The sequence below is a fragment of the Lemur catta genome, chromosome 5, assembly GCF_020740605.2.
Source record: "Lemur catta isolate mLemCat1 chromosome 5, mLemCat1.pri, whole genome shotgun sequence".
In the NCBI taxonomy this organism is placed as follows: Eukaryota; Metazoa; Chordata; class Mammalia; order Primates; family Lemuridae; genus Lemur; species Lemur catta.
Window position 1 is genome coordinate 52,362,635 of NC_059132.1, and position 72,089 is coordinate 52,434,723.

The window sequence follows — 72,089 nt, forward strand, 5'->3', positions numbered from 1 at the left end:
GTAACACGAGTGTATACATTTATAAAAACCCAATGAATTACACACTTAAGATCTGACACTTCACTGCATGTACATTTTACCTCAATTTTTTAAAAAGTGAATTCTCTTTTAGTGAATATTCCTCAAGAAATGAAATAACTTTAGAGAGAGGAAAATAGTTCAAAGAAGGAAGACCTTTAATCCTACAAAAGGGTTTTGGTGAGAAACCACGACGTTACTTAAGATAAATATCCATCCTTGGGTGACTCCAAAGTATTTTAAAAAAACTTTTTAGGTTTATGGAAGGAATATTAATTCAGATCCGTGTCCCACCACATCTTGTTAATGCAAAGGGCAGAGAAATACTCAGAGATCCTGCATGTTTTGATGCTAAAATTTTCTCTGAAATTGACCCAACAAGAGAGTGATACCCACTGCTCAAATATTAATATAATGGTATTTTTTCTCCAGCATTTGTCATTTGGCTTCAAGCATAAGCTAAATCCATATCTACAAAGCAAACATGAAAATTCAGGCAATTGTCTATATAATTCAGATTGCTCCAAATTTGAAAATCTGGAATTGTGTTTGTTGAGGTGGGGAAATGGGGAGCTGTCGAATTTTCTGAACAGTCTCTTTGTTTCTAACAACAACAACAACAAATTTCTGGAACTGTCATTTTTCTTAAGTTATTGTTTATGGCCATTTTTGCTTTACTGTATAATCAGCTTTAGCTATTAATAACAGAAGCAGCTTAGGCTTGATTTATCTCAGCAGCAAATATTTACAATACAGTATGCAAATTCTATTTATGTCTCAGGTGACTCTAAGACAATTCACAAAAAAAACAGACAACATAAAGAATTCATTAGAATGAGTTTTTGACATGACGGAAGCCACAATGCAACAGGCAACGTTACCGAAAGCTTGGCACTTGTTCCCCAAGCCACATTGGAAGAATGAGGACAAGTGAGTGGTTTGAGGAGAAGAAAAGAGAGATTTATTGATTTGCTGGCAAATGGGAAAAATGACAGACTCCCATCCTAAAGTTCCAATTTTCCTAATCATAAGCAGAAATACAGCACTTTTAAAGGAAGGGTTCTCAGTTTCTGGCTATACTCTGATCCGGCCCATCTCTGGGGGAGACAATCTGGTGACCTCTGCCTACCTGGGAGGCCCACCTGGACCTCCACCCCCAGAACAGTTTCACTGAGCCCTGAACCATCTCCTGCAGCACAAACAAAAGACATTGCTCCTCCTGACCACTGGCCCAAGGCAGAGATGCAGGTTTTAATTCCCAAAAAAGAGTGAGAGAGGTTTTAAAGAGACAGAAAACATTTTTTTTTTTTTTGCCATTTTTTAAGGCCATTTTGTCTGTTACAGCAATAGAATGAGCGAGCCATTACATTTTGAAAGCTAATTTTATTTTTTCTAAAACTATTTGTGTGTGTGTATCTTTCTCTCTCTCTACCTATCTATCTCTCTATCTATGCCAAATGGTGTAATAAGTTTAGCAGTCCCCCTGGCAACCCTTCTCTATCTTATTCCCACTACCCTGAGATGAACACTTTCAAATCTCTCAAGCATTTCTTCTGGCATTTTCCTCCATACATCTAAACCACATGTTCATACTGCTGTTTCTTTCCTCCACCATTATGCTGGGATTTTTTTCCCCTCTCTCCTATCTTAGGTCTCTTTATCCAGGATCCTATATCTTCTTCCTCTTTTTCTCTCTCCTTTTGGTGGCTCGTGGGAGTGTTCGTGGGAGAAAGAGTGCACATCTCAAACTTGAGGGACAGCTTGAGAGTCCAGTTCAAGGTGGAAGGCGTTGCTCTGTGTTTTGTTTTCTTCAACATTTGCCAGGTTTCCAACATCAGCTATCACTGTGATTTCTGATCATATGTGTGTGACCTGTTTTCCTTTTGGAAAGCGTTTAGGATTTCTATTTATCACTAGGTTTTTGAAGTTTCACAGCAGTGTATCTCTGTGTGGGTTTCCCCTTCCCCATTCTTTCCCTGGGCATTTGCTGGGCTTTTCCAATCTGGAAACAAGTGTCCTTCAATTCTGTGTTACTTTAGTATTATTTCCTTGACATTTTATCTCCCTGTTTCCTCTTTTCTTTCCTCTTCTGCATATTCATTAGATGAAGGACTTGATCCTCTTATTTTCTTATCTTTTCTCTCCTGTTTATTTTTTTAACTATATGTTGTTCTCTTCCGATTTCCAGGCTTCCTTAAATTTATCTCCAACCGTTCTAATAATTTATTTTAAATTTCTATCTCAATTTTATTTTCTGAGAGTTCGTTACTGTTCCCTGGATATTACTTTCTTTTATGGAATCCTTTTCTTGTTTTATGGATGCAACATTTTTTCTCTAGTTATCTACAGGAGTTTCTCTTTTTCCAATCCCCTTTCCCAGAGAGGATTGTCCTAATTTATTACCCGCAGCATAAACCGGTTGCCATCCCTCTGGAAGCTGAGCAGAGACCGTGGCCTAGGGGCTCCCCGTTCCCCAAGCAGTACCTCTCTCAACCCACCTATGGTCAGCGGGCACCTCGTCTGGCTCCTGAGTGGGGAACCTGCAGCCTTGGGGCCACATGTGGCCTTCTGGATCCTTGAGTGGGGCCCTTTTGATGGAATCCAAACTTTAGAGAACAAATCCTTGGGGGCCACACTCCGGGATCTGGAAGGCCACATGGGGCCTTGAGGCCGCAGATTCCCCACCCCCACTGGGCGTGGCATCCTCTTTTCCTCAGCCCCACAGCAGCCCCTCTCTGGAGTCCCTAGAAACATCCCGCTGCCGACCTTCACCTGAGCTTGGCAGCGCGTCAGCTTCCCTCTCGCTTGCCAGTTAGTCTTCAGAGTTACGCTGTCACTTTGAAAGGGTGACCCTCTGTCTTCAGGGTAAAGTACTTTCCTTTTCCTAATTCACACAAGATTTCAGCCGTGCGTGACTGTCCACAAGCAAACCAAAAGTGAGCAGAAATTATTGTTAAACTACATAGTGGATTGTGCCAGGTCTAATTTTTAATTTATATAACTGAACAGAGCACACTTTCTTCTATTAAAAAAGAACCTTTGCATTTAAATATAGATGTATTAACAAATAACTCTAAAATATCAGTGGGAAGCTATTTAAAAACTACACTTACCAGTAAAAGGCTTGTGTAGTATTTTTAAAATGTGAGGCTGATATTTATCTTCCATGCCAAAAAAGAGCTGCATGGATTTCTAGAGTTTTTTTTTTCTTAACACAACCTCGCCCAGATGTTCCATTGTGACCAAAATAAAAAATCACGCATTTTTAGGAAATAAAAAAATGGGAATGAAAGTTGGAATTTCATGAAGCATTTGTTATTATGTCCCTCTAGTGTTTTTAAAATGTATTGCAGAGCTCTTCCACTTTATTTTGGGCAGGAACTTGATGATATATCATATCACTGTAAAATCTTCTTCTAAGTCAGTGAATAAAATATATAAACAAAGTTGCTGGGCCTGGAAACATATTGATAAAGATCAGTTTCACAAAGTCGTTTTGACAGAAGCGAACATACTTGAGGTGATATAATTTATTACTTCCTCCTAAGGAGGACAAGCTCCGGACTTGTTTGTGAAAGACGGAAGTGAGCGGAACAGTCTGTTTCAGCACAACACGGTGAAGTAGCTGCTCGCTGACAGACAGCCTGGGTCTCAGGTTCCCAGCCCCACCCTGTGGCTCTCAAGACTGTTGACAGTCATCCTTAGGGATGTTTTGTGCCTAAAGTTACAACCAGTGTTTTGGGCTCGCTATCTTTTGATCCTCTAGGTATGGGCCCTCCTAGCTTCTGCCTACGACCTGTGCGACCTCCATGAGGCAGGTGCAGAAGGTCCCAGCACTGCGATGCCACCGTCATGTTATCGAATGGCACCGCCATTCTTGCTCTTGTAAAAAGTCACAGGTTGTGAACACTGGTGAAAACCAACACATCCATGCATATTCTTTCTTTAGTAGAAAAGCTATTTACAGGGTAATGTGAATTGGTTTGTTTCGTGTGGGCTGTTTGGAAGAGCTCAGCATGTGTTTTTTTGAAACTTTGTACTCGTTTAATAACAACTCTCCATTTCTCCTCCACCTCAACTCCTGGTAACCATCATTCTACTCTCTGTTTCTCTGAGTTTGAATATTTTAATATCTCATCTAAGTGGGAATTTGTCCTTCTCTGACTGGCTTAATTCACTTAGCATAATGTCCTTCATGCTCATCTGTGTTGTTGCATATGGCAAGAATTCTTTCTTTTTATGGTCGATTAAGATTCCATTTATGTACACACCACATTTTCTTAATCCACCCATTGATGGGTGTTTAGGTTATTTCCACATCTTGGCTACTGTGAGTAATGCTGCATTGAATTTAAGAGTGCAGATATCTCTTCAATATCCTGATTTCAATTCTTTCAGGTATATACCCAGAAGTGGGCTTGCTGGATCATATGGTAGTTCTGTTTTTAAGTTTCTAAGGCACCTCCATACAGACAATTAAACGTGATGTAGTATTCTGGATGAGATCCTGGAACAGAAAATGGGCATAACGTAAATACTAAGGATATCTAACTAACATATGTACTTTGGTTAATGATAATGTATCAATACTGGTTCATTATTGAGACACATGTACCATATCAGTGTAAGATGTTTAACAATGGGGAAACTGTCTGCAACTTATAAAGCCATTCTCTATATTATCTTTGCAATTTTTCTGTAAATCTAAAACTACTCTAAAGTTAAAAGTTTATTTAAAATTTTAAAATGGCATACACTAAAATGTTAACAGTGGAGTGGTGAGATATATAATTTTTATCGTATCTCCTACTGTTACATTGTTATGTATTATTTATCAAGTCAATTAATAAAATGGATCAATTAAAGGGAAAAAATCACCAGTATGCATTAATATTTTTGCTAGTATTTACTTAGCTATTCGTTATTAAAATTGCTCACTAATGATTAGGCATCAATAAGAACTCAAGTGAAATCCAAATTCCTAATCAGGGAAAACATAAATTGTTTAAAAAAACCCTAATTTTCTTAGGCTGGGCGCGGTGGCTCACATCTGTAATCCTAGCCCTCTGGGAGGCTGAGGTGGGTGGATCGCTCGAAGTCAGGAGTTCGAGACCAGCCTGAGCGAGACCTCCGTCTCTACTAAAAATAGAAATAAATTATCTGGACAACTAAAAGTATATATAGAAAAAATTAGCTGGGCATAGTGGCGCATGCCTGTAATCCCAGCTACTCGGGAGGCTGAGGCAGTAGGATTGCTTAAGCCCAGGAGTTTGAGGTTGCTGTGAGCTAGGCTGACGCCAGGGCACTCACTCTAGCCTAGGGAACAAAGTGAGACTCTGTCTCAAAAAAAAAAAAAAAACCCTAATTTTCTTAATAAGACAGGCTATTACAAATTGTTTTCAGTATTGCAATATCGTAGAACACTGCTACCTTGTGATGACTTATGACATAGCAGGTAAGAAATGCTCAGATTTTTTTTTTAACTTTTCCTAAAAGACTTTTCTTATACCAATATCTTTAAACTAATAATCTGGACAACTAAAAGTATATATAGAAAAAATTAGCTGGGCATGGTGGCGCATGCCTGTAGTCCCAGCTACTCGGGAGGCTGAGGCAGTAGGATTGCTTAAGCCCAGGAGTCTGAGGTTGCTGTGAGCTAGGCTGATGCCACGGCACTCACTCTAGCCTACGGAACAAAGTGAGACTCTGTCTCAAAAAAAAAAAAACAAAAAAACCCTAATTTTCTTAATAAGACAGGCTATTGCAAATTGTTTTCAGTATTGCAATATCGTAGAACACTGCTACCTTGTGATGACTTATGACATAGCAGGTAAGAAATGCTCAGATTTTCTTTTTAACTTTTCCTAAAAGACTTTTCTTATACCAATATCTTTAAACTAATAATTCTGACAAATGTATTTAGCCTGAACAAAAGTCAAAAACAAAACAAAACAAAACAATAACTGGCTACTCTACAGAATTGCAAAGGAGACAAGTATTTGCACCTTGGTAAAATGAGTGTGTAGAGGGTTTAGTGCTAAAATTATGATGATGCAAAACTTGTTTTGAATTTAGGATTAAAATTTGATTATGAGTTTATATAGTGGGTCAATTTCTTTAGAAAATAATTTAGTTTAAATCCTAAGGAGGGGGGAATAACCCACAAAGTTAGTTAGTTGGATCAGAGTTGAGAGTTGAAGAACAAGAGTGCAGCATAGTAACAAATGTATTGAACTGGGAATGTTCTGCCCCTTCAGTCACTGACTGAACGTCAAGTTCACACACTTGGCATTGAGGCTAGGGGAGGAATTCAAGCATGGGATGGGAGGCTGGACCGCCTGAAGGGATGACCCTTCACACTGAAAATATGGGACTTTGTGGTGTCCAATCACAAATCAGTCCTTAGATGGAGAGATGAGACAGTTAACTTCAAAGACTGGAATGCTGTCATCTGGAGATGACGTCAGTCCATCTCATATCTGTGTTCCTCTATGTCCCTTCTCCGAAGGCCATCCCTTGTGCAGCAAGGTGGCCCCAGCCACTCTGGGCCCTCGCTTTACTGCTAAGTGTCTCTAGCTGGAAAAGGTTCCGCTTTCCCAGTAGCTCAGAATCATGGTTGCCTCTGTGTGAGCCACTCCCTGGGACTCCAAGTGGCTCACATGCCCATCCCTGAAGCTGAATCACATAGACAAATGGTCAAGGGTGTCTGCCCAAAGGAAAATTGGGGGAATACCTGGCAGGGGAGAGTAGATGCTGGAAAGGCAAAAACAAGGGATCCACTACAGATCACAAGGGGTAAAATTCAGAGTAGCCATCAGGAACTGCAAAGTGACACATCACCATTCAAAAAAAGGAGGACAGTTTGAACAATCAGAACCATCCCAAGTAGGGATGTTCTGTCATAGGAGGCTCTGAGCAAAGACTAACATTTTTAAAAGTTCAGTCCACCACTGGAATCCATCTAAGGATTGACTGGTGCCTGGACACCACGACCCTTCCCTCTGTCTCCACTGCTGTCCCCGTCCCTAGTCCACCATCGTATCTTCAATGTGCAACTGCAAATGCCTCCTGACTTATCCCCCTGCCTCCCACTTGCCCCTTTACCATTCATTCTGCAGAAAGGAGCCAGGAAAAATATTCATTTATTTGTTCAATAAATATTTACTGAGCACTTGGTATGTGCTAGACATTAAGATGAAGATACATCAGTGATCAAACAAACCAAAAACCCTGCCTTCCAGTGAGGGAAGCAGAAAATAAACAACATAAATTGGTAAAATGTATAATAGATTAAATGGCGATAAGTGCTCAAAAGAAAGCAAGCAAGCCAAGGGGTGTGCATGAAGTGTCAGCAGTGGGGTAGTCAGGGTGGCCAGGGGAGGCTGCACTCAGAAAGCCATGTTTTGAATAAAGACCAAAAGAGAGTGAGGAATTGGGCCATGCAGATATTTGGGGATCAGAATTCTGAGCAGAGGGAAGAGCAGGACCAAAAGCCTGGAGGCAGGAACATATCGAGCCTCAGAGAGAAGGCCGATGTGGCTGGAGCAGAGCCAAGAAGGGAGAGCAGCAGGAGATGAGGACACTAGATGACAGGTGGCCAGATGACCATGGGCCTTAGAGGTCACCATAAGGACCTGGGGGTCGACTTGGGGGAGGTGGGAAGCTATTGCAGGGATTTAAGCAAAGTGGCAAGTCTGTCTTATGTTTTAACAGGAGCTCCTGACTGACACGAGAATGTCCTGAAGGGGAGCCAGGCAGAAGCAGGTGCTAGTTGGGAGGTTATTGCCACAACGCAGGTGAGAGATGAAGTTGCTTGGATTATGACAGTGATGATTTTGGGGTGGGATATTTGGTATGTAAATCTGATTGTATCACACCCTGCTTAATTCCCTGCAAGGGGAATTTATCTCATGACACATGAAGGACAGTCTGAACTGCTCCCCTGGCCTGCAAGGCTCTATGTATGTAGGTCTTGCCTCCCTTTCTGACCTCACCCCACACCATTTCCCCTCTAGCGTATACCCTCCCTGCTCCCTCTCCTCTGTGATACCTGTTATAGGGCTGGCTCCTTCCGTCCCTCAGGTCTCAGCTAGTGTCCCTTCTCAGGACTTTGAGAGTGGGACTATGGGCATCTTGTTCAATATTGTACCCCTACTTCCATACCTAGATAGCACACAGCATGTGGTAGGCACTCAGGGAGGACTTGTTAAATAAACAGACTTGAGGCTGGGCATGGTGGTCACGCCTGGAATCCTAGCACTTCAGGAGACTGGGGTGGGAGGATCACTTGAGCTTCAGAGTTTACCACCACACTGGGCAACACAGCAAGACCCTGCCTCTACAAAAAATAGAAAAATTAGCCTGGTGTGGTAGTGCACCTGTAGTCCCAGCTACTCAGGAGGCTGAGGCAGGAGGATCACTGGAGCCCAGGAGTTTGAGGTTGCTGTGAGCTATGATCACACCACTGCACTGTAGCCTGGGTGAGACCTTATCTCAAAAAATAAATTAATTAATTAATTAATTAACAAACAAACTGAGGTGGGATAAATTTATTTTCCATTTCATCCCTCAAAAAACACCACCACCACTGCTACTGCTAAGGAGCAAATACCATTGACAATGCTTTAACAGGAAATAGAACACAACTGTACACTACACCACTCTGAATTGGTCAAATGCAAACTCACTGGGGCGGCAATGACTGCCAACTGACCTCTGGGCTGCACAGCAGTTATACCTCTTTGACTTACTTCAGAAGGAGCATTATCCCTCCCACCCCCAGACTCCCCCAGCCCAAGGGCCAATCCCTCCTCTAGGGCTCTAAGTGCATCTCTCCGGCCCCACCCCCTACTCCAGGATTTTCAATTTTCTTCAAACGGTTATTCTTCCTTCTCTATGTCTCTAATCTCTCTAACTACTCATCATGCCCCTCAACCTTATAAATAGCCTCAAATCTCTTCCTTTTTGAAAGAAAAAAAAAACTCTCTTTCTCCTCTAATGACCAATTTATCTTTTTTTCTTTCTTCACAAGACAATTTTTAAAACGAGTACTCTACACTCAGTATTTTTAATTCCTTGTATTCACTACCCACTCCACAATCCAGCCTCCATTTCACTCAAATGATGATGGTATTAATCCTCAGGGTCATGATGGATATTAAATTATAACTATGAACTGAGCATTATTCAAGTTGCTCTAAACTGCTTGCCAGTTTAAGTATTATTAGCCCATTTTACAGGCAAGGAAACGGAGGATCAGAGAAGTCAAGTTCTTTGCCTGGAGATAAATAATAACCACAGTCAGTAAGAGGTGGTACAAAGGTTGGAACAAAAGTCAAATACTTTCGACTATGCCAGCTGTCTCTGCTGAAATGCCCATCCTGGGGTCACCAGTGAACTCTAAATAAACGGATACTTTTTAGTTCTCATCTTGCTTGATCTCTTTATAATATTCTTTTTTTTTCTTTACCCTCTCCTTCTCAGGGTATATAATATTTGATATTCTTATCCACTCTTTCAACATTATTGTTATGCAATATTTGGTGCCAACAAAAGAATGCATGGAAATATGTATTTAATATGAAGCATGATCATAATAAAATAAATGCCCATGAAACTACCAATTTTTTAAATTATATATACAATGAAGTACACATGGTTTTAAGTGTTCAGTTCAATTAAATTTTTGAACTTTTTATTTTAAAATACAGTTGACCATTGAACAACATGGGTTTGAACTGTAAGAGTCTACTTCTATGCAGATTTTCTTCCACCTCCACCACCCCTGAGATAAGACCAAGCCTCCCCTTCTTCCTTCTCAGCCTGCCCAACATGAAGGCAATGAGGATGAAGACCTTTATGGTGATCCACTTCCACTTAATGAACAGTAAATATATTTTCTCTTTCTTATGATTTTAATAACGTTTTCTTTCTCTAACTTATTTTAAGAATACAGTACCTAATACATATAACCTACAAAATGTGTATTAATTGTTTATGTTGTCAATGAGGCTGCCGGTCAACAGTAGGCCATGTTGTAGTTAAGTTTGGGGAGAGTCAAAAGTTATACGTGGATTTTCGACTGCGTGGGGAATTGACAGCCCTAACTCCTGTGTTTTTCAAGAGCCAACTGTAATTATAGATTTATAGGAAGTTCCAAAGAAATGTGCAATGATGTTGCGTGAGTCCTTCACCCTGGCTGCCCCAGTGTTGACACGTTGTATAACTATTGTACAGTAACAATGCCAGGGAATCGATGTCAGTACCGTCCATGGCACCAATTCTTTGGCATCTACCTGTGTACTCCTTTCTGCATCCCATTCCCTTGCCTACCCCAGAGAGAGCCACTATCCTGAATTTTGGATTGAACATTCTTTTAATTTCCAAGGTTTTACCACATATGCACATATCGTTGTGCAGAAAAAGGATTAACACAGCAGGCCTGAAGCTTCTCTCCTCACACGGGCCTGCTTGCAAAGTTGGCCTCGGCTGGTGTCTGGGAACCTGGATTTCAGGCGTGTTCCCAGCATTCGCTAACTGAAATAGGTGGCTCACGGTACGTACACTGTGCACACAAGGTGGGTCGTGCTCAACGCCTGCTTTTCTTCTGGGAGTCTGGAACTTGGGTAGGTGCTAGGCAGATGGTGTCTAGGTGACAGACCTCCAGTGGACACAGGCCTCAACACACTCGCTTCTCAGCGGTCAGCAGGCCAGGTGCTTCCCCGCGGTCGCCGGCTGCCGGGCGCAGACAGGAGGAACCCGGGCAGCCGTGGCCCAGCAACCCCGGACCTGGCCAGGCAGCAGCCGCAGCAGCAGCGCAGACCTCGGGGCAGATGCCGCAGCCGCGGCCAAGCCGGGTGGCCAGCGGGGCCGAGGCGGCACAGAAGCGGAACCAGCCGCTCGACCCGGCCTGGAGGCGAGTGCCCAGCGCCGGTGCCCCCTGCGGCTGGAGGCAGACGGGGAGGAGCGGGCGCGGCGGGAGCGCTGAGGCCGGCTGCCAGCCCGCAGGCCCCGCGGGCATCTCGCTCGCCGACCCCGAAGCAGCCCCGGGGGAGCCGCGGCCCCCGCGCAGGTGCCCAAGCTGCCGCCAGAGGCGCGTCCCCCGGGCCGTGGGGGGTGGAGCCCGACCCCTCAGCAAGCCCCGCCGAGTGGAGCTGAGGGCCGCCACCCGTGGCCGTCCCCGAGTGTGCGCAGTGGCGCCTAACGGCTCGGCGCGGCTCTGCCTGGCGGTTAACTCGGTGTGGGAGGCCGGAGCCGCGGTTTCCTTCTTGGAGCCTGTGGCCAGACCGGGATTTCTGGCCTGGGTCGGGCTGGGGGCCTGCAAAGGCGGGGTGGGGAGAGGCAGGAGGTGGGGGGTCCGGAAGCCGAGGCCGCTCCGCGAAGAGCTTTGCCCCCGGGAGGAAGGAGGGCAGGGTGGCGCCCGCCCGCGGCAGCATGTGGCAGGCCCTGCTGGGCACCGGGCACGAGGTTCCTCGCAAGGCCTACTTGAAGACCTGGTACAAAATCCACATGGCGGACCTCAAGCCCATCCACACGGCTGCCTGCCTGGGCGACGTGGAGAAAGTGGAGAGTATCCTTTCGAGGGAACCCTACATCCTGAATGAGAAGGATTGGGTGCACAGGTAACAGGAACCGCGGGCAGGGCTGGGCCGGGGGGTTGCGGGGGACCCGCCCTTTCCCAGACTCGGCCTCCCCGGCGCTGCTGACCCGGGGGCTGGGCTCCCCTCCCCCGCAGGCCCCGGCACTGGGAGGGGACGCGCCCGGGCCACCTTTGTGAGCAGCAACACAGAAACAAAACGTTTGCTGGTTTCCAGCGCACTGCATTCCCCTTTTAGAGCTCTTTAACAACAATTTTAAAGTGATTTAAGGAACAAAATTCAGTATACATAGTGTTTTATTTTTAATGTATACATTTTAAAACATGTTATGTACATTATAGAAAGGTGCTTAAGGAGAGAAATAATTCCCATACTATATTGACTTCTGGGAAAAAAAATTCTACATAAACCAAATAAAAATATGAAAGTTTTAAAATTTTTGAGTGACACATGCTGTCTGCCTTTTACTATTGTGATGATATTAAGAAATTTGGGAATGGAGCGAGCAAAGCCTCGCCCTTCTGGATATGAAAAGATGCTATTTCCACAGCTTGATCATTTACTAACAGTTGAAGAGACAAATGAATGGAACAGACTAGAAAATCCAGAAACACCAAAAAAAAATGTAAGAATTTAGACCTTGATAATGGTGACATTTTGTATTAGAAGGCAAAGGTGAATTATTGGTAAATGAAATGCCTGTTACCTTTTTGGAGGAACCTAGCTAGATTTTTATGTCACAAAAATAAGTTCCTGATGGAATAGAAATCACAAATTTTAAAAATAGGAAATGAGAAAAGTGCCAGAAGAAAACACAAATGCCTATTCATACAGATATATTTTTATGTTGACAGAGACCTTCCTGAGAATGACCTTGCAGGCAAGCATTGATTGTGAAGGTTGATTTAGCGGAAAAAAAAAGTAAACCCTCCCTATGTCAGAAAGAAATTAACAAAATAAAAGACAACATATTAGCCACACACATGCAAACAAACATGCATATATCAGCTGAAAAACGTATGTTAATTTTACATAGAATTCTTTCAAATCAACAACAAATAACCTGAAGTGTAATTTAAAATTGGGCAAAATACTTTTTTGTAGATCTTCAAGTGACCTGTACATACAGGATAAAACATTTAGTGTTACTTGTAAGAGAAGGCATTTGATTTATCCAGAAAGTGTGTCATTCCATTTTACAAAAATATGCTTAGGAAATAATGAGAGATAGATGCAATTTGTTTTTGTCTCCACTGTTTAAAATAGCAGTGTATTAAAAAGATTCTATATAATGGATTTTATATATAAATTCCAGTGCATCCAAGGGTGAAATAATATATGACCATTGAATGTGGGCATAGATATAGGTATATGTTGACATGTGAGAAGTATTTGGTATATCGACTGAGGAAAAAATACCAGTTTGATTATTAAAATATCAGTACACACAATCACCCTATGGTCTTGCCTTTGCCAAAAATACTTAAAAATGTGATACAATTTGTTATTTCTGGGCATTTGTATTATAAGGGAAGTTTTTTTCCTTTTTCTCTTCTGTGATTTCTGCAATGAGCATGTATAAAAATTCTAGTGAAAGTTTATTACTAATGAAATGATCCCGGGAAGAGCAGAAATATGAATCTTGCACAGATAGAGATAATTTCTTACTTCCTATTAATTTATCATTTTTTGTGCATGTGGATTGGAATCTTCTGCCAACTTTTAGCCTCTTCAGAGGTAAAGGGAATCTTTTTGTGTGTGCTTGTAAATTTTATTATGTATACATTTTATCATAGACATATGTTTTTGTTATATATAGATTTATTATATATATGCCAACTATTATATAAGAATCATTTTATTTTGGTTGTACTCTTATGAAAATGAAAAATAGTAAATAGAGACGGTCATTCCAATATTCATTTTGAAAAAATGAGCCACACCCATTTACTTGAAACCTGAGTTTGCTTTGTGTTGAAATTTTTTGAAAATCAAAGTAAGACTATGAATACTTTGTTTTAAAAACATTTCGTTGTTCTTTCAGCCTTCTTTTTCCGTAATACTGTTAAGAAGTGAAATTTATTTAACTGCCAATCATGTGATCAGAACTGCCACAGATCTGTTGTATATACCATATTTCACTTAATGTGAGGCACCATGGATTGTGTGATGACCCATAATTTTATTTATTAATAAGAGAATGTTGAAAATGCTGCCCAATATGTTTGAAATAAATTATGAATGACAAGTGGCATTCCAGTGTCAGAGATGTTAAAATGTAAGAAAATGAGTTTCTTAGAATCCTTGAACTACAGTGTTGTCTCTGATCTTTAAAACCAACCACAAGGTAGGTGTAGTTGTATCATTTACTGAATTCATGTGTTGTCTTTGGTGAGTAGTAATAGAAATAATGATAATATTTAACAATCATTGAGCTGCTGTTTGCACTAGGAACTGCTCTAAATACTTTGCGTAAATTCTCATTTAAACATCACCATGGTGTCCTGTGTGACAGATGCTATTTTCATCCCCATTTTATTGATGAGGAAATTGAGATGTGGAAAGGCTAAGTGATAGCTAATAAGTGACAACCTTAAAGTAGGATTCAAACCCCACTTGCCCTGAATCCAAAGGCCAAGCTCGTTGTGTACAAATAGGCTGCTCTTTCATTAATTATTGAGGAGTAAGAGCTAATAAGCATTGTACTTTCTTCACAAGAACATCAAGTATTTGTTTTGAAGGCAGAAGTATCACATCTGATTTATTGTTTACAGTTACGTGAATCACTGTATGTTTTGAGATAGTGCTCTACAATTTCCTAACAGGTCCTCTCACTTTCATAGGACTGCTCTACATTTGGCCTCTGCCAAGGGCCATGCAGAAGTGGTGAGACTCCTGGTGAATAGAAAGTGCCAACTTAACAGGCATGACAACAAAAGGAGGACAGCTCTGATAAAGGTATGTAGCAGCCGGCTCTTTCAGCATGCGATGGATTGGATTGAAATACATAGAATAAAAATGAATGTAGCTCCTTTAAATATGACTCATTGGTGAAATCTGTGGAAAGTTTATTTTGAATTCCTAGAATTTGCTGTCTTGTTTCTTCGTCTAATACTGACAGGCCGTCCAATGCCAGGAGGAGGAATGTGTGACCGTTCTGCTGAGAGGTGGTGCCGATCCAAACTTTCAAGATGTGTATGGCAACGCTGCTCTTCACTATGCTGCCTATCACCAGAACGTACCAATAGCAGAAAAACTGCTTTCAGGCGGTGCATATATTGACCCAAAAAACAAGGTATAGATCAACTTTCTTTTCAAAATATTTGAGATGCATTTGTTTTAACATTGACGTATGTAATTGTCAATTTTCCATATGTGGGATCTGAAGCATTCCCTGAATGAACATATTTTAAAATAACTTAATTGTTTAAGATTTTACTTTAAATATTGATACTTTTAAAGAAGCATTAGGGGGTATAGCTTTCCTTTATGCACTTATGGTCAATGTTTGTGACAACACTGAATTTGTTAAAGGTAAAACTTGTTTATTCAAGAGTTGTCTTTTTTCCAACCCTAGTGTTTTTTTCTAATTAGTGTAAAACTACACAGGAAAGCCAAATTTGCCCTGGCAATAGACTTTATCTTAAAACTCAAACAAAACTAAAGAATTTTATGGTAAATGGAAGTCTGGCTGCTACTGATAAGTTCCTTAAAAAAGTGATTGGTATGAAAGTGACTTCTCTCTCAGTGGCAAGGGTTAAGGCAAACAAATGGAAAGGGAAAAGGAGACCAGTCATAAACATGAAGGCCTGTTTGGAAATTGAGGGAAAATACCAAGAAGACTTTTTCTGTGTGTGTGTTTTGTGCGTTTGCTTTCAGTGGATATGCTTAGACCAGGTAATGTTGGTTTTGAGAATAATAACTCTCTTCGGGGGAAAGAGAGTTAGTGAGTTGTACACTTGCCTAGAGTTCAGTTTCAAGAGGTCACTGGCGAAGCCAGATTGACAGTGAATAGGTGTTGATGCAGGGGGGAAGCCTTCGGAAGAGGGAAGGATGAATAATTAACTGAGTCATTATCCTATGCTTGCAGAAACAGCCACTCAGACAAGAGTCTACTGGAATGCCTTGATGGGGAGGTGGGAGATAAGGAGCGTATAACTAGCAAAATCCAGTTGCATTTTGAGTTTATTAGTCTCTACTCTACCTGTATGCAGGAAAATTAAGTGCTCTCTCTTACTCTTTCTTCTTTTTGGCCAAATCACCAAATAACAATTGGAATTGGCCATTTAAGTGAGAAATGACACTAAAGTGGTTGTCTGCTGCAATAGTTGTCAGCTAGAATCCTGCATCACAATGACTTGTAGAAATTAAAAAATAAATCTTCAGGTCTGGGATCTCCTGTGAAGATTTTGATTTAGTAAATCTAATAAGGCCTGGACATGTATATTTAAAAATATTTCCTCAGAGCTGGGCACAGTGGCACGTGTCTATATTCCCAGCCACATGGGAGGCTGAGGTGGGAGGATCATGTGAGCCCAGGAGTTCAAGTTCAGCATGGGCTACATTGTGAGACCCTCTCTCTAACCAGGAAGGAATTTTTTTTTCCTCAAGATTCTGATACAGTTTTGGTTTAAAATAACTGAATATATAAATGTAAAGTATAAATTCTCATATTTCAAAACCTAAGAAATCTCTAGAAGAGTTGGAGTTTGATAGGTGCTACTTCCTTCAAATCTCTCCTTTCCACTAATATTAGCCTGACATTTATCTTTCTTTACTGACATCTTCTGTGGCATGGCAGTTGAAAGGAATATTATTATCAATATCTGTCAGCTTACAGAATAACACCTTTTCCTTCTGACTATCAATCATTAACTGCCATCCAGAGAGTCCTTAGAATAATTTCCTTATGGGCAATCTTTCAGTAAGTAGAGGTGGACTCTTTCAGGATTTTGCATCTCCTTGCTGTCCTTCAGGTGATTAGGTCAACAAATGTTTACTACAAGCAGGATTTTCTCAATGAGCATAGTAGCAAATTCTGAACCTTTTTTTCAGTTGAGGCTGGATTATGGACTATGTGAGTATGTCTGTTACATTACTAGGGCTTGGGGATAATCAGGATGGCAGTTTTAAACACTGACAACCATAAAGGTTGTTAGAATACAGATAGGAATTCTTTTAATATTTTAGTTTCAGCAGTCCTATGAACTAATTAACCATTGGAGTAACAATCTGGGAAAATAAAATACCAATAGATTGTAAATGAATAGTTTAAAAAATTCTTGAAGTGAGTATTATGAGTCTTAGTAGCAATTTTTATTACATGTTGGGCCTGATATTTTGGCAAAACCTGTGATGGTAAAGAAAGGAAAGCCTTTACCTCCAAGTACTTGCTTTATGCACAACCATTTAGAAACATCCATAGCAAATGTTAAAAACACAAGGGCTGTAGTCTAAATGCGGCCTGTAGGTAGGTTGAGTTTGCCTCCATAAATTGAGTCAACATGTGAAAGTTAGGGGACTTGCAGAAACCTGGATTTCAGACTTCCCTTAACGAATCAAATGTGGTGTCCCTGGAGCCCATATTCCCATTTGGTAACTGTACAGAGGTTGCCCCTTTACAGGAGGTGTATGTTCTCCAGTTTGCTCCTGTGCCCCCCAGGGACTTCTGATTTCCAGGTCATCTACTTTGCCTCCATAAGTATTTGAGGGTAGAACTCCTGTTTTATATGCATTTTGATAAAGATTTGAAGGTTTTCATGAGAGTTTATACTTGTTCATACCATATAGTATATGGTATTAATATTATGTATTAATCCTTTAGTAATGAGGTTGAATATTATAATTTAGAAGTTTTCTTAAAAACTCTTTTCTTTATAAATATCATAAATATTCAGCCTCCCATTAGAATGTCTATAAGCCCTTTTAGATTAATCATGGTTATAGTTGGATAGGTTATGCATGTTGCAGACCACATCGTATCTTTCTCCTGGGCATTGCCACATCAAACTGCAGGTGATTTAGGGGCTCTCATTATGCTAGAAATAATCCATATAGGTCAGTATTAGAACTTCAGTTGATAAGCCATTGTATTTATATTCTGATTTATAATTTTCCTAAGATAAAAGACATTTTTACATAGCAATTGAAATGGAAACCATAATAAAAATGGATTAAAATAAAGTAGATAAATACATTAGGGTCCCAGGATTATCATTATAATTGAGAATAAAATTTCAGACTGAGCTAAGATAAATGTCTATCATCTTGTCATAGGAGGAGCTGCATGGACCATTTAATAGTAAGGAATCCAAGCTGCTTTGAAGCCTATCCCTTTTAATTCATAGCCTATTTCTTTAGTGATCCATTTGGAGCAGGAGTGCCTGCTGTTGGCACCTGGGTTCCTCACACCATTGAGGGAGGAGAATCAAGCGAGTTTGTGTCACCTGGAGGAAACCTCCACCTTTACTGAAAAGCTCTCAGAAGTATCTCTGAAGGTCTAATTTCTCACGTGTTAATGTTCCACAGAAAATTATTGCCAAATAGGGATTAGGTAAAGTTCAAGAGATTTCTTTGGTACTGGTCATATAATGCACAGTTTTGTAATATTTCTCTAAAGTAGGTGGCCATGGGATCTTTCTGTTGGGGTATAGTCCTTAACTTCTGGTAAAGTAGATATTCTTTGGAATGTTGTTTAAGAAACACTGTTGTGGAGATAACAATTTAGATCCTTAATTCAATAAAAAGCATTTACTACTGTGTCTTAGGGTTTGGGGATGTGGAGGAAAAGATACAGCCCCTGCCCTCAAGAAGCTCTTGGTGTAGATGGGAAACAATAAAATAATGCCAGTGTACTGTGATAAATGCTGTGATAGAAGCAAAGATCCTTGCAGCCATGAATGTTTGCAGTGACTGTGCAGATGGCGGGAGTTAATGTGGAGAGGCAGAGGAGGGGTGTTTCCAAGGGAGGGAGCAGCACATGGGAAGGCACAGAGGGATGAGTTGGAAAGGATACCTTGGGTTTCCTTTCTCTACTATATGTTTAGGTTCATAGGATCTTATATAACGTTTCAATTCAGTTGAGAAATATGTAATTTTGTGAATGATAAATTGTTTTGCTGCCTTGCAGAGTCACCTCACACCACTTTTACTTGCTGTAAGTGAAAAAAAAGAGGAAATGGTGGACTTTTTAGTAAAGAAGGGAGCAAACATAAATGCAGTTGATAAGCTGAAAAGGTACAGTGGTTAGTTCTGTTTTTTTTTAAATAAACCTGAGTGTTATTCTAGAGTGATAACAGTCACTCAAGTCAGAAATATTATTATAAATTATTGAATTATTATAAATTAATGAAAAGATTAACTTAAAATTATTGGGATATGATTTGTGAAAATCAAAAATCATCACTTAGGTAGAAAAGGAATTATTTGGACTGGGCAATATAAAGAACAGTATATAGTAGGATTCATCTTCTCTTATAATAGTGACTGATGTTTAATTATTTATAATCTGATGGTTTTGGTCATGCGACATTGTATTACCTGAAGGGGTTTCATGTTAGTTTTCATAGTCTTCTAAAGTGTGGGCTTTAACTTTTAGTTCACTTTCTGACTCAATAATAAACTTCTTAATGCTTTTGTAGTATTTCTTAAACTTCTGCTTCTCATATACTTCTCCATTAAAAATGCTCTATAGTAAACATAAATCAGAAAATCATTTTCTCGTTTGGGTGACTCTTTGCTTGCTTTAACTTGCTTTATTTGATGAATGTTGATGTTAGCTTTTCCCTAAAGGACTGTTAATTGCTATTACCAGACAATGTGGGTTAGTCAAGTGTTTTTATTTTTCATTTCTAGTGGTATTTTGATGTTTTTCTTTTTAATCAGTATGAGCAGAGGGAAGAAAGCTTAAATTTAACAAACTTCCTTTAATGAAGACAAACCATAGTTGGGTGACAGAGAAAAGAGAGAGGCTTTAGATTCACACAACACTGGGTGTAATTCCTGGCTTCCCCACTCGCTAGGCGTGTGACCTTGGAAACATGACTTACCATCAGATATGTCTTCTGATATGAAAAGGAGGATAATATTATATCCTTCCAGGGTGGTTGTGCATAAGTAAGATTATATATAGAAATATATATATTATTTTATATTTATATGTACTCACTGAATTGCTTTAATTCATTGCCTAGCATGTGCTTATCAGCATCACTGATGGAAAGTGCTGTGACTACTGTTATTGCCATTGTTGCTAATGTTATTATTTTAAGCCTACTCTTTCTCGTCTGACCCCTAGGTACTTTGAATTGCCATATATTATATCAGACTAGGGGAGACATAGAGAAGTCTTCATTTAATTCTTTGCCCACTTGAGATAAGTGATCTCAGCAAAGAATTAGCAACTTCCACTGTCATACCCCAGAGTGACAGATGAGAGGCTTCCTTTTTGTCCCTTCCTTTTAGTCTTGGTGGTAATTTACCAAGATGAACATTGAACACCCAAGACACTTATGTCTGTTAGGACATACAAATGGTTAATTCTAAACTGACAGGCAAGATATTAAATTGGTAAAGAATAACAGATTAGCTTTTATTAAATGTAACTTTATTTAAGCTCCAAAGGGTGAAGTTATCTCTCTGTTATTTTAGAAGTGCTCTCGAGCTTGCGAAAGACTCTGAGTCATCACGTATAGTCAGTCTTCTTCAGCAACGTCGTGATGTCTCTTCTGAAGTTCTCTTGGGACAGGCCGCAGGAGATTATGCCATTGCCAGTGGTTTTAATAAGTAAGTGTCTACATGAAAAGACTAGTTAGCACTAAATTGAGGTTTAACATAATTAGAACTATTGCGTCTTATACATCAGATGAGAGAGATTCCATGGTTTGATTCAGGTAATTTTGGAATGGCAGAGAATTAGTCCACTTCATTAGCCAGAAATCAAGCAAAAGACTAGACTAGTTAGAAATATCAATGGGTGCAGGATTCTTTATCTCATGACTTATAAGACATTTATCCTTAGTAAGGATCCCAACGTTGTCCTTTTCATTTCAAGTATAACCCCTGTTCATGGGGAGAAAAATCATGTCACATGTTTGATTTTGATAATTTGTAATTTGGGTCTTGAAATGTCCAGTTTAATAGAAAATCTGTACTGTTTCCTGGGGGTTATGTCCTCTACCCTCCTGCTTGAATTTTTGAAGAAACTAAGGGGTTCCTTAAGTGCAAGGAAGACAGTCCTTATTGCAAGTCTGAAGGAGGGAAATGCTAGGCTTGGTGGCTCTAATCCTAGCACTTTGGGAAAGTGGCTCTAATCCTAGCACTGTGGGAGGGTGAGGCAGGAGGATTACTTGAGGCCAGGTGTTTAAGACCAGCCTGGACAAGACAGCTAGATCCCATCTCTAAAAAAAAAAAATTAGCCATGATGGTGGACCACGCCTATATTCCTTGCTAGTCAGGTGGCTGAGGCAGGAGGATCACTGGATTCCAGGAGTTTGAAGCTGCAGTAAGCTATGATCGTGCCACTGCATCCCAGCTTGGGTGACAGAGTGAGACCATGTCTCTAAAAAAATTCATAACATCTGAATTAAGGAAGGGAATAAAAGGATATTTCAATCATTCCATTGTTTCTGTTGCTTCTGTTGCTGCATTTTTGCTATTGGAACTGGTCCTACAGGGCTGGGCGTGGTGGCTCATGCCTGTAATCCTAGCACTCTGGGAGGCCGAGGCAGGAGGATTGGTTGAACTCAAGAGTTCAAGACCAGCCTGAGCAAGAGTGAGACCCCATCTCTGCTAAATAATAGAAAAAAATAGCCAGATGTGGTGGGTCACACCTGTAGTCCCAGCTACTCAGGAGGCTCAGGCAGGAGGATCACTGAATCCCAGGAGTTTGAAGCACCAGTAAGCTATGATTGTGCCACTGCATCCCAGCTTGGGTGACAGAGTGAGACCATGTCTCTAAAAAATTTTGTAAAATCTAAAAAAGGGAAGGGAATTAAAGGACATTTCAATCATTCTGTCAGTTCTGGTGCTGCCTTGTTGCTTTTGAGACTGGTCCTGCAGTCTGGGAAGGATTGACCTTTGCTACCAGGGTGCCCTCACTGACCCAGATCCCGCAGTCTTCATGGTGATACGTACTTAGATTTCAAAGTTACTTTTTTTTAGATCACATTCAAATGCTTAATTGCTCAGCCATCATTCCCAAAACACCAGTACTCTGCTCTGGCATTCGGGCCTCATAGCTTTAGCCACACACGTAGTGAGCAAGTTGACCTTTCCCTCACACTCAGAACTGTCTGTGGAGTACTCATGTTAGCCTAGACTTAGCCTAGACCTTTGAGCAAGGTCTCAAAGATAATGGTCGGTTACCCTTTGAGGCCTTTGTCTTTTCTACAGCAAAGAAAAGTTGGGATTGTTCTAAAGTGTCAGAGAGGTTCAAATAATGTTACAGGAAGCGATGAGAATTTCCTTACTTCTTTGCTACCACATCTGTACCCTGAGGCCCCTTTCTATCCCGTGTAGCACCTTTTCTTAGGTAGTAGAAGTTCCCATATTGTCCTTCCCCAGAGTAGTGGGCACCAACTCACAGCTGGCCTGGCAAGTGACCTGTTTGCCATAATAATGAAAACCTCCCAAGCCACTTGCGTGTGTGTGTCACGTTTTAAAATTATTTTCAAATTCTTCCTAGCAAGAAAGCCATTCAACAGAATTCTCTGAATCTAAAGTAGAATAGTTGAATTTAACAGAGCCAAACCTCATCCATGACTCATCAGTATCCACATAGAAAAGTAGGGCTTTGTGTTTGCTCCGGCAGCATATATACTAAAATTGGAACCCTGCAGAGAAGATTAGCATGGTCCCTGCCCAAGGGAGACATGAACATCGGTGAAGCATTCCGTGTTTTATGCAGTCCCTGAAACATCATGTGCCCATTTTCTGACTAGCTCCAAGGTAACAGTGTGTGTCAAGGCAAAACAGGTGACACCCAATATTAAAATTGTGTTGGGACTTTCAGTACAGAAATAGTCTCATAATGTGATCTATGAAATGGCAGTGGAGCTCAGTAGTGTGGAATGTTGTGTGCAAATATGTTGTTAGTACTTAGAAATGAGAAAATGTCAACTTGCATTGCCTTTGTTCAACTTAAAGTAGGGTTTTGCCTTGCATGTCAGTTGGAGATGAGCATGGAGATTAAGCATCATTCTAGCAAAGATCTGCTGATTAAGAGTTTGAGCAGGTAGAGGAGGAACAGTAGTAGTCCAAGCTAGGTTTTGACATCCATTAATTTTCTGCCCTCTCTGAGATTGAGTAGCTCAGAAACAATGGACAATTATGTTATCCCATTTAATGAGGTAATATTTATAAGAAATTTTGTTAAAATTATGAAACAGGTGAGATTCCCTGAATTACAAGCCACAAACAGTATAATAAGTAATAAACAAGGGTAGGACTTAGTAATATTTTCTGAAAACTGGATCATTTGAGTATTACTACCTATGGAAAAATACAATTGTGTTTTGTTTGGGATTCCAAAGTCATTTCAGCCATAAAGTTCAAGGACAAATTATTCCATTGATTCCCTATCTTTCTGAGCCTTGTAAAAATGTTATCTCATTAAATGTTGTTTAAGAACCTAGTGAACTAAGGCAGTAAAATCCTTATTTTTAGAAGACAATGAGCCTGAGAGAAGCAACTTGTCCAAGAACAAATAGCTGTTGCTTACAGAGAGCTAGGACTTCTTCTGAGTTCAGGACACGTTGCATCATGTCAAGGGACCTCTGGTTAATTCACTGATCTGTACTGCCTCCCTTCATGAGTACTTCACTTTACTTTTCTTCTTCTTTAACTAGAAGCTTAATAAGAAGTTTGTTGAGCTTAGAAATTTGAGGTGTATGGGATAAAGTTCTGTTATCAGCTCTGATACTGTCTGAAATATTCTTAAGAATTTAATTTATTTGGTAAGTGTTTTTCATGTCAGTATTAAAATAGTAGTTTTATTTATTGCATATTTCATACATAGCATTCCCCAGCAAATTTCAGAACATAAAGCAGAAAAGATACCAAAAAATCCTTCTGAAAATAGCAATTCAGGTAAGCCTTCTGACAGTGAATGACTCTTGATGGTCCTATCGTAGATACAAAAGTAAGAGTAATGAAGTTTTGAGCACAAAAGAGCAATTAAGAAAGTCAGTGTATAAATCGTATGTATATTTTTTTCTTGATTTCTTCTTTAGTATTCTAGAATCCAGAATTATTTTTAGAATTTAATTGTAAGTAATTTCTTATCTCAAACAGTATTGTCTGAAAAAAATCACTTATTTAATTACGGTCCCTAAAATCCTGTTTGATGTTTTTGGCTAAATAAGAAAGAAGATTTTTAAGTTAGTATGCTCTATGTTTCCACTACTATCACATTATACCAAATTGCATTTGTTATAAAAATGGTCCTTCTATTTAATTTTTATGATAAATGGTTTGCATTTAGTGACTATTAATTACAGTTGACCTTCAACCACACGAGCGTTAGGGGCATCGATTCCCCTCTCAGTCGAAAATCTGTGTATAGTGTTTTCTTAATACTTTCCAAAACTTTACTTACAGCCTACTGTTGACTGGAAGCCTTGTGATAACATAAATAGTCAGTTAACACATAGGTTGTATGTCATATCTGTTATGTATCTTATTCTTACAATTAAGTAAGCTAGTGAAAAGCAACTGTCATGAAGAAAATCATAAGGAAGAAAAAATACATTTCCTATTCATGAACTGGAAGTGGATCATCATAAAGATCTTTATCCTCTTTATCTTCACATTGATAAAGGCTGATAAAGAGGAGGAGGAATAGGAGAGGTTGGTCCAGCTGTGTCTGGGTGACAGAGCAGAAGAAAATCTGCATCTAAGTGGACCCCTGCAGTTCAAACACCTGTTGTCAAAGGGAGACTATGTATTTGTATTACATAGTGATTTGTGTCATGGAAAAGTAACTATTTTCAAAACAGAGAACTTGAAACTGTCCTTACAAATTAATAAAAAGGGGTTCAAGGTGAGAACTGTGGTAAGGGCCTAGCTAAAAATAACACACTGGCCTAGCTAAAAAAGAAACGATAATAATTAGTCACTATTCCCCTGTTTGCTTCTCTATAATTGCCACTCGGGGGCCACACAACTGGTGATCATAAAGTTTCTTAACTTCTCCCCATAGCTGGTGTCAATAAAGATTCTTAACTTTCTCCACAGACAACTTGTCACCTCTTTGAAACCTAAAGGTTGTTCTTAAGAATAGCCTCCAGGCCCCGCATTCCAGTGGATTGGTTAACCCACCCAGACCAGCAGCCCAGACCAAGAAACGGACTCAACTGGAATTGTGACCCCAGCAGCTGCAGAAACACAAGATGATTTCTATACTCTAATATAATTTTGCCCTAGTTAAACCTGATTACCTAATCCCTTGCCTGCCAAACTATCCTTAAAAACCCTGCCTCCCAAATTCTCGGGGAGGCAGATTTGAGAAATTTCTCCTATCTCCCCTCTTAGTGCTATGGGGAATAAAGCTCTTTCTCTGCCATAAAATCTGCTGACTCAGTGTATTGGCTTCTTGGGCAGTGGGCAAATGAACCTGGTTCGGTGGCAACAAACTCAAAAATACCTTTCTGGTAACATAAACAAATGGTAATAGTAACTGCAAAATGTACCTAGTGTGCACCAATACCAATAGGAGAGTATTATTTTATGTATTTACTGTTGGAGACAAGGTCTCACTCTGTTGCCTGGGCTAGAGTGCAGTAGGATCGTCACAGCTCACTGTAACCTCAAACTCCTAGGCTCAAGTGATCCTCCTGCCTCAGCCTCCCGAGTGTTGAGACTACAGATGCATGCCACCATGCCTGGTTAATTTTTCAATGTTTTTGTAGGGACAGGGGTCTTGCTGTTTCTCAGGCTGATCTCGAACTCCTGGCCTCAAGTGATCCTCCTGGCTCAGCCCCCTACAGTGCTAGGATTATAAGCATCATGAGCCACCATACCCAGCCAGTAGATTATTTAATAAAGATACCTACTGAGTAGAGAAGTCAGAAAAACAATTCTTTGTTGAGAAGCACAGATTATGTTACAATCCCTTAAACTAACAAGGCCTCACTATTACTGACTTCATTCCCCTTAGGTTGAAACCAAATGAGATATATTTACCTCACTAGAACAAGATGTGTTCTCCTATCTGCTGGATAATTGTCAGGATAACAGTGACTTTGCGTCCATTAGCCAAAAGATTTTCATAAGAAATATTCCATTAGCATAAGTCTGGGCTTAACTAATTATAATAAAAGTAGAAAAGTATTTCACAATAACAAAAATGCTACTGTGCTACCTAGATGGGACACCTACATCCTTGTACAATCTGAAGTATATGAGGGCACCTTTAATGTAGCATATATTTATCAAAGAAATTCCATAATTTAGGTATTGTAAGTTGCAGGAGACAAAGATGGAGTAGGCATAGTTTTGGTCTTTAAGGTGCTTATAATAAAATAGACCTGTTCCTGTTTAATTTCTGTGTTTCTTCAATGGAATTATCAAACCATTTTTATTCGTTTTATTCACTTGCCCACCTCACAAATAACTATCAAATGTCTTTTGGGTGATAAGTATTGTTCTGATATAACTGAACACATACATTTTAAAAATATAATCAAGAGCTTGTTTTTATTGTTATTTTTATTATTTTTATTATTTTTATTATTTTTATTATTTACTACTTTATTCAGTAGTTACTGTGTGCCAGATGCCCTCTGGGAGCTTATTAATATAATCCTCATTTACCTTGTACTTACTGTGTTAAACATGTGCCAGACACTTTAAGTCTATCGTGCAGAATTAATGCTTTAAAACAGTGACTAGGCTTTAAGGTAAGCAAGGCAGAGTGAGTAGAAGTTTGCCAGGTAAAGAGGCAGAAAGATGATGCTTGGCAGAAGAAACATCTAAAAGGATTGCATGCTAGGCCCAAGAATAGCAAGTGCAAAAGCTGAGACGCATGAGTCAGCTTTGCAGAGTTTGTGAGCAGTTCCATTTTGCTGATGTAAAAGGTGTGGTGTGAGAGTTTGGGAGTGAGGGGAATACCTAGGTAAGGCAAGCTTATGGAAGACTTGTTAATACTATAGAAATGGGTAGATCTTACCCTGTAGGCCATGGGAAATTTCTCAGAATACTTTTGGCTGGAAAGAATAGACGAGGTAACTAACAGTGGCTAAAACACAACTAGAGTTGTTGGAGTGGTTCAGTGATAGCATCAGGATCCCACTGGTTGTCCCTCTTCCAGCTGTGCTGTTGGCGGTGTTTTGTCCATGTCTCCTTTCATGGTTGGCTAATTAGCAATAGTTCTGAACATCCCGTTCTCACAAGACAATATCTACAGGCCGGAAGGGCAGGTTTTCTTCACGAGATTGATACAAACAAGAAAAAACTCAGAAGCTTTCAGTGCACTTCCCATAACATTTTATCGGCTGGGTTACACCACATGCTCATTGCTAAACCAGTCACTGGAAACACAGATTCAATTACTGTGATTGGCTTAGAATAATCGTTTCTCTTTTGGGATCTGGGAGGGGTATTAAGATGATAAAAATTCAAATAGAATTAATTGTGTGTCTCCAGGAAGAAAGAATCAGGATGGGGGGCCAGCAAAGTTTACTGCAGGGATTCATTGCAGAATTTTGAGCAGGGGAGTCACAAGATTAGAACTGACTATGAGGGCATTTTCTGCCTCAGTCCAATCATCACCAGCATCAGGGGAATGTCTTTTGTCCTTTGTCCCACAGTAGATGGCTCAGCAGAATTGCAGGGCCTGCGTCCAGGCAAGGTGGAGTTCTGGGCGGATGTCACGAGATTATCTTTTCTGAAGATGGAAGGAATCCGAATCATCAACTGTAGTTGAACAGTAATTGTCTGAAGCTGAAAGACCTACCTTTAAAAACTCTGTATTTCTGTTTATGATTAGGATGATGGCATTTTAGACAGGAGTCTCTGCCAGCAAATTAATAAATTTCTCTTTCCTACTCCTCAAACCAATTGTCCTTGTTCTGATGTGGCCTCGGGGAGATGTGCCGAGCTTTGGGTAACAGATTTGGCATCCCTGGGCGGGCCCTTCGGTTCCCTGGTGGAATGGCACCTGTGACTGCCAGAAGAGTCAGAGAACAGCCCTGGGACAAGCCATGGGTCTTCTCTAGTAGAAGCTTCTTGTTGAGATAAGAGAGTACGGGATGGTCCCAGCAGTTGCTGGAACATGTTTTAACTCCAGAGAACTCCCAGCTATCCCCCCCAAAATAGGTATAACTCCCACAACCTGAACTGAGTTGAAGAGAAGAAAACGGATTTGAACAGTGTCCAGATGCCATGGCCACGTGTTTGGTTAGTTCCCCGCTGTACACACTGAGACCCTTGATGCCACCATTTCTGGAGGGTTCTTAACCCTCCAGGCCTGTGGCAGGGCGTTTGCTTGGAGCCCTATAGCAGGACATTGGTTTTGAGGTGCCATTTGGGGGTAGAAACCACGAGGTTGAGTAAAACTAGGAAAACTGGTTTAAATTTGGAACTCATTTGCAGTTCCCAGGAAACAGGAAGACTAGGCCACCAGTTGTGGAGGGTTTTAAACCTTCTGGCTCTGTGATGAGGCAGTCGTTTTGGGGTGGCATTCATCCACTTTGGATCCCCATTTGTTTGACAGGCCCGACATTTTGTGTTGGGGATCCCCTGTATTGTCTGTTTGTTCTTTGTAAGTTTTGTTACAACAAAAGAACATTCCATCTAAAAGTTCCTTGAAAAAAATTATGGCTGAGTGATCAACTTATATAATAGTTATGAACCTGTATGTAAAGAAAATGGTATTACTGTAATCCAATGTCCATGGTACAATGTGAAAAAAAGTTACTGTTGAATAAAACATTAAATTATTATACTGTCTTATAACTGGAATTATTTTGTCAAAGGTCAGGTAAATGGGATGAGATCCTATACATATTGGGTATGAAATGTCTGATTTCCTTGTCTAATTGAAGGTTGGACATTTCCTATTTAATGACCTAATACAACCTTAAGGGCCTGGGATAAAGTTAATGGTACAAGAGAGTCCTCTACTGGCGGTGGGTGGGATAGTCATGGTACCTTGTTTTAGTTGGTCCACACCAGTTCTGGGTCCTCCGTTGGGCCCCAGCCAGGGCAAAGCACCACATGGGACCACAGCCAGGGAGGCAGACCCAGCAGAGAGGGCACCGAGGAGCACGGCCTGCCACTGCACAGCCATGGCCCCACCCCTGGGCACACATGCAAGGCAGCAGGGAAGTGTCAATGCCCAGCAGCTCCCCAGGGGCGGCCACAGTACCCGCCGCAGTTCGGGTGATATGGGGCCACATCAGAGGTCCACAGCCAGCGTGTGGCAACTACTGCCCACAGCCACCACTGCCACAGTGGCGCTGTGAGAGGAGCAGGGGAGAGTGCGACTCTTCAGTCCCACATCCACTAAATAATGACTCAGGTTTGGAATGGTCTCTCCCAGCAGAAAGTCCAGTTTGGCCAGAGGACATCCATAACTGGAGCAGGACAATTTGTGTACAATCAGTATGATTTCTGTAAACAAGGACATTGAAAAGACATGGCCCCAAATTACAAAGGACTCCAGGTAGCAGAAAGCCCCCAGGAGAGAAAATGTTTTTTCAGAGTCCAAAACTCAGAGGACAAAGGAGGGGTTTGGGTCCCCCTGCCTACTAGTAGCTCCAATCCAAATGTTTCCCACAGGAGCCCGGGGCAAAATTGACAGTGGGGATGGACAGACACCAGCCATGCCAGGTGCTCTGTGAGCCAGGCAGGGGGTGCAGGGGTGCAGGGGGGAGGGGCCAGGCAGAAGTGAAAAAGCCACAGGCAAGTGGGGGCTGAAGCACTTGTCCCAGGAGGCCAGAAGGTGGACTGGGCAAGCAGCGGGAGCACTGGGACTTAAGCTCACCTCTGGGGGGTGCCGCCAAGCTCCTGCTCACCAGGGCCTGGTGAAGTATACAGAAAATTATCATTGTACTTTAATGTTCGGGCCTCCAGAGGCCTACACGTTGTTACATTTACCAAAAAAAAAAAAAAGCTATCAAAAGTGAGTAAAGCCATATAGGCTGAGGGGACCCTGGTACATACAAAACAAATTAAATTCCACATACCCATAAATATAAATACATACAGGATCTGTATGTGCCACTAATGATATTGTACAAATGACTGTGAATGACACTCAGTTACATTTGAGTGACAAGATCCCGAGACTAGGGTGGCCCTGTACTGCTGCTGCACTGTGTTAGGAGTTTTAAAAGGGGTCTCCCACCCTGTTTGATGGGAGCTTGGTGGGGGACGTGTAAAAGCTACAATTGTGCAGGTTTACAAACAACAGGTTACTTACATGAGGTTCCTAAGAAGGCGTCTGGATCCCAGACTTCAGATTGATAGTAAAGCCCTTAAGGAGACAGCTTCTCACTGCCCCGCTTTGGGTTTGCCTGACTCATAAATAATACAAAAAACAAAAAATGAGCCTTACAGTCATAGTATAGATGCTGAGTCACGTCCCAGGCCAGTGGCATACTTCTCAAAGCCACTGAACAATATTGTGACAGGATGGCCTCTTTGCCTCTGGGCAGTGACAACTACTTGTGGGTTGTTAGTAAAGACTTTGCAGGAATTAGTGCTGAGAAAGCCACTCCCAAGAGCTTAAATAAGGCATTCCTGGCCTTAAAATGTCAAAGTACTCAAAATAGCATCACCTCAGAAAACCCTGGTTTGTGGCTGACAGCAAACTGCTCCTCTGTGGCCTTCGGGAGAGACCCCACTGCACGCAGAGCCGGTATCTACACAGCTGGGGCTCAGCCCGGCTTTTTTGGAAGGCTGCAAAAGAAGGAACTCTAGGGAGGAACTGAGCAAAGGCATGCCGGAGTGCCTGGGACTGCCCAGGGCGTTTGATGGTGAGACTGGCTCACAAACTGCTCACTCCAACACACGTTTCATAGTGACTAGCATTGTCACCTTCCATTTTCTCACTGCCATGGAGGGCTAGAACTAGAGCTATCTCAGAGAGGTTCCTTTCTGTGGCTTATTGCACTTCTTTCTGCAAGAGAAAGCCCAGGTAAAATGGTTGCCCAGGTTAGAACAGGGCGGGGCACCTAGCTCCTGCCCACATCTTCAGCCTGCACCCCTGACACCCCTGCATCCAGGAAGAGGCTCTAGAAAGGCCAGTTTGAAAATCCTTGAGCCAGTTTAACACGTTTTCTAAAGGAGGAAAGTGAGGCTCTCAGAGACCTGAAGTTCCAATCCACATTACCATTCTGCATTTCTAAAAGGCTCCCTGAGGACCACAAGCAAGGGAAGTGCAGAACTGGGATTAGAACCTGCCGCTCTTGCCTGTGGGCTTTGTTTTCACAAAGAAATAAACTCCAGCAAACTTTGATTCTGTACTGAGGCCAATGACCGGGGGAACACGGAGGGGCCAGGCCAGCTGGATGCCCCAGAGCAGGGGACAGACCCTGGACAGTTGTCACAGGATTGCTCCCTAGGCTGGCCTCTCTTCTCCGGGGTCCTGCTGTGCAGAGACTCTCGGTTAACTGGGGACCCTGGATACCAGGGGCTGTCCCTTCAGGACCTGCAGACCTGGCAGTCTCTCAGGAAATAGATATCTGCCCCTGTTCTTCCTTGGCCTCTAATCTCACACAGTTCAAGGTAGTTTGCAGGGCAGAAACCACAGACTCCCATCCAAACACCTCCCTGTTGGGTAGGTTATCCCTTATGCACACCATATCCCATGCAAAGCTCCGATGGTCCATGTCAGCTCATCTAACACCCGCCAGATGTTAGATCCTTGGTGTAGATGAGGCCTCAGGCCCTTTCACCTCTGTTCTACAGCAAACATCTCTACAGACAAGGCTGCAGACGTGCAGAAAAAGTATTTTGTTTCTTGTTGAATGAATGTATAAGAATAATTGCTCCTACTTATATAGCATCTACCCCATGCTGGGCACTAGTCCAAGTGTTAATCCTCTCAGTAGCCTATGGCATAAATATGATTATCATCCTCATTTGACCCATGAGCAAACTGAAGCACAGGGAGGTTAAGTAACTTACCCAAGGTCACCCATTTGGTAACTGACAGGGCCAGGGTTCAAATCCGCCTGTGCTCTTCACTGCCGGGCATGAATGTTATGAAATATAATCCAGGTACGTGAGACACGACATGAGGCCAGACGTAGCTCAGTTCTAACCTGGGGAGAGGGCCAGGCCCTATTCCTTCGGTTGGGCCAGGGTCAGTAAACGCATTTTAAAAGGCAGCTGTCCCCTCATTCCATCTCCCCACACCCCCTGGCAGCCGGTCTGCGTTACAGGCATGGAATCCTACCATTCGGGATGGAGGGAGCCCTCCCTGCCCGTCTGCTCTAAACATCTCCCACTTTTACTTTCCCTTGTTTCTGCTCAGGTCATTCTGCCATAGTTTAAGCAAACACTGTAACAATTTACTATCTTAAAATTTCTCTTACAAGGTGCTCAGGAAAACACCTATTCTTCTTACCTCTGTTCTCCTGCCCAGCCCTGGACTTTTGCCTCTGCGCTCAGGGTCCAAGGTCCAAGTTGAGCCAAGAATATATTATCAAGGAGTCAGAATAACAGGCTGAATCCACAGGCAGGGCTCTGAGGATGGAGGTGGGAACCAAGCTGCCTTAGGAGGTGGGGAAGGCTAGAGGCCTTTCTGGAGGCAGGGAGGCTGGCCTTCACCCCAGCTTCACTTCTGCTGCCTTGCAGCAGCCCCTTCCCACTGAGCTCTGGGCCATAACAGTTTTAATGCTCCCAAAGCCAAACTCTAGATCTGAGCCACAGAATAGAGTAATCAGAAACAGGCCCTACTAAAGAAAGGTTTTCACAACAAAAGGGAAAAGATGCCTCCCCTGTGACACTCAGGCACCCCAGCGTCAGTCGGTCACTTAGACTTACCTCCTGCAGCCTCCACCAGTACCCACCCGGGCATGCTGTGGAAACGAAGACCCTCGATCCCCATTCCAGTCCCTTTTTAAAAATAAACTGCTTATTTGAGAATAATTTCAGATTTACAGAAAAGTTGCAAAGATAATGTAGAGCATTCCAGTATACCCAACCCCCACAGCTGGGTGCCCTAATGCTATTACCGTGGTCCTTCAAAACAAGAAGATCATCACTGGCGCATTAGTATTAATGGAACTCAGACTCTGTTTGGATTTCTCCAGTTTTTCCATGAATGCCCTTATTGTGTTTCCAGGATCCGATGCAGGGTGACGTGTGGAGTTAGTCATCACGTCTCCTCGGGCTCCTCCCGTCCACGACAGTTTCTCAGTCGTCTCCTTGTTTTTCATGACCGTCACTGTCCTGAGGTGTATTGGCCAGGCACTTTGTACAGTGACCCTCAGTTGGGGTTTCTCTCATGATTAGACTGGGGCCACCTCAACAGATTTTGACTCAGGAATTCTGGGGCACCCAGGAATCTAGATTTTCAACATGTGGCCCCTGTGGTTCCGATGCACATGGTCTCTGGCCCCCCTTTGAGAAATATTGCCAGACACAATATTACTAGACGAATAGGATTAAAAGAGTACATACTTTTAAATATTAAAAATTGCTTAAACATCAGGAATGAGAATGAAAGATGAAACAATCTGTGGAGAATGACACTTTTCTCTGATTCAAAACAGGAGAAATCACAAATTAATAAAATATTGACACATTTGGACATGTAAAATATACTTCTTTATAATAAAAAATAAAATAGCAAAGGGGTTGATATCTACAAAAAAGTACTTCTGATGCACTGGGGAAACATAAAGTACCCACTAGATAAATTGAAAAAGATATGGACAGATAATTCCCTAAAAGTAAAAATACAAATAAGAAACAGATACATGGGGAAATTTCCAATCTCATCAGTAAGCAGATGTAAATTTTAAAAAGAACCATCCTATGCCATTAAATTAACAAAGGCATTTTTAAGACAAGACCTTGTGCTGGTGAATTTTTGATGATGCTAGATCATCCTTCATTTCTGTTGACGTTGCTAATTTATACAACTCTTTTGCAAAGCAAACTGTAAATATACATTCACTTAAACAAAATATTCATAGCCCATATTCCCAATAAATTCTTGAGAATTTATCCAAAAAAATCTATCTTAACAACTCTATGAATGAAATATTTCAAAATAGCAAAAAAAAAAAATTGGACAATGAATATATATGTAATAATAGCAGCATGATTAACAAATGATGGTATATTGTCTCCAAGTATACAGCTACTTGATAGTTATAAAGACTATTGGGCATCATAAGAAAATGTACATTAATATTATATTGAAATAATATCAATTATATAAAAAAGGTGTTATGTTTCTGTTTACTTTGAAATGTTTACTTTATATATGGACAAAAACTAAAAGTGATTTATCACAGTGAAATGTTATAAAAGATTTTACAACCTCTGATCTAGTCCTCATTTATTCAGTCTAAATTGTTTCATTGTCTTTCATCTCAAAAGGTAAAAGACGCTTAAAAGCCAAGAGGTCATCCCGTCAGGCTGCACTCCTGCTGCCTCTGGAGAACGTGTCGGTTTGAGTGTTGACACGAGTCAGATGCCGGGGAGAGCTGAACACGTGTCCAGTTCATTCACTGAATGTGACCCACGTGATGTAAAAAATCCCTTTAGCTTTTCTTTGTAACAGGGAGGGAATCAGTGAAATGAGTGGGTGTGTCTGAGTCATATTGAGAATTGCCCGTTTTATAAAGAACCACTTTATAACTAACTTTTGAAAACTCCAGATGAATCACATAAGCTGCCCTCCCCTTCCCTCTTCCGCCCACCATCTGCTTGCCCTGTGATGAGCCCGCACCTCCCCCCTGCCTGGCTTTGGAGACTCGGTTGAGGGGACAGCGTTCCGAGCCAGCCTGCAGCTGGGAGGCCAGCACAGCCACAACCCTCTCTCCCCGCTCAGAGCACTTCAGCACGCCGACCTGTGGCAGAAAAGCCACAGTGTGGACGTCCGACCACAGTGGACGTCGAGTCTTCCATCGCCTAAACTCTTCCATGTTTACAAGTACCAACAATGTTATTATCTCGGATGCAGGGAAGAATCCAAATGGAGCAATATGGGGCATTTTGCTTTCTGATTAGAAAGTTTAATTAAAACATCTCCCTGAGGGCTGGGCGCAGTGGCTCATGTCTGTAATCCTAGCACTCTGGGAGGCCGAGGTGGGTGGATCAGACCACCCTGAGCAAGAGTGAGACCCTGTCTCTACTAAAAAAATAGAAAGAAATTAGCTGAACAACTAAAAATATATAGAAAAAATTAGCCAGGCATGGTGGCACATGCCTGTAGTCCCAGCTACTCGGGAGGCTGAGGCAGGAAGATCGCTTGAGCCCAGGAGTTTGAGGTTGCTGTGAGCTAGGCTTACGCCATGGCACTCTAGCCCAGGTGACAGAGTGAGACTCAAAAACAAAACAAAACAAAACAAAACAAAACATCTCCCTGAGTGTTGTGATTACAGGATGGACCCAAAAGGAATGGCTTTAAAATAGTCCCTCTAGAACTGGTCAACGTTTTTCCCTCACATGGTAAAAGGATATTTTGACCCATCTTTAATTAGTTTAGATACTGAAAATGTGCAAGGAGAAATTCACTTCTAGTTTACTAAGATATTTCTATCGAGATTTGACACTCTTCCAACAAATTCCTCCTCACCTCCTTTTTAATTTTAACTTTTACTCTACTTAGGAAAGGATTCATTTGGCCTTGAGCACTAGAGTAACCTGTTTCCCTAAGGAACACAAATCTGTGGATTTTCTAATATATATCCAGGAAGCAAAGAAAAGAGAGCTGAGCTCCCTATTGGGGTCAGAAGTTTCTGGCCAGGAGGCGGACTCCACCTACTAACATTCTCTTTCCCAATGTCACCCAAGGCCAGATAGTGAGAAAAAGACATTGGGCCCAGGACAGACCCTGCAACTGACCTACGTCCTCCACTTCAGAAAGGTGGTAGGGCTGGGGAGGACGAATGCTGGGGCCAGGGGTGGCTTGTGTGGCGAACTCTGCCTGCACAATTGCAGTTGTGTCTCCAGGCATACTCGTAAGGTGCTGTTTAGCACAGCCAGTTCCAGGGTGCTCTGCAACTCCTTGAAGTCCGGGGACTGCAAACCAGTGAATGTGCTGAATTCTCTGAGGCAGAGTTTCATAAACTGGGGCCCATGGACAGTGTCACAGGGTCTGTGAACATGGGTGGGAAAAAAAAATTACATACTTATTTTTAACTTCCAACCAATTTAGCGTTTCCCTAATTATGAACATAAGCAATAAACCACAATAACGTTAGAAGTTCCTGGGACTTTGCCAATGGAAATTGCTGATATTTTCGTAACACCTTACATTGTGGCAGATAGCTCAGAATGTCACTCATGCTCATCACCTCTTCATAAGTAGGGTGGCTGTTGGGTCTGAATGTTTGTGTCCCCCACTTCCCAAATTCATATGTGACAGTCTTAACCCCCAATGTGATGGTATTAGGAGGTGGGGCCTTTGGGAGGTGATTAGGTTTAGATAAAACCAAGAGGTTAGAGCCCCCGTGATGGAATTAGTGTCCTTATAAGAAGAGGAGGAAATACCAGAGCACGCTCATACACACACACACTGTCTGTCTCTGCTGTGTGAGAATTCACAGAGAAGGGGGTGCTCTGCAGAGAGAAAGGGCCCTCGCCAAGAATCGTATCTGCCAACACCCTGATCTTAGACCTCCAGCCTCCAGAACTGTGAGAAATAATTGCCTGTTGTTTGAGCCACCCAGTCTGTGGTATTTCGTTACAGCAGACTAAGCTAAGACGCCCATACAATACAATATCACACAGTTTAAAGAATTTGGTAACTGTATTTGCACTTACTTAGTTTCCTTTCTAATCCTATGTATTTCCTTTTATGCATTTGAAAGCATTATTTTATTATAAGAACGGGTCCATAGACTTCCCCAGAGGGATCCGTGGCACAAGAAAGTTCACAAAAGACACTCTCCTCCCTTCTCTCCATCTTGGTCACGTCTCCACCTCACAAGGGCAGCTTCCTCCTGCCTCCCAGGCTGAGAACTGGTGGTTGAGAACAGGGTGTTACTGAGTCCATCTGTGTGGTCTTTGTCCTTGTACATCAGTCCTTCACTCACTTCTATGATCACAGACTCTCTTCTGCCTCTGGCCCCAGCTACCACCTGACAAGCATGTGCTGACTGGGGGAGAGGCTGGCACAGATTGGTGTCCACCCAACACTGCTCCTGGGAAAGAACTCCAAAGCCATCAGCTCTTGCCATTGGTGACCTTGCATAGAACAGCACATTGACACACCCTCCAGCACTGTTGGGGGAGCAGCTGGAAAGCCACCAGGTATTGGGAAGACATTTTAAGTCTTATATCAATTCAATGTTATGAGTTCATGTGGAATTAAAGAGCAGATGAGACTTACATTCCAATCATGCTGGCACTACTTACTAGTGATTTGAACTTGAGAAATCTGTTACCATTTTGAGCTTCAGTTTTCTCATCTGTCAAATGATGGATACAGCTACAAAGGTTTCTTTTTCAAAATATGTTCCCTCTGTCTCTCTCTCTCTCTCTCTCTCTTTCTTTCTGTCTCTTTCTCTTTCAAATCCCTTATTCCTTATTTTGAGAACTGCCAGACTTGAACTTTCTAATTTTAATAATATTATTGGATAACAAATCATTTTCAGAAATGAGAAAGCAAGTATCTTGAAGAAAGGAATTTAATTTTAAAATCCATTATATCATTGATCTAAACTGCTCAGGCATTTCAATAGCTTGCTTTAGGACAGGGTTGGGCATTACTTTTTATTTTGCTTTGTTCTAGGTATTGCTTTATCTAGAATCCGAGTTTCAATACATCAGCTCTAGGTGGCAGTAATGGACCACGGAGCCGTGCGGTAAACAGGCTGCCAAATTTCAAGTCTTGAAGGGGAAGAAAACCTTAAGGAAAAAGCAAATGTAATTACTGGGTGCCAGGGCTACTCAGACGCTCCGTGAGCAGGTCACCTCGCCACTGTTGTCCCCTGTGACCGGCTGTGTTGGGGAAGGAAGGAAAGCCACAGGCTCATGAACATGGTATAAGAAAGATGCAATGAAATAAGATGAATTATATGTTATAGGGATTTGTCCAAACCTGTCCTCTCTATATGCTCTACACACTATATATACACTACACTACATTCTCTGTCTCTACACACACACACACACACACACACACACACACACACACACACACAAAGACAGACACAGATACACACGCACAGATACAGAGACATACACTGTTACACACGCACAGACACATGCAACACACACACACAGCCTCTACAGAATATAAGCAGATGTGAATCCAGATAAGTAAGAATGCCAGAGGTGGTTTAAAAGAAATAAATGAAAGCTTAAAGGAACTGTGGTAAGGTCTTGGCTAATTTACCTTTTAGGATGGATGGATAGTAAGATTGATTTTTTTTAGGGTTAAGAAAGATAAAAAGAGATAAGCTGATCATATGAACAAACCTTGTTTTGGGGAAGTAGCTTCTCTTTTCCCAGTATTTGAGATCCCTGGGATGTGTGTGTAGTACTGTATGATGGCACACATTTAAAACACATTTAAAGTGGCCCTTCTTTATACGAACGGAGACGTTTCACTGTCCCATGCCGTGGTCATGTCATGAGTGGAGATGGGTGATGTAGAATCAGAAGATATTCAATTTACTCTTCATAAGTGCCTTGTTTAGTGCTCAAATATTGCTTTGGGGCATATGTTGATTTATGTCTCCAACTTTGAGACAATCAAATACATGAAAATCTCAACATAAAAATCAAAAGTGAGTGGTAGATTCTTTAAATAGGAAAACAAATCTACACTTCACAAAATAATTTGTCATTGGTCTCCCTGAAGTCACTGATGGAGAGTTGATCACATTTCCCTACCATCTCTCAGAACTATTATGGGGCCATAATATCTGAGGATCTTTTCTTTAAAGGAGATTCATTAGAAAGCAAAAAGGTTTATAGAAAGCATTACTTTCCATGAAGATCAGTCGGTTGGTCGAATCCATGTAGACAGTGTCTTAGAAGCAAGCGTTTGTGCAGCTGGGGAAATGCTCACAGAATGAGAAAGGTTTCTGGGTATCCTTCAGTTCTCTTCTCCCCTTTCCTCCCATTATTTCTTATTATTATCACTATGTGAAGGTTTTTACCTCTGTGTCCAGGGGCAGGCAGAATTTTAACACCTCTATTCCAGCAGATGTGACTTCACTAGAAAAGCAATGGTGAGGTTGAATGAAGAGCAGAAGGATGAAGGCCGTTCACTCACAGGAGATTCTCACACTCTGAGCTCTTCCTGGGAAGTTGTACTAAAAGTAGACATCACAGCTCACACTTCCAGACCACTTCACAATTGCAAAGACAAGATCTGCAGAATTGTACTTTTGCAATTCCTGGGGCCATTTTTGATTACATCAGTAACCAAATTTACAAATATCCTCCATCAGAAACTTTTACACTTGGCAGGATCTTCAGACTGTGATGTCAGCCTCTGATTTGAAAACCTGGTCCTTCCAAGACAATCATAGAAGTTATGAGGGGAAAAATGCATCTGTTCCAAACTAACAAAAAAAAAAAAGAAAAATGCATTTAAGACTCTAAATCTAATTTGTGTTTTATGAATTTTTCCAAAAGATGTCAGGGAGATCACCAACCTGCCTTTAGAAGTAAACCAATTCATTAATGTGGGAAGCCGAAAATGTATTATCCTGAGATTGCTACGTAGTTTATTAGCTGAGACACATGTTTATTTTTTGCTTTCTAGATACTATGGAGAAAAGACTGTGCCTTCTGCTTATTTTGTATTCCTTACCGTTTCTATCTGTGTGCTGTTCAGGGTGTGTGATTAAATGCTTGTTAATCTTATTTGCTGAAAGTCTAGAAGCCTTTGACATGAGAGAATGTGATATTAGAAAGGGTGCTGGATAAAGACTTTAAAGATCCAAACCTCATCCAGGTCCTGCAACTCTATGACATTATTGCATAAATCACTTCACCTCTCTAGACCTCAAATATCCCAAGTGAAAAAAAAATAATGTTGATATTTTCCTCTTCCTTGACCTCATGAAGAAGGCAAAATATCTAAGATGTATTATAGCATCTTATCTTTGTGGAGCAGTTTATAATTTACAAAGTTCTTACAGTGCATGTAACTCATCACATTAGATCCTCATAGCTGCCCTGCAACGTAAAAAACAGTATGTTCATGTATTGCAATATAGACCATTGAGAACTTTCCAAATCTTCAAATTCTGGTTCCTTTTTGCTTAACAATTCCTTCCTCAACTTAGCTTTGTGCTTTCACATTTGGTGAAGAGAAACCAGGCCATACCTTCAACGCTTTGCTTAGAAGTCTCATCTAAATAGCCAAGATCATCACTTACAAATTTTACCTTCCACAAAACACTGGAATGCAATTCAGTCAAGTTCTTTGCCACTTTATAACCAGGGTCATCTTTCCTCCAGTGCCCAATAACCTGTTCCTCATTTCCATCTGAGGCCTCTCCAGAAGAACCTTTAATGTCCATATTTCTACCAACACTCTCTTCAAGGCAATCTAGGTTTTTCTAATATGGCCTCAAAACTCTTCTAGCCTCTACTTGTTACCCAGTTCTGAAACCACTTCCACATTTTTAGGTATTTGTTATGGCAGCACCCTCCTCCCTGTACCAAAATCTGCATTAGTCGCCTGGGGCTGACATAACAAAGGAGCACAGACTGGGTAGCTTGGACAACAGACATGTATTTCCTAATTGTTCTGGAGGCCTGAGGTCCAAGATCATGGTGTGGGCAGGGTTGGTTTCATTCTGAGGCTTCTCTCCTTAACTTGGAGATGACTGTCTCCTTCCAGTGTCCTCACATGGTCTTTCCTCCATGCATGCTCACATCTGTGTCCAAATTTCCTCTTCTTGTGAGGACACTGGTCATATTGGATCAGGGCCCCACCCTAAAGGCCTTATTTTAACTTAATTACCTATTTAATTACCTTAATTACCTATTATCTTTCAATACAGTTACATTCTGAGGTACTAGGGGTTAGGAGTTCAACATATGAATTTGGGGAGTTACTGTCTAGCCCATAATAGTCAGTAAATTCGTGGATGAGAATTAGACCCACCAATATTAATGTACATAGAAACTGAAAGTCACGTAGCCAGTGTACTCAAGACCCAGATATTTTTATTTCCTTGTTCATCCTATTCAGGAGGCAAAAACGTATTAGAAGTTGTGTGATCCAATTCAGTAGACCTATGAATGGTTTCAGGAAACAAGACAAAAAGGTAAGTTGTGGCCACAGGAAATGCTGATTTTGACAGGGCTGCTACTAATTTGAGAGATGAGTATTGCAGCATGCCTCTTGAGATGTTTATGCTGCTGTAACAAAATACCAGAGGCTGGGTAATTTATAAGAACAGAAGTTTATTTCTTACAGTTCTGGAGGCTGGGAAGTCCAAGATCAAGGCACTGGCATTTGGTGTATGGTGAGGAACTTCTTGCTTTGTCCTCACATGGTGGCAAGTGTGAAAAGGACAACAAGGCACTAGAATGCTCCCTTCAACGTCTTTTTATAGGAGCATTAATCTATTGATGAAGGCAGAGCCTCATGTCTTAATCACCTCTTAAAGTCCCCACCTCTTAATACTATCCTGTGGGTGACTAAGTGTCAACATATGAATTTTGAGCATCACCTATAGATCATAGCAATGCCTGACATCTTTTATAAATTGTTTGAAAGATTAAATTCAAGGCAATGTGATTATTTTAAGGTTTAAATATTTTTGTTGTGTTTTCAGAATTAAATGATGTTTCATCTTCCCTAGAATTATAACCCTAAAAGTTGAGGAAGGGGATCATATTTTCATCTCTACCCTTTGAATGGTATAAATCTCTTCAAACAAAATTTGAAACTACACCACCCTACTCAGTGAACATAACACTGAGGCACTGTGGGCTGAACAAAAACCAGTTCAGTCATTATCCAGCCAACAAAATCAGTGGCAAGAGCTCTGTTTGGCAGAGCATCATCCCGTGTGCTGACCCGGAAATCACTCAACTCTAACTAGCTGCTTCATTGCCAAGGTCATTGGCTTTTTCTCTGATCTAGAGCAAATCATCCTTTGACCGTGCTGCATTTCTGCTTTGTAAACTGGGGATTAACTATCTCAGAGGCTTAGGATCACTGTTGAAATGCACTTTAACATAGATATGCATTTATTAAAGTTAGGGGAGTAACAATTTTTTAAATGTTACTCTTCAAGTGTAAGCCTGTTCTTGGATTTCAAAATGAGTGCTTTACACATAACATCGTAAGTGTATATTTATGTTTGAAAAGAATCATACAATAGATCAAAACATCATTGTTGTCCAAACACAAAAGAGATATGAAATTGCCTTTTAGGTATGTCCTTAAGATTACTGGGTGTTCCAAGAAGGAAAGAGAAAACACAGGCAATAAACACCATTCCCAGCACCTAAGTCCAGGTCTTGCCATCATTGGGACTTTGTGAGGACACGTTCGGGACAAAACGAAACCAATCAAGCTCTAAATTGTCACTCACCTGATGAATCCAGAAAAAGAACGACTGGGCTCACTCTTCACTAAGTTCTCTTTAGGTCCAAAAATCAGGGGTCAATGCACAGATTTTTCTGTGGAGTGGGACTAGACAAAACCTCAGGATCCTTCCCTTTCAGGGCCTCGAGAATGCAAACTCTGCACAAAACAAAAGTGTTTATAGCTGTCAGGCAGCCCTAGGTAATAAGACAAGATCTGACAGCTACAATATTTCTCCCTGAGCTTGTCTTTGGTTCTATGATAATTCGTTTAAAAGGACACTTTAGCACTTGTGCCAAATAATAGAAAAATTAGATTAAAAATGCAACCAGCTGGCTTTTCAACCTTCCTGGCAAGTTGTGATCAGAACTGCCCTTTGATGAGCAGCTTGTGTGCCGGACACTTCTTGGCAGGTCTCCAAGGGAAGACGGGCATGAGATGTGGGGGTAGTCAGATGGCATCGCTGCTGCTGGGGCTGAGCCGGCCCAGCGCACTGTGCTGTGGGCTGGGCAGGGGGTCTTCATAGCCTTCCTGGGGGTTTCTGGAGCCCAGTTATCCATGGGAGAGTGAATTATTCCCATCTTCTCCCCACTAGTGTCCTTGCCACACCCCTGCCTCTCTACCGTCTATTTCCCACACAGCAGCCACAGCTATCCTTGTAAAACACAAATTGAGTCATGCTGCTCCTCTGACAAACCCTCCAATGTCTTCCAGCACAGAGAACAATACCCAAAATCCTTACTGGAACTTTGATCGAGTCCCCAATACCTCCCTGACCTCACCTAGTTACCCTTTTCCACTCCCTCCCTCTGCATCAGCTTTACTGGCCCACTGACTATTTCTTGAACATCCCAGGCATGTATGTACCCTTCGTGTGTTCCGTTCCCTCTGCCTGGAATGCTCTTGCTCCAGGTCCCCAGGGACTTGCTCCCTCACCGCATTCAGGTCTTGGTCAAATGTCTCCTTATTATTAAAGAAGCCCTTCCTCTCCCCCATCACTCTCTCCCCTCCTCGTCACTCTTCCCGGTGTGAAACAATCTCAAACTTAATGACAAGTTGCAAAACAAACACAAAGAACCTTTTTCCTCAACTACTTGAGAGAAAGTTGCTAACACAATGCCCCATCACCCTTAAATATTGAAGTTTGGAGGTCTACCAACAAGAACATTCTCCTACACAACCACAATACAACCATCAGGATGGGAAAATTAATATTGGTACATGACTATGATATTATCTAATCTTTAGACCCTATGCAAGTTTCACAAATTGTCCTAACAACTCCCTTTGTAGCCAAAAGACCCAGTACAGTAACCTGCCTTGCAGTTACCTGCCATGTGTCTTTAGTGACCTACAACATGACACAGTTCCTCAGTCCTCCAGTGACTTTCGTGTCTCTGGCACTTTTGGAGTGAGGCAACTGATTTATAGAATGCCTGTTAATTTGGTTTTGGTTGATGTTTCACCACGATCAAATTTGGGTTATATGTCTTTGGCAGGAATATCACAGAAACGACTCTGTGCTCAGGACCAGCTACATTATACGTAGCGTTCACTGCAAAATGAAAATTTGGACCCCTCATTTAAGAATTTTGAGGTGACAACCGACCATTAAACCAAGCACAGGGCCCTTCTAAGCACTGGACCATCTGCCACCACAAACATTGCATGTCCATGAAGCTGGCCTAGCGGAGATCTTCACTTTGATGCTCCTCAGAGGACAAATGATTCTGCTTTGCACATGACTGATGATGTTAACTTTTTTTGTTGTTGTTAATTTCAAAATATTAAGGGGGTACAGGTGTTTCTGATATATGGCTTGAGTCAGGGCTATAAATGTGTCCATCATCCGAATAGTGTTCATTATACTCGTTAGGTGGGTTTTGCCCTTCCCTTCCTCCCCACTCCCACCCCCCGCTTGATTTCCTATGACTTTTACTTTCCTTTGTGCCCTTAACTTTTATGTGCCTTTTGGTTAGTTCCAATTTATTAGAGAGTACACGTGGTGTTTGTTTTTTCATTCTTGAGATACTTTGCTTAGGATAATGGTCTCCAATTCCTTCCAAATGACTACAAAAGGCATTAATTCAACCTTTTTATGACTGAGTAGAACTCCATGGTATACATATCCCACATTTTATTAATCCACTCATGAATTGATGGGCATTTGGGTTGTTTCTACATCTTTGCAATTGTGAATTGTGCTGCTATAAACATTCAAGTGCAGGTGTCTTTTAGATAAAATGACTTCTTTTCTTTTGGGTAGATACCCAGTAGTGGAATTGTTGTATTGAATGGTAGATTTACTCTTAGTTCTTTAAGAAATGTCCATACGGTTTTCCATAGAGGTTGTACAAATTTGCAGTCCCACCAATAGTGTATAAGCATTCATTTCTCCCAGCATCCATGCCAGCATCTATTGTTTTTGGACTTTTTAATAAAAGCTATTCTAACAGTAGTAAGGTGATATTCATTGTGGTTTTAACTTGCATTTCCCTAATGATTGGTGTTGTTGAGCATTTTTCATATGTTTGTTGGCCATTTGTCTATCTTCTTTTGAAAAACTTCTGTTCACGTCTTTTGCCCACTTTTTTTTATTGTTTTTTTTTTTTTTTTTTTTTTTTTGAGACGGAGTCTCGCTTTGTTGCCTAGGGTAGAGTGAGTGCCGTGGCGTGAGCCTAGCTCACAGCAACTTCAAACTCCTGGGCTTAAGCAATCCTTCTGCCTCAGCCTCCCGAGTAGCTGGGACTACAAGCATGTGCCACCATGCCCTGCTAATTTTTTCTATATATATTTTAGTTGACTAGATAATTTCTTTCTATTTTTAGTAGAGATGGGGTCTCACTCTTGCTCAGGCTGATCTCGAATTCCTGACCTCGAGCGATCTACCCGCCTCGGCCTCCCAGAGTGCTAGGATTACAGGCGTGAGCCACCGCGCCCGGCCTTTTGCCCACTTTTTAATGGAGTTGTTAATTTTTTTTCTTGCTGATTTGTTTGAGCTCTTTGTAGATTCTAGTTATTAGCCCTTTATCAGATGTGTAGATTGCAAATATTTCCTCCCATTCTGCAGGATGACGATAACTTTAATCACTCTATTAAGATGGGTCTGCCAGGATCCTCCTCTATAAAGTTAGTCTTTCTCCCATTTAGTAGGTGCTCGGGGGAAGATATTTTGTATTTACTTATATCAATATGAACTTATGATTTCTGATTTTATTCAATGGCTTATAACTCATTACCATCTTTGTTTACTTATTTATCATTTTGAATATACATATAATCGATGTGGCTTTATTTGGTGTACAGTTCCATGAGTTTTAACTTAAGTATAGACAAATGTATCCACCATTGCAATGAGGATACAGAGCACTTTCAGCACCCCAAAAACTTCCCTTGTGCTGTCCCTTTGTAATGAAATCCTCCCACTCCCCCAGCCCCTGGTAATCACTGAACTCGGTCCTATAGTTTTGCCTTTTCTAGAATGCCATATAAATGGAATCATACTGCATGTGACCTTTTGAGACTCGAGTGTTTCATTCACCATAATGCCTCTGTGAGTCACTCATATTGCTTCCTGAATAGGTTTCCACTGCATGAAGTATACAATTTATTCATCCAGCCATCGATTTGTTATATTAAACTTTCCTTATTGGAATTAGTAGAGCTTTCCATCTTCAGACTGGACCTTCACTGATAGAGAATATGGGCCTGTGATTCTTCATTTCTGACCAGTTCCCAGGTGATGCTGATGCAGCTGGTCCAGGGACCACACTTGCCAAGCTGTGGACAGATCACTAGGACAATGACACCAGAAGGGGCCCTGCTGCAGGCAGGCCCATTGTTTGCAAAGGAGAGTATTGTGGCAACCCGGCAGACAGTGGAGGCAGACTGTAAAGACAGTAAGGAGAGGGACTGCAGGCTTGAGGAGTGAGGATGCAGTCCCCAAGGACACAGGAAGAGGGGCAGGAGGGGTCTGGGGAGCAGGTAACAGTGGGCTCCATTTTAGTCATTCAGTGTGAAGAGGATGGTGGGAGATCAGGTAGAACTGTCCAGTAAGAAGCTGGCCATAACTGTCTGAAGCTCAGCGGGGAGGGAGACATGGGCTAAAGCTGAAGGTGGATGTGAGCTGTGACACCCCAGGGAAGGGGAGTGGAAGGGGAAGGACAGAGGCTGGGGAGGGCGGTCCTCCTCTGTGCAGCTCTCTAGCCTCAGTGAGAAGCCTCGCCCCCACCTCACCCCACCCCGGCTGTCTGCCTTCTTCCCTTATGTTTACCAACAGTTGGGCTCAGAGCCAAATCTTAGCATCTTTAGGACTTCCTCAGAGACAAAAGGAGGTAACTGTCACTACAAGTCTCCAACATTCCATGGAGAGTTGTTTGGGCAGAGCCGTCTGACCTTGGCTGCCTCCTCTCCTGGCTCCGTCCCAAGACACTGCTACTCCCTCTATTTTATTTTATTTTTCGTTCTTTTTTTTTTTTTTAAACTAATCCCATGACAGATTATGCTTCCTCTATTTTAGAGGCAATGTGGCCACTAAAACTCTTTTCTGCTCTTCCTTAGCACAGGTTACACAATTTGGCATTAAAAAATTTTTACCATTAACTAAGCTAAAGGAAACAACTACAAAAATATGCACTAACAATAGCCTAATTTCCAAAATTAAAGGTTCTAATCCAAATGACCACACAAAACAAACAAACAAAAACACAACGACAAGATTCCAAGGCCTGAGATTGCCTCGTCCCAGGAACAGCATATTCCACGTGGAAGGGCTCACACCAGCCATTGGCTCCTTCTGTTCCAGGACTGTCCTTGCACAGAGCGGGCAGCAATACGAAAAGGATCATTTTATCTCCCTTCAAGTCCATAAGTCTAAAGGGACATTGTCTCCTCCTAGGACTAGTGTAAAAGCCTTATTAAAAGTAAATCTTTTTTATCCTATAATGTTAAGTAGAAAATATATTATATTAAGGATGGTCCCAATTTTGCAATCTTATGTCACATATGCACTAAAAAGTCTGGAAGACTTAATGAATATCTTTGAGAGAGTGAATTATGGATGTTTTTCATTTGTTTTTACTTAGCTGTTGTCATTATTATCTTCTGTAATGATTATGCTTTGCTTCTGTAAGAAAAAGTCAATGAAGCTTTTTAAATGTTTAAAACTTCACTCTGCTCAGATTCTAGATAGGCACTTGGTTCTTGTTTATTAATTATTTGAGTGAGAATGAATGACAAAGGAACAGTGTCATGCAGTATGTCCCTGCTCATCTGATGAATGGCTACCTTCTATGTCTGCAAAGCAGTGACTTCAGTACAGCTCTAGGCCTGCCTTGTGTTGTCACCTCCTGAACCCACAAACAGATCACTCACAGAACAACATCTCAGAGGAGCAGGCATGACAGGGATGTTTTGTGGCATTTGTGAATCAAAAGCAAGGCTGTGAAGGCCCACCTCTAATTAACTGCAGGGATAAAGGTGAGTGTCTCTCAGCGTAAACAACTTGAAGCAGCTGGTGAGACAAGTCCCCTAAAGACCGGATCCCTGCTAGCTAATTAACAGGTGCTCACCTGAGAAGACGTTACATTCAGGGTCTTAAGGAACCTTCTGGTATTTTAAAACTAGATTTGTTATGAGTTATTCTAAACTGAACAAGGTAGGATCAAATGATGGTTTCAAAATATAAGCTGTGCCTTTAGAAGGAGGGTTGAAAATCACTGTAGCGGAGAAAAGGGACTGATTACAGTAAGTATAGTATTTGCTAGTTCAAATGTAGTCATTCTATATTAGGTTGTCTGATTTTGTAAAAAGCAAGCATGTGCTTTGATTATAGCAAATAGTCTTCTAAATGTTTTCATTCATTCCACATACATTTATTGAGCACCTGTTTATATGTTTCACTGTAGAAGCCAAGTGTCACAGCATTCTATGAGAAGAAATGAATCTTTCCCTACTAAATCGGAGTGATAATGCAATATGGTGGTGGTGTGCTAGAGCCGGTATATACTAGCTCATGAGAGCTGATTGTTAAATTGCAGGATTTTGTAAGCCAGTTGTTAAATACAGCCATTATTAAAAACTAAATTATATAAATTTACAATTAAATTGTATTAAAGGTAAAGGTAAATACTCAAAACATCTCTTCCTATTTTCTCTATTGTACCAGTATTGTGGAAATACTATGTAATGACACACCACTGCTCATCTTGTCCCATCTATTCGTTTGGTGATGGCAGGTGCATAGTATGAAATCAGCCATGGCAGAAGTATTTATATCACAAAAACTGGCCAACACTACAAATCAGGGCTCGATGTATTTTTTGTTGCTTGTCTAGACTTAAGAAGGTCATGGAGAAAATGTCAATGACAAAGATTAAACCTAAAAGTGTGCCATAAAACTTAAAAGTATATCTGTAGCTGCCAGATTGTGAATAGCACCAAAAATTGAGAAAATAGTCTTCCAGTATTGAAAAACCATGATCTGATTTAGTGATATCACTCATATTGACAAATGAAATTCACATGTCTTTATTGTTTCCTTCTTGTTCATTCAGAGTAAACAGAAACATCCACCAATTTCATGTTGGAACTACACTCATTTGTTAATGCCTTGAGTGACTTTGCTGGACTGAATAGTCATCAAACATTAGTTCATAGTCTGCTTTTGCCAAATCATGGTTGAATTACAGCCATAGGTTTACTATAGATACAAAAGTTCAGCAGAAATCAACAAAAGCATTCTGTAAGAATCAATTGTATGAAATTTACAATAAAGAGTATTGTCTACTTTATAATTATTTTTAAGTTATGTGCTATGCAACCTTTGTATCAGTAAAATTTATGGAAAATTTATGTGCATATATATTTGAATACTTTTTTTTCCTAGAGAGCTAATTGTTGAATATTTTTCAGCACACCACGTTGCATGGGGCTCCCCAATAAAGGCAAAGACAGCCAACCCTGACAATTTCAGCTACATATCAAACACCAAAGTAAAAATGACTTAATATATCCTTAAAATGTCTACAATTATTAAAAATACTAGACCACAGCCATAGATGGAACAAGTTATAATAAGGCACATTGTAGACTGGCTTAAATCAGTCATTTCCAAGTGTTAAATATTAGTTGGGTTTAAGAGGAAATGTTCCCGTTTCTTCATAGGGGTTGACTTCTCCCACCTCTTTCACTCATATACACCATTGTTCTGGAATCTCAAATCTTCCCTAGTTTAAACACTACTGAAATCTCACATTACTACATACCTAGTGACAACACCCATTTGTTGGTGTTGATGTCGTTGTCAATAGAACAAGCTGAATTCTATTAGCATCTAGGAGATGCTGGGGGAAGTGTCAGAGAAATGTGTTCTCAATGTAGTGGTTGAGTTATCAGGTGGAAAAGCCAGTTGCACAGAGGACACAGTAGTAGCTGTTTTCTCACTAACTAGCTGTGTGATCACGAGCAAGTCACGCTAAATGAGAATAGCTTGGCCTCCTACTAGAGGTCAAGGTGCACGTGTGCAGAGACCTGGCTTTGTCCACAGCTCTCCCAGTGGCCTAGCCCAGTGCCAGCACACAGTAAGCATTCAATTAATGTGTAATAAATAAACTAGATGATAAAAATACAAATTCTACCTTTCATAGCTGGTGTGAAGATCAAATCAGTTTGAATACATGGGAAGTGTTTTGGAAGCTCAGTTTTCTAAATTATTATCTTATCAGTTACACTCACCAAAGAACTGTCCTTTGGGTGGCAGTGCCTTGCTTCCTGCCTTGATTTCTTCTTTCTAGCCAGGAGCATCGCTGCAGACATGACCCCTTCTGTGTTCTCAAAGCAGTCTGAGCAGACGCTGAGCACAGAAGTCTCGTGCTGCCTTGGGACAGCTGATTTACGCAGGCGCCTTTTTCATGAAGCCACGAGCTCCTTCAAGGCAGAAACACTGGTTTATTCATTTCAGTATCCTCACCTCCTAGCATAGTGCTGGGACAGGGTGGATGCTCAAAGAATAAATGCATGAAAGCCATGTGGACTCCACTGGATCCAGTCCATTCATTTTCATCTAAAATGTGGGCCAGACCAGTAGGGACAAGCAGACCGGGCCACTGTCCTCAGAGTGCAGAGGCTACTGCTGCTACAGGACAAAAGAAGTGGAACGTGCTTCCGGTAGGGCAGCACTCAGCAGTGCAGCATTGTGTGGGTTAAATGGGCATTGCAGACTGGCCTAGGAACCTGACTACCATTTTCAACAGTTTTTCAGTCATTTAAAAAATAATTCATGAGGACAACATTGCCTATTCTACTAAAAAAATAAAAACAAAGACATGGTACCCCACCCAATCAACCAGGCTCAAATATGCCATCATGGATGATACTGGTTGGCTTTGAGGGGTTCAAATCCTGCCATCCCCCAAATGTACAGTTTCACTTCTCAAGGTGCTGAAGTCTGCATATAGTTAATCAAATAATAGCACGGCAGAAAGAAGTCCATTTGAATTCAGTGCAGGAGGGTTTCGTGGGAATTATTTCTCCCGCTGAAGTCATCATGCCTGTTAACAAGCACACATTCTAGGTTCTACCGGTGTGTTCAGGCAAGAGCACTGCAGGAGAATTATGTGTCCCCACTGGGATGGACGGTACCATCCTATCCCCAGGCACAGTCCCAGCTGCTCCTGGCCCCGCCCTCAGTTTCCTCCACAGTCCTACACTGGAGCCTTCCTGGGCTCACTCAGGGAGGTATCTCTGTGTTTTGAGGAGCACGATGCTACTTCCAAGCAGAGGAAGCGCTGGCTTTAATTAAGCATTTGTATTAACTTCTCAGAGCAACAGAGATATCTGCTTGATGACAGCGACAGAGCACATAAAAGGCAGAGCCAATAATTAATCTTCACGGACCGTCCGATTCTTGGCAAACTAAGCGTGCTGATGTTTGCCCTCCACATCTACAAGGCATTCTCTAATTCCTGCGCACTTAGAATGAAAGAAATACGAACCCAAGGTGGGGGGAATTAGCACATTCCGCAGCTCAAACCTGCAGGATCCTGAGTACAAGGATGGGAAGCCCCTAGGGTCCCCTGAACAGCTGCAGCAACAGCAGGAAGATGCTAACGGAACGGGAAATGGTTATATCTTTTTAATTGTGTGGCAGAGCCATTTGCTGCCTGACCAGCAGAGCTACTGCACAGAGATAGTTGTTTTGCTTTGGCGAAACGGAGTGCCTTCCCTTCCTGCCACTTGTTTATTGTCGTGTAGTCCTGTGGGAGAGATCACCCAGGTCACCATGGTCACCCTTCCTTAGCTCTGCTTCCCCCTAAAACCCAGGAGGTCAGAGGATTGACAGGAAAGAGGACATCTTCTAATCTTTGCAGATGCTCGCCAAAACCCCAGGGATAAATAAATGTAAAGAAAGCTGCGTTTTGTGGTAGAAAAGGAAGGCCAGGCTCCCCAGAGAATGTGGATGTGCCCAGAGCCCTGCTAAGAATCACAGTGGGCAGCGCCTGCATGAGCAATGCTGAACCAAAGGCCTCGAGTTCCCTAGTCTGATGCTTCGTACAGGGCAGCATATTAGATTCATGTGCTTCTTGGCATCTTTGATCAAAAATAATCATCCCTTTCCCAGTAGCAGCAGACAGATCAGTGTGACATGCCACTGTCACGCCTCTGCCTTTGACGGCTCCCCAGGAAAAGTATCTCAAGCCCGGCCTCAACATCCTGAAAGTGTTTCTCTGCCCCACAAGCCGCTAGTCGGTCCATCTTAGCTGCCCTGGTTCATCTGCTTCGCTCTATGCTATCTGGGAGTCCAGCGACCTCTACCATCCATTCTCCACACCCATCCGCTCAGCCCAGAGTCTAGCCATGGTGCTGGCAGGAGGAAAAGGGAGAACAAGAGGCTTTCAAGTAGAACCCATGTTGCTGTTCAATAAGAATCACTCTCCATTGGATATGCATATATAAATATGTATATGAACCTAGACATGGACAGAGAGGTCTCCTTCTCCCTGTTCTAGCATTTGAGGCCAATCTCCAGCCCCACCTAGGGCTAAGTGGAAAATCACAGGGCCAGCAGCCTACAGTGAACTTCCTAGGCATGCCCGCAAGAAGACTGGGCTGGAGAGAGACCCCAAATGATACACTGCTCCCCTTGTACAACTAGAAGGCACAAGGCTGCACTGGGTTGATACTGGGTGTTAAAGAAAGGGTGAGAAGGTGCCAGGGACATGCTCAGGAGAGAACGATGCTCACCGCCTGAAATGCTCACTGACCCATGCCAGCCTAACAAACTCCTATTCATCCTCCAAAGCTCAGTTCACAATGTCCTCTTTGCACATTTCCCTGTCCGCATCCATCCGGCCTCTCCCACAGATTCCTGACTCCTTTCTCGCCATTCCTAGAATGGAAATGGCCATGATATTTTGGTCAACAACAGATCCCATATACAATGGGGATTCTATAAGCTTATAATACCATGTTTTTATTGTACCTTCTCTATGTTAGATACACAAATACTTACCACTGTGTTCCAGTTGCCTACAGTATTCAGTGCAGTAACATGCTGTACAGGTTTGCAGCCCAGGAGCAAGAAGCTCTATGATACAGCCTAGGTGTGCGGTAGGCTGTACCATCTAGGTTTGTGTAAGTGCACTCTATGATGTTCACACGATGACAAAATCACCTAATGACACATTTCTCAGAATGTATTCTCATCATTAACTGATGCATGACTGTGTGTCCCATAATTACTTATGTTTTACTAGCTTGTTAACCTGCTGACCTGAGACATAAGTCCACCCTCAAATTCTCCCCCAGTTTTTCCTGCAAGTCCCCAGGGGCTTCCACAGACGGGCTCAGTAACACCTCCGTGGGCGAACATCCACTTGGTCTTCACCTGGATGTATGAAACCCAGGTCCCCTCGAGGAGACACCCCCCTCTGCCTGGCAGCAGGTGCCCTTGTGAAAACCCAGCCCTCCCTGGTTGCTCTGCTCCCCTGGGCTGTGCTGCGCTGCGGTGGAGCATGGGAAATAGCTCTCCTGTTCTGTGCCTTATTGTGTCGCCTTAGCCTTGAAATGCCACTCGGCACGTATCCCAAGTCTTACCGACCCTCCTTCACCTAAGGCTGTACTTCCTCTCCCTGCAGGTCAGACAGACAGACAAGGGTGCCCCGCATTGTCCTCCACGCCCCTATCTTCCTCTTAGTATCCTGGGGCCCAATGTAAGCCCTTCCTGGTTCTTCCAATCTAAAACAAACCATAAGGAGCAACCAGGCCCATCAATCCATGCATATTAATGATCTGGGTGGGGTAAGTAACTAGCTCCATCCATCCAATCTCTGCTCAGACTGGTTGGGGACACCAGAGACGCACACCTTTGTACATTCCCCTGCCGTGTGCTCTAAGTACCTCTAGTACTCGTCATGTTGGTGTGATCGTGTCATCATGGCTAGACTCCAAGATCTCTGAGAGTGGGTTCACACTCTGATTTTGCACTCAGTAAATAACCATAATACCTGACATTTAATGAGTATCTGCTATGGATGAATCAATGCACATTAGGACTCATATATTACGAACTCCACACTCCCCCTCATCCAAGTTCCTAAACAAATGTTTTTTGCATTAAAGGCTGAAAAGAGTGAGCAAGTAAGCTTCAGCTCTTTTCCCTGCTCTCCATATTAATTGCCAAACCTCCCACAAGACTAAGACAGTGTGCCGAAGGCCAGAGAGCCACAAGGATGAGGGTGCAGTGGGTGGAAGCGAGTGAGCAAGAAACATTTCTTTTCCCCTAACTGAGCTCTCTATACATTTTATCATTTCATAATTCTCCCTAAAAGAAGTTGACCCATTATTTCCATTTCTTCTCCAAGGAATAGAAAGCATCATGACAAACGTGACTACAATACAGGAATTTGTAAAGTCGGTTATTTGGGCATGGGAATTTTAAGGCTAGTCATTTTTACTTTCTGCAGGATGGTAGAATAGATGGAGTTTTGACCCATATTTGCTCAAAACATCTGCCAGACTCTCATCCTGACTATCTTGATTTGGTTTTCTATTTTGATGATAGTGGTATTATTGCTACTGAGATGAAAATAACTTCCATGATCTTCTGGAACCATAAAATCTTATGGTTAGAAGTTTCAGGTCATTCATTCCAACTACCCCTCTGATGTCCAAATCCCTCAGTCCAATGATTCCCTAAAAACACTCTGCAGACAGCTGCCCCCAAATCACCAGGGACCTTACCATAAAATAGAGATTCCTGGTACCTCCTCCTGGAGATATTGATTCAGTATATCCAAGAAAGGGCTCAGGAAAATGAGTTTTAAAAAGCATCCCAGTTTGAGGTTCATTACAATAACCAATTGCACAATTGGTAACCTCTCCTAGAAATTTCTCCAGGCTATGATTAAATGCCTTTGATGATACATGAAGCAGTCCAAAACTACTTTAGACAGTTCTGAAATTTTTCTTGAGCCAAAATTCTTGCCTTTTACCTTCCACCAGTTGGTATACTCTTTGGAAATAAATTGAGCTAGTCCAATATTTCTAGTTCCACAGACAACTTCTAAAATATTGATGATAGGTAGGAATGATTCCTCTAGGGACAGTCTCCTCTAAATTATAAATCACTAGTCTTGACAGTCCTTCCTACAATCATAGTCCTTTTTGGTCTAATTCTTCTAGATAGTAAACAACTAAAAGGCCAGAACCATGTTTTATTAATCTTCCATCACAGTGCTCAGTTCTCAGATATGCTTGGTACACTCACTCATTCATTCAAATACTGTTCATAGACCACCTACTATGACCAGTCTCCAAGGCCCTGAAAATACAGCAGTGAATCACACAAAGCTCTCTCGATCTCACAAAGCTAAACTTCCAGTCGGGATGACAGACAAAAGGCAAATAAACAAATACAGATGGTCTCCAACTTACAAATTTTCGACTTTATGATGACGCAAAAGCCATATGCATTCAGCAGAAACTGTGCTTCGAGTATCTACACAATCATTCTGTTTTTAACGTTCAGTAGAGTATTCAATACATTACATGAGGTATTCAACACTTTATTACTAAATAGGCTTTGTGTTAAATGATTTTGCCCAACTGTAGGCTCATGTGAGTGTTCTGAGCATGTGCAAGGTAGGCTAGGCTGAGCTATGACGTTTACTAGGTTAGGTGTATTAAATCCATTTCGACTTATATTCTCAACTTAAGGAGTGAAGAGGGTGCATTCAATAAAAATATGTTAATTTGAGATCCAAAGAAGCCTTTTTTTTTTTTGTCCAGACGAGCAAAATGTACCAGTTGAACATTTGTGAACACAGGCCATTATTCTTCGATCCTCAGAGAAGCTGCTGTTAGAGAGCATGGTCCACATTCCCGCCAATAGAGGACAGCGGGGAGCAAGACATATCACTGCGACGCCCAGCGCCTAAGTGAGCACTTACCCTCAGCAGCTACCAAGTGAGTAAATTACCCTGTAACCCCCAGTCAGCGAAACCTTTTTAATAGCATCTTATTATTAATTATCACTCGGCCATAAGAATACTTCTATTTATGTTGAGAATTTTCTTTCCTTACCTGTGCAGAACCAGTGGTCTAGCATGATGGCAGGGCAGAGATCAGTTTGGGCACAAAAATGTATTTTTTTCGTAGGACCTATCTGTGACATTGAAGGAATGAGCTATCCATGCAGAACAAAGAATTCAATTACTTTTTACAGCTTAAAGAGAGTTTATTCATAATGTTTGCATGACTCTTCCCGTCTCACCAAATTAACTGGCCATTTGATTCATGAAATAGTCAGTTGCTTTAACATAATGCAAGTCTTGACATAACTGTTGTTGAGAGAAAAGCGCCTGGGAAAAAATAGTTTGTTGTTCAGGGGGAGGGAGGGAATCCTAGACTGTATTCTTTAACCACCCCCAATCTACAGCAGTGACCCTTTTGTTAAAATACTCTAAAATTCAGAGTAGATATCTAGTCCTATCTGATTCAATCAGCATTAACACAGCTTCAGCAAAACTCAGGAACCACAAAATCATGACTTGCACAAATGTGTCATGCCCCATACGAACCCCATACAAACACCCAGGAAAAGCTCAAGACTTTTTTACTGCCAGGGAGGTAGGGTCGGCATCTGATAAACATTCTCGTGACTGGCTTGCCCTTTTCCTGCAGTAGATTAAATTGTAATAACAGTTCAGTGGTTTGGCATCTACAACCCTCTCCCAGTGTCACTAATGCTACCTGCTGGCTACACCTGACTGCAGGTGCTGCGTAGAAAAAACACGCATCCAACATTGAAGCTCAATAAAAATCTCAAGGATCACTAGCATTTATTGAACACTTCCTATGCACTATGTGATGTTACCCCACATTATACTATTTAGTTCCCCCTCTCTCTCCACCTCCTAATAATCACGTGGTATTTTAATAAGATAGAGGTTCATAAAGTTTCAGGAAGTGGTTGGGGGGGTAGCAGAGCTTTCAGATCATGCATAGAAAATTATAAAACTTAGACTTTAATCACTTCCTAATTCTTATTTGACAGAATCTTCAGAGCAGGAATTTTTGGAAATACATAGCTTCGGTAGAAAGTGAAGGGCATTATAAACTGAAGAAAGTTTTTGGTTTTTTATGTTTTGGATTTTTTTTTTTTTGGTGCCTTTATCTGTCTACATAGTTACACCCATTACTAAAATCATACTTTACAAAAGAAACCAGCAACCCATATTCCAGCAGGGTATTTTGTGTCATTTTTTCTTTTCGTTTCTGAACATAAAGCAACCGTTTATGATCTATATTTGTTCACCAGGCTTTATATTTAGCAGACAGGGCAGGAAAATATCATCAAAGGCCACTAGACTACGTGTGTACTTCGTGCGTTTAGAGGCACATATTTATATAACAGAAAACTGAAACTGCAACAGTGTTACGCCATCTTATCTTCCCAGTGTCCTGCATCTGCTGCCCATACACACTTGAGAAGGCTATTTTGGGCATCGCAGGAGACAGAAGCTTCCTGGGAGGGAGCTCTCTAGTTCAACAGAAAGATGGATCAAAAGATGCTCGGGTCTCTGCGTCTGGCTCAGTGGCGCCCCACCTGGAGACTAAGAGAAGCGCTGGCTGACGTCCCGCTTCCTTAAAAGGATTCATTAGTAACTGGGGCAAGATCTATTCCCCAGGGTGTGCACAAAGCCCTTTTCACTTTTGGGGCCAACAAACATTTTGATGTGCTCTCCTTCAAAGCCTTGCTAAGAGAAAGCAGCCATTTCTTCTTACAGCGATAATATCAATCCCCACCCCCGCAGCTGGATGGAACTCTGCACTTGAACAAACATTGTCACACTCACTGTCATCTCTTGTGATTTAAATGAATGAACCAGTAAAGCCAAAGTAAAATAATTCTTTTCTCAGAAACAACTGTGAATGAGCCAGTGGTTTATGTTCCCCGGGACATTGCGCTGCTGGTTACACCCTTGTAATTAAGGTCACCTCCGTTACCAGCCGCTTGGGGCCCTCAAGCTTCCCCAGGGAGAAAGTGAGCCTTAAAGAAAACCAACCTGGAGGATTGAGGCCGGCTCGGTGTCACTGGCATTGACCTGACTCGTGTGCCTAGTGGAGGAACATGTTTCTCTGGTTCACCCAGGTTTGGTTGAGTGCTCTTGGGGTACTGTCCTCAACAGTAAGCTGTGGGACAGGAAGTAGAATTTGCCTTTGTTCCAGGAAAGAAAAAGAATGTAGCAGACACTGCTCCAGATGCTGGACTTATAGCAGGAAACAGGCAAAGCCCCCACCCTTATGTACTTACTTAACGCTCTAGCCAGAGAGACAGTGAACAGATGAGTGCGCATTGCTACTAGCTAGTGAACAGTGCTGTGGAGGGAAATGGGATGGAAGTCGGATAAGAAGAGCTGGGATGGGATGGGCGCAGCGGCTCACGCCTGTAATCCTAGCACTATGGGAGGCCGAGGCGGGTAGATCGCTCGAGGTCAGGAGTTCGAGACCAGCCTGAGCAAGAGCGAGAGAGACTCCGTCTCTGCTAAAAATAGAAAGAAATTATCTGGCCAACTAAAATAGATATAGAAAAAATTAGCCGGGCATGGTGGCGCATGCCTGTAGTCCCAGCTACTCGGGAGGCTGAGGCAGAAGGATTGCTTGAGCCCAGGAGTTTGAGGTGGCTGTGAGCTAGGCTGATGCCACGGCACTCACTCTAGCCCGGGCAACAAAGTGAGATTCTGTCTCAAAAAAAAAAAAAAAAAGAGCTGGGATGGGGAGCTTTGAGATAGGGCAGTGGTTCTCAACCAGGGTGGAAGATTTTACGTGGTGTCTGATTCATAAACACCTTCTGGCTAAGGCTTTGCACAAAAGCAAAATACCGTATACTATGCCAAAAGACTGCCTTGGATGTTGGTACCTGGGTTAGATTTCAGTTCTGCCACTTACTGGCAATTACTTAACTTCTTCAGTCTCCATTTGCCTATCATGAAACAGGAGCTTGGTCTCCTTGGCAGGGTTGCGACAGTGATTAAGGGATGGAGGATGCAAACGTACGGCACAGTGTCCAGCACACAGGAGCGCTGATGTATGGTAGCCATGACAATGGTGACGGTGGGGACGATGGCCAGGACCATGAAAAGCAGGTACTAGTCGGACATATTCTGTGCTCTCAGCACCATATCAGACACTTTTTTTAAAAAGGTGGGGATGAGGGTCAGAAAAATGTGACCTTTGGCTATAAAAACTAAAAAATATCTGTTGCTCCCCCAAAACACTTGCAACACAGCTTTCTAGGCACAGAAGGGAGGGAAAAAAGCCACCTCGATCCTCCTTCCACCCGACTCAGTTTCGCGTTAGCCTCAAAATTGTGGAGGTAGCAAAGATCTTAAAATCAAGTCCAACCCATGCGTTCTATAGATGAGGAAGTTGAGGCCCAGAAAGCCAAAGGGATAGTACCCTTGGGGGGATTCCGTGGCACCCTTGGTCGATTCGTGGGGTGGAGCCTATTTGTGTTGGGCACGGTAGTGAGAAAGGCCTAACGGTAGAGGCCTCTGGGGGTGCAGGGCTTCCAGAAGGAGGAAGGACAGGAGAGGGTGGGAGTCCCATCAGCACATCCTCCCAGGAAGCTCCCTGCAGCACATTTCTCAAACACTTCGCGTTTATGCACTTGCTTCTTTCTTTATTCTTTTCTCCTCCTACTAGAATATAAGGTCTATGTGCACAAGCTCCTCACATCTGGTTCTCCTCTGTAGCCCTGGCCCCTAAAACTCTTCCTAGCACTGAGCAGGGGCCAGGAAATCTGGAAGGAGAGCTCACCACCTGCACAGGCGCACCCTTGGTAGCTCAGAGGTCGTGATGAAAACCCTGTTTCTCTGGGCCTTGGAGCCATGGTGCCTCCAACTCAGATAGAAATCCCCACTATAATTAAAGCACAAATGCATCTCTAAAATTTTTTTTCTTTTATTTTTAGTTAACATATAATAATTGTATGATAAATGTTCAAGGTGATGGGTATGCTAATTACCCTGATTTGATCATTACCTATTGTATACATGTATCAAAACCACAAACATTTTCAAACACAGCAGCTACCTATTTTTATTATTGCCTTTATCAGTAACAAGAGTAGTACTGAAAATGTGTGGAGATCAATAGTAAACAAGAGTTTGCACAAGCAGTTTTGGGCTCTCCCCCATGTATTACCAAATTCCTTTTTAATCACGAACATTCTGTTTTTAGCCACTTTATTAGTTGGGCCGTTTGTCTCATTTCATTTCAAAAGGTTGGACTGAATCTGGTAGAATCAATGCTGGAGGGGGCAGAACTAGTTTAGAAGGCTGTTGGGACCCAATATAACCAGAATGATGTAAGCTCAGGTGGCCTGAAGGTACAGCCAGGATAGAGCCAAGATTGTTATTCCAAGTTCACAGCCAAAGACCACTCAGTGCTCTGCGTCAAATCCACATGAAGAAAGGATGCCAATCAGAGCATGAGCGGCACTGTCAGTGAGTGGGAGGGTCCAAACAAGCTGTCACGACAGAGCACAGGAAAGAGGTTCAGCACAGGTTTGTAGATGTGGTAAAGCAACCTGTTTGGTGGCTCTACCAAATGAATCAGAGTGGGAGCTTAAAGGAGCTTACACAGTGGGCACCAGCGGGTCCCTGCCCAATTCACAGGCTCTGGGTAAAAGGCACGCGGAAGACAGATGTTTTGACAGAGCATTAAGGAAGCACGCAGCCTTGTTCTCTGCAGCTTTGTCATCACCTGCTCTTAATCCTACAAAGAACTTTAATGTGGAGTGGAAAGCAGTGTAAATATTCAACAAGGAGTATGTCTTTGCCACTTTTAAATAATTATACCAAAGCAAAAGCCTTTTTGCTAGAAGAAATGGAAACTTTATATAAAATGGGCAACTGAGACGGTTCCCTAAATAATTCAGGAAAAAACAAATAACCCGCAACTGAGAAGGAAGCACTCACAAAGCCTGAGGTGCACCATCCGGTTTTGCACACTCATGCTCTCATTTGGCAAATACTGGTATCTCTCTAAGCACCTGCCTTCACTAGACAGTTCTATTGCTCTTCTCCGCCCTGCTGTGCAGACACAATCCCTTCTCTCTGCAGCCAAGAGACCTGCGCATGGCAAGGTTCAGCTGCAAGGAGGTCTGCAGGGGCAATTGAGGCCTGCGGGAATTGTGCTCTCATTCGCTGTGCGGGGAGGTCTGCAGCTCCTTCTCTACGCAGCCCAGGAGCCAAGATGCAGTTAGTTCACTAGCCCCGGGGAAGAATCGCTACTCAGAATGGTTCCAAAGCATCTCTTCAGATGCTGAGTAACAAATGCTTCTACTGGTGGTGCCCTCACTGATTTGGACATCGGGAAAGATGACAAAAATCAAGGCTCCCACCCTGGCATCAGAAGTTCTGCCCATGACCCCAGCTATACTCAAGTAAGAGGTTTTTACCCAACCTGCTTAAAAGAGGACACATGACAAATCTTTCAAAGGGCAGTGGAAACAGGTACAATCTGTTTTAAAACCCCAGTCAAGAAAAGAAAAGTCCGCAGAGTAAGAGAACATACAAGATTAATGATCTCCCGATACTATAGGTAGAAGTCAGCACCAGCCCGGCATAGATCTGTCAGGGGCAGTGAACGCGATGGGAAGAAGCTGCTGATAAGTTCATTCGCTGCAGAATTTGAAATATGATCTATGGACAGATACAGCAAGAGCAGGAGTATCATTCTTCGCAGAGTATAAATACCCCGGAATACACATGATCCAGCTACAGAATGCAATTTCTTTTGGCTTCTCATTTTGTCCAGCCCTGGTACCCCTATTACAGGCTGTATAATTCATAGGGCATATTTTGGGTACAAAAATTATAATTGTTCAGTTTTTTAAAGTGATAATGGAGGAATTGTGTTAGTAATATGCATTTTCATTAAAAAAAGAAACGACTCAAGAAGTCAACTTCTCATTTATAGAGACACTTGTTTATTCAAATATCGTATAGGTATAAACATACCAAGCATATATTACATCATGTAATGCATAATATATTACATATATTAAAACCGAAGCTGGTGAGGGATTCCGGTTTCAGTTCTGTTGATACGCTGGACATCACAGAGCCCCAGCTTCCTTGTTGTATAAGGCAAAAATTTCTAAAATGACTGCGTCACTCCCTGTAAGGAGAAAATAAATTCAAGCTATGTGAATGTCATCTCATTTCAATGATGTCAGACTCATGTAGCTGATTTTCTAATATTTTTACCATTAATGGATGAAATTAACTTTAGATTTAAATCCACAAATAATCTTAAAAAAGCCAAAGGTAGGGTTTGAATCCATAAGTCATCCAAGATTAGACAGCGTTTAACTTCCCCAAACCTTTCACCAAAGCTTCTCGCCTTCAATGCAATGCTCAGCGTTCGCTCTCCCCATCTCTAACCATCGTCTAGGGGAAGTGATCACAGAGGGGTCATTGCCTAAAAAGGGAAAGTGAATGACAGCAAGAAGGCAAAGATTACCCACAAATTAGGGTGGCTCTGCCTGGCTGAGGGCCAGTCAGGGTCCTTCAATCTTTGAATATGAGAACTAGATAATCACTTAGAGATTTAGTGCAGACCTACTAGATTCAGGGGTCCAGTTCACCCAAATAGTTAATGCATGGGAATCTAGTGTTGTTAATTCCTCTCCCAAGCTCTATTGAAAGACACTGGATTTAAAAACAAAAGCAAGGCCTGGCGCAGTGGCTCACGCCTGTAATCCTAGCGCTCTGGGAGGCCGAGGCGGGCGGATCATTTGAGCTCAGAAGTTCGAGACCAGCCTGAGCAAGAGTGAGACCCCGTCTCTACTTAAAAAACAGAAAGAAATTATCTGGACAACTAAAAATATATAGAAAAATTAGCTGGGCATGGTGGTGCATGCCTGTAGTCCCAGCTACTTGGGAGCCTAAGGCAGGAGAATCGCTTGAGCCCAGGAGTTTGAGGTTGCTGTGAGCTAGGCTGATGCCACGGCACTCACTCTAGCCTGGGCAACAGAGTGAGACTCTGTCTCAAAAAAAAAAAAAACCAAAAACAAAAAAACAAAAGCAAAACCAAACAACCCCAAACTGAGGAGACATAGCTCCCAAACCATGTGTCAGCTCTGGCCCCCACTAAATTTCACCTAGCATAGAGAGCATAAATCCACATGTTTCTGAGGCTTTTTTTGGTAACAATAAGCAAAAATTCAATCTCAAATCTATGATTTTAGCCTCATAATTTTTTAAAAACCCCCAGAAGAGAGATTTCTTTATACTTAGAAATCAGGAGTACCATGGTGCATTTAACAGTGCTAAAAACAGGTAGCTGGGTGTTTTGAACCTGAAATTTTAATCAGAAAATGAGAAAAAGAGAAACTTTCCAAAATACCTGTGGTTTCCAGATCTTGGGGAAAAAAGCAAAACCTTTTGAAGAAATTTCAGACAATATTTTCTCATTTTAAAATACGAGTTATAGCTTTAGAGTATGTGTTTGTGCATGTGTGTGTGTGTGTGTGTGTGTGTGTGTTTATAGAGAGAGCGAGGGTGTAGGGTGGAGGGAGGAGGGACTCTTCTCTTGCCACCATTTCTCAATTCTTTTTCCATCTCTGTGTTTCTGTCTAGGTCTGGCCACCCACCACTCCCCTCCCCTATATCAAAAGGTCCACTTCTACTTCTCTTAGATGGCTATGAACTAGAAAGAGTGAACTTTTATAATTTATTTGGGCATTTGAATAATTATTTTTAAATCTTATATTTTCTGATTTTTTTTTCTGCCTGCAGTTCCAGTGGCCCTTCATAGAAACTGGTTCCCCACCCTCCGTGCCGTTCTGCTGAGGCTACATCATGGAAAAACCCCTTCAGTGGGGACAAAATTAACTTCCCTTCCTTAGAGAAGGGAAAAACAGTCAAGTATTACGTAACTTCAGCCTTTTGTTTACATACACAATGGCTTTGATTTCTCACTTTCATTTCAAGTCATCCTAACCTTTGAGTGCCCACCACCTACACACCGGCCCTTGAGCTGGAAAAGAAAGCTACACTGAGCTATCCCCTTGGTGACAGTGATAAATACTTGAGCTATAACAAAAGTCACTCCCTCCAAAAGAGAAGTGTGGAGATTGGGGGTGGCTTGATGGCATACCTCATGAAGTGTCCTCCTCATACTTCCAATGTAGAAAGGCAATCCTGTCCAAAAGCACAAAGATTTTTTGACTGTGGTCTAGTACACATCTTCCTCCAAAGCACGTGCTTGTCAGCCAATACATAGTTCAAGACCTAGCTTTAGAAATGTGTGTGTGTGTACACGTACACATTAAAATATGTGCATTCTATTTTGCAAGTACTACCATGAAAGGCTGAGGACTTAGCCATAGAGGTTGTACTGATGTCCTGCCTGTCTCCTCATGACAACATGAGGCCCCAGCAGGAAAGTTCCAATATAGACAATCAGCAGAAGACAGACCTTACTAATCCTAGGCAAAAACTTTGATCTGATGTTGTATTAGTGTATTATATTAGTCAGGATAAATAACCCTACAGAAACAGCCCCCAAATCTCAGAGGCTTGATACAGCATAGGCCTATTCCTTACCCCAGTCACATCCAGAGCAGACTGGCAGCTGTCTTCATGTGGGCACATGACTCGGGAATCCAAGCTCCTTCCCTCTGTGTTGCCACCATCTTAAACATGTAGCCTTCCAAGTTGTCACAGAAGGGGAAGAGAGCATGGGCCACTGTACACGGGGTTTCATGCCAGAGCTGGAAGCAACCTGGATCTCTTCTAGCCACGTTCCATTGGTCAGAACCCACTTGCGAGGTGTCAGCCTAATTACAGTGGAATTTGGGAAATGCAATCTTCTAGCGTGCTTGGAAGAGAAAACAGGATTGATAGTCAGCCAGTCTCTGCCATGGGTAATGTTTTCTTTGGTCTATTAAATCATTAAACTTTGTGTGTGCTAAATAAGCAAAGGTTAGAAAGGTAAAAGACAAAAGCTAAACGAGAACTTTGTTAGTCTGATACAATCAGACGTTTGATTGAGCTCAATATTCCCAAATGGCAGATCAAATTAGAGTAAATCAGGGTGGAAATATCCAACATAGAGATCGAAATAGTTACTTTTCATTCCAAAGTACGTGGAAGCCACAGCTTATGGGAGCTGTTTTACCCAAGGAGCAGGCCACGATATGGAGTTGCCCTTGCAACACTGTGGTCGCCAGGCCTCCAGGTGAGTGTATCCACTGGGCCTTGGCTGAAGAAGAAGGGACAGCTCAGTTTTGGGAATTATTCTACAAGTGTGCTATTCTCCAGGGAAATTAGGACCAGGGAGGGAGCTAGGACTCTCCAGGATGTGGGGGTCCAGGACCATTCTGGTAAGGTGGGGACTCCAACAGGAAGCAGAATGCACCATGTGCCCCTCCTGTGCCCCCAACCCCAGGGAATGCCACCAACATACACCCAGCTCCCCAAGCCAGGCTCCTCTTTCCCCTACCTTCTACCTGCTGCTGATCTCCTGGTGCTGTGTCCAAGGCATCTGCTGTCTTTACCCCACCATCACTGCCTTAGTCCAGGCTCATCATCCCTCCTTGGGCCTCTGCCACAGCCTCCCACCTGGTCTCCCTGCCTCTAGGGAGGCGCCTATGCTTCATGCTGCAATCAGAGTACTCGTTCTAAAACATAAAGCTGCTCATGCTGATCACCTATTTAAAATCTTTAATAGTTCCCATTGCCTCAGAACAAAACTCAGAATCCTTGGCGGGACAGACAAGGCCCCACGTGATTGGTTTCTTCCTTGGCCTCACCTCTCTCCACCCGCCCTTCTCCCCAACACCCCACGTGCACGCTACACTCCAGCCAAACGTCACCACTCTTGTCCCTGAGATGGGCTCACACTCCTCCCTCTGCCTCAAACTCCAGCCCCCTGGTATTCTCCCCCGGCCCCAGGTGACTTCCCACTTGTCTCCAGTGGGAAGCACCTAATGCTCCCCTGTTGCAAATCAGGAAGGAATTACTCGAACATGGTGCCATTCATACCGAAGTGGGAATCTGATCGGACGTAGCGTCATAGCCAAGGTCGTTGTCTGGGAAGGATTCCGGTCAAAGTACTATTATCAAGAGGAATGTGCATTCCCTAGTGCAGACAGACTAGGGGGTTGGGGCGGAGACGCTCTCCCCAGCAGGGCCCCCTAAGTCTTCTTGTGTGCCCTTGAGGAGCACCCGCGGCCAGCATCACTGGTGGAGAGGGACCTCACTGAAATGGAAGTGGCCATGGGCGCCCGGCCTCGTTCCTCTTTCCCTGGCTCTGATGCCATCTCAGTCCTCCCCCCCAGATGTCCTCAGGAGCCAGAGCACACAGGGACACTGCTCACACTGACATGGCAGAGCTTGCAAGTCTCAAGAAAGCATCAGGACTGGAGCTCAGTTATCCCGTGTGGGGCTTGACATGTCCCGAAGGAGAGCACCTGGACACCAGGCGGCAAGGGCCACAGGGGCTGTAGAAGGACAACAGGGAGGATGGGGAAGTGAGAACACCCTGAATCAGTGAATCTTCTGCTGATGTCCCACGGAGGAGAGTAAGAGACGGCAAATGCAGCCACACTGCAAAGGCATCACATCGTGGACAGAGGACTTCCTACGGGTGCCCTAAACCAAGTGTGCGACCTCAGGCCTAGGACTGCCTGCAGGCTGTGCACGTGGGGTGAGAATGACCGTGGAGAAGGTGCAGGGAGCATTTCTGGTGCTGTGGGGGTGAAGGAAAAGGAGGGGGGGCTGCTAAAGCCAGGTGAGGGCGCTTTTAGGGAACAGCTTGAAGAATGTGACGTGGCCCCTGGAGTCTGGAGGACCCAGATGGAGACGGGTGCCAGACCCCTGCGTGTCTGGCCCGGGGCACCCTCGGTGTGAGAACAAAGTGGGAGCAGCCTGCTTGCCCAGAGTCCAGAGGTGACAGAGCTCCCACGGAGCAGAGAGGACCCTGTAGAAGATCCGGAGGCTTCAGCCTGCGGGGCGTCACCTGCACAATTGCACCCGTGGCCCTGCAGTGGGTAGGGGCTCCCAGGGGGCCTCCAGAGGACGCTGTCACAGAACTCACTAGGATCAGAGCCAGCACCTGTACACCTGCCCCTTTCCGAGGCGGGCCAGGACGGCGGCCCCGAACCTTGTCTCTCCCCTTCCTCCCCCTGGGCCCCGAGCTAGCCTGGGGAGTGGGAGATGTGTGCAGGGCAGGAGACCACCCTGTTATCACCCCACTGTGGGTTTCCATGGCTAATTCAGGTCTACACCGTGGAGAATAAGAAGATTTAAATTGGAGACATTAAAGCTTTGATATTATAATAGATTAAACCAGACTTTTTAACCCCCCAAATAAGACTACCTGTTAAGACCTAAAACCGTCCAGGAGAGCTGTGAGATTGGCAAGTTGGGGAAGGAAAGGTGACGACAATGAAGCATCACATTCCTCCTGCTCACCCGGCACCAAATCCTAGCTCCCTGGGTGAACCGGTGACATCAGCTATGGCCTGGCGACATTCCCAGTGGTGGAAGGGAACGGAGAAGGGGGCTTTCTGAAGTCACGTGGGCTTCAGGTAAGCTGAAATTTTGGCCAGCAAACACAAAGTTGCTCCGTTACCGCCATCTAACCTTTCTTAAAATTTGGCCATTCGTGTTCTCGGCTCTCCTGAACCACCAGGGCTGCTTAGGCAATATTTACGATCCTGCTCGGTGAACATTCATCTGCTAACACGGACCCAGGAGGCCCCCGCACCGGCTTCAGGGCCAGGAACGCCGCAGCCCGGCAGCTCGAGGCTTTCTGCCCTGACATCTTGGGAATTTGTTCAACCTTCCCGGGGAGGGTTGTTGATTCTGGGCACAGACCCAAGAACTGGAAAATGTCAGGCTTTGCTCGGCAAGTCCCTTCTGTGACTGAGAGAAACGGATGCGTTTGGAGGGAATACAAATGGGGCAAGTGCCTAAAACTGCTGAATAAACCCACCAGCCTTCTCCAGCCTTGAGAGGGAGCAGAGAAAGAGAGAAGCAGGGGGAAGTTTCTTCCAGTGGTCTCTCCCGCACCTTGGGGGAGATGATACATTTCTGTGCCGGTGAATGCATCAATATTTCTCCTACTTAGTTTTTTCTTCTTTTGGGGGGCAGAATTTTTTGTGTATATGTGTGTGTGTGTGAGAGAGAGAGAGAGAGAGAGAGAGAAAGAGAGACATCATATTAGTTTCTTAATGGTTGCTGTAACAAATTACCACAAACTGGGTGGCTTAAAACAACAGAAATTTATTCTCTCGCAGTTCTAGAGGCCAGAGCTCCCAAATCAAGGTGTCCGCAGGGCCATGCTTCTCTCCAAAGGCTCTAGGGACGGATGCTTCATCATAGACGTATGAGCCCCTTTATGCAGAAAGTCTTGGGGGCCTCCACACTCCTGCCTCTCCTGGAATGTCTTGCCTGGGTCAGTGGGAGGCATTTGCATGAAGAGGAGGTCGCTGGGTTCTCCCAGGGGCTTTCTACTGAGGCCACACCTCTGCTCAATGGTGCACAACAGAAGCGTTAGTGTTTGTAAGGAGTTGGAAAGCCCTTCTCTCTCTTGAAATAGAAAAATCCATGCCCTGTAAGGAGGCCAATGCCTGTTTCTCCAGGACCAACTCCTTAAACAGGTTCCACTCTCTTGAGAATAATGAATTAAAAGTATGTTGTAAATGCTGAAGAGCTGTGTGAATGTAAGACTTCTTTATATCATCACCATCATTATTCAGAGGAAATACGCTCTCGCCTGTGCTGGGTGATTCCTGGGACGCGTGCTGGTGACAATCGCAACAGCAAGTACCCGCTGTGCACTGAACACGTACCACACACTGGACGTGGACGCACACTGTGCTAAACGTTTTACTCCCGTAGCCTCGTTAGGTCTCATCTTTTCTTATTTCTTAAATGGGAATAATAACACCTCCCTCTGCAGTTGTTCTGGAAATGACATGAGCAAAACAGCTTACCCGAGGTCATACAGCCAGTGAGTGGTACACTGGGGGCTCAAACCCAGTTCTGATTCCAAAACTGGTGAACTTAACTACAGTGGATTTGTTCCCATTAGTGTTATCTGATATAGCAAGGGACAGTTTCCGCCAAGCGGAGGCCTTTTGGCACTCTTTAGTGTTATCTTCTCCCCCTGCAGGCTCTTCACCTGTGCAGACTTATAAGAATATTTTAGAAAAATGAGGTGGATTCTCAGGGGGTTAGACTTAATGAGCTGTGGCCTATTCCCAGCTGAGGAACTAGGCATTCTCTGACTTTATAATTCCAAGTTTCTAAGCCGTTGTTTTGTTGTGCCTCAAGTAGGCCTTGTGGAAAATCGCAGTACATGAGGCATCAGGCTGCTCTCCCAGGGGTATTTATGGAAACCCTGCTAGGGGGAGGATGCTTTCGCTGAGGTTCATCCTGGTCTGGGAGAGGGAAATCTGAGCAACAGAAGGGTATGTGGTCACATGTCAGGAGAAGTGCAAACGATAGGTAAGAGGGTGCTCAGGGAAGTGCACAATCGGGAGCATGTCTTTGTTTAAGCCCCAGCTCTGACTCCAGGGCTTGCCACTGCCCTTTCCTTAAAGGAGGCTGGCCACCTTTCTGATGGCAGGAGGGTAGGCTGACGTCCTCTGTTTCCTTTAGCCAAGAATCTGAACCAGCTGCTCTAGGGTGGTATGTCATGCACACAGAAGAGGGAAGAGTTGCTAAGTGAGTTTGCTGACACTCGGGTGTCCTAGACTCTTCCGCCTGTCAAGGGTCCCATGCCCTGAAAACACTGGTCTAAGTCCGGTACTCCTGGGACTCCCCAGGGAATGCTGTCCTCATTGTGAGGGTCACCTCAACTGCCATCTGGCTTTTTGTTCAGGCTTGAACCCTGCACCACCTGTAAATTCTAAATATAGATTGTGACGATGAATGAAGTTTTGATGAAGGCTTGGAGATAACAGGAGGTTTGGCTACTCTTGGAGTCCGTGAGCCAAGCCTCCCTCCAGGTCTCCCCTGAATACCATTCTCTATGGTCATGACGAAGACGCCAACTCAGCTCCCAAAGAGCCATGTCTCTCCAACTTTGCGTCAAGACAAGTATTTTCTGAGGCTCCCATAGAAGGAAAAAAAAAGTTGTCTCTAGGAGAAAAATCATCTGAGATTTGTAATTCTAGCCTCAGTGAAGACATTTTAATTATGCAAAATATTTAGATCCTTGTTGTCTTAAACCACTCTATTCCAGAAGATGGTCTGGGATTTACGAGATTCATAATCAAAAGGTTTATTAAAGTGTTATTCTGCAAATAATGATGCTTGTCCTCTTATCTCTAGAGAAAAAGAAATAGGTGGCTTTAGAAAGAGCAGTTCCTTCCTATATTAATGTTTCTTAGGAAAATAAAAAATAAAAAGGACTTTAGGCTTCACTGGCACTACATGCAAAGAATGAATGGATGGAAAGAATGAGGTATGGAGTTGGGGGGGGGAGGTTTGAAGGGAGGGAGGGAGAAAGCCTAATTAGTTGCTGGCTTTGCAAACCATTGGCTGTCAGCTTAGTGTTCAGGTCACACAACTTCTTAGAGCCACAGTTTCCTCATTTGCTTGGGGAAAGATAGAAAAACTTCATCCCAGAGAAGTGCAAATCATCTACGAGCCCTTTGAGGTATCTGAATAATGTTAAAAATAAGGTACTTAACTGGAGACCATTCTTCTAAGTGAAGTATCACAAGAATGGAAAAACAAACGCCACATGTACTTACCATTAAATTGGAACTAATCCATCAACACTTATATGCACATGTGGAAATAACATTCATTGGAAATCAAGCAGGTGGGAGGGGGAGGAGGGGATGGGTATATTCACAACTAATGGGTACAATGCACACTATCTCGGAAATGGGCACACTTACATCTTTAACTCAAATGGTACAAAAGCAATTTATGTCACCAAAATATTTGTACCTCCATAATATTCTGAAATAAAAAAAAAATAAAAAAATAAGGTACTTATCTAAAGATTCCTTAATTCCTCCAAGACATGGAGTGCTCAATACACCAAGTAGCTGGTTGTACCTAGTACAACAGCTTAGTCTCCACGGTAACCATTCCTCATCACAAGTAATAATTTTTGAAAAAGTAAGAACTTAAGGTATGCAGTGATCCAATTGTGATTATTTTCTCTTAAAAATAATGTCCCTTAAAATGATGTTACAAATTAGGAATCCAATTTGTAGCAAGATTTTAAAAAATCGAACTCCTACACTCAAAGTTAACACTTCCTTACGTTAAACTATCAAATGTGACTCACTAGCTTACACGCTTCCTTTCTTATTATCCCAAATCTTTAGGTATTTCCTTAGTAGTACCATTAGTTTGAGACTCCATAGAGAAGGTGTTTTAAAAAGAAAGGAAAAGGGAAGAGAAGGACAGGGAAAAGAAGGGAGGTAGGAGAAAAGAAAAGGAAAGAGAAAAGAAATAGAGGAGAAGAAAAGATAAAAGGAAAAAAGAAAAGAAGAGCAAAGAAAAAAGCCTCTTGATTTAGTAGGGTGCTATGTTCCTTCTGCTCTCGAGTTCTACCAATTAGTTCTAGCACATGGTTTTTCTTGGCAGCTTTCTGCTTCCCATCACAGATGGTATGGAAAAGTCTGGCTGCTGACTCTCTGGCTCCTCGTTCCCATTTCCTCTCCCCACGGCTAATTTAAGAAAGTCTACATGATACCAGGACAACTGTTGGCCCTGCCTCATTTCCCCTGCCTTTGTCTTCTCCAGCCACCCACAGCCACATCCACTGCTGGTCCTCTCCGGCGCCTGAGCAGGATCTGACAGCAACAGGAAATAAACCAGCATCCTCAGCCACACGAGCCAGAAGGGCATGGAATTAGCTACACGCCTCCGCTGGGGATCCCGTGACCCACATACACCTCTGGGCTCCTGCAAGCTCCAGCTGCCCATGGGCATTCTCTCTGCTGCCAACCATACCCCAGGTCTAGTCAACCGGGCAAGACCTGCAAGCTGCAGAGCCTCGAGTTTGAGCACATCCTGCCCTTCCGGTTTGGATCCAGTCCATGGACGTAGATGACTACTTGGCCCTTCTTAGTCCCAGGGGTGCCAGTTCCTCGCCCACTCTAGGTGGGGCAGTCCTGTTGTCTACAGTTCACAGCCATACCCTGGCTCTTCCCACCTCTCCAGGGAGGGCCACGCATTTCTCAATGCCTGTCGGTAAGTAGGCAGGATTTAACTGGCCACATGTGGACCCAGTAT

At 42.7% G+C, this 72,089-nt stretch overlaps 1 protein-coding gene and 1 non-coding gene across 2 annotated transcripts; both read left to right on the forward strand.

Annotated features, from left to right (window-relative positions):
* The first annotated feature begins 11,442 nt into the window (after window positions 1–11,442).
* Window positions 11,443–27,537, forward strand: LOC123638777 (putative ankyrin repeat domain-containing protein 19). The gene is made up of 7 exons (XM_045552607.1): window positions 11,443–11,639; window positions 14,459–14,573; window positions 14,737–14,910; window positions 18,745–18,851; window positions 20,265–20,399; window positions 23,632–23,702; window positions 27,422–27,537. The coding sequence occupies exons 1-7, from the start codon at window positions 11,452–11,454 to the stop codon at window positions 27,535–27,537; spliced, it is 906 nt and encodes a 301-aa protein (XP_045408563.1). The 5' UTR covers window positions 11,443–11,451.
* LOC123638996 lies at window positions 22,410–22,516 on the forward strand. The gene has a single exon (XR_006735565.1). It is a non-coding gene; the product is annotated as a U6 spliceosomal RNA (small nuclear RNA).
* Window positions 27,538–72,089: the final 44,552 nt, after the last annotated feature.

Excerpts from the sequence above, each read along its gene's own strand:
- LOC123638777 (XM_045552607.1), top strand. The coding sequence starts at position 11,452 with ATGTGGCAGGCCCTGCTGGGCACCGGGCACGAGGTTCCTCGCAAGGCC. Across the intron at positions 11,640-14,458 it reads GAGAAGGATTGGGTGCACAG|GACTGCTCTACATTTGGCCT; the intron begins GTAACAGGAACC and ends TCACTTTCATAG. Across the intron at positions 14,911-18,744 it reads ATATTGACCCAAAAAACAAG|AGTCACCTCACACCACTTTT; the intron begins GTATAGATCAAC and ends GCTGCCTTGCAG.